Consider the following 60,948-nt stretch of genomic DNA (forward strand, 5'->3'; position numbering starts at 1 on the left):
AATTTCTATATAAATGAATTTAAAATATATATCTAAATTTTCCTAAGACAATATAAATAAAAAGGAAAATATATAAACTTTTAATATCAATATATATATTCTTTATCTATTTATATTGTTTTAGGAAAATTTAGGAAAATATTTAAAGTTCATTTATATAAAAAATTAATATGTTTATATTTTATAAATATTAAATTTTTTATTTGTGTGTGTTTTCTAAAAGGAAAATTAAATTAAAAAGTAAACTAAAATCTTAATATGAAAAAAAAGAAATACATTATTAATATCAATCATATATAACATTTTTAGTTAAGTCTCGAAAAAAGAGTTCACCTCATTCTCACCCTCCGAGACATGACAATCGAGGTTCCGCCGTCAACAATGTTCCTCGACGCCGGCGATGCCCTTGGCCGTCGGCGTCGAGCTCTCTCCGTCGCTCTATGTTCATACTAGCTCTGCTTTCTCACCGTTACTTTCGTCAGCATCTCCATCGAGCTCTCTCTCCGCATTGTCGTCTCCGTCTCCACCATCAAGTCTCCATCTTCCCTTCCTCTGAGACCGTGTCTTTCTGCGAGTGGAGGCTACGAATCTACTCGTTCGAGGTTCGGGCTCACCGGACCAAGAAGTCTTCTATATCGAAAGTATTTAACCTAATTGGAATTTTTGTCTCCATATATAAAGAAAATTTACACATTCTCTTTCTTCCTCTCAAATTGCTGCAACAAAAATGTAATGTTTTCACTCTAAAACTCTCCAACCTCTCTCTAATCTCTTTGAACATCAAAACACCAAATTTAAATCAATTTCTCATTTTTTTTATGTCTTATCACTAATTTATCTTCTTTTTGCAGGTTTTTCATTACATGGTTCTCATCTTTCACTCATTCAAAGGTAGATCTTTAAATGTTGGATATGTATTATTTTGTGTTTTATATATTATATTCTAAGAAACTATAGATTCAACCTACTTTGACTGTATTGTTTATTATGTAAGCATAAAATTACATTTTTGAAGTGAGCTTATGAACCTTACATAATTTGTAATCAAAATCTTCAGTTTTTTTGATGAATTTTGAGAAAAATTGTAAGATATGTGGTTTGTATGGATAGAAAGTGAGAAAGGATGAGAAAAACCGAAACTTAAGGGTATTAACACTCTCAATTTGGTAGTTCATGGTGGTTTAGGTATTGATGTCAATGGCAAAGTTGTAAATATTTGGTGAAGATGAGGATGGTAAGGTAAAAACATCATTTTCGAAAAAAAAAGAAAAAAAAAATAATGACATTTTCGTGAATAACTAGAACTTCTAGGGTGAATAGGACAAAACAAAGTTTCAAAAAAAACATAGGTTATTTTTGTGTTTGACTTGAAATTTTGAGTCACTTTTGAAAGAAGCTCTTTATTTTTACTGTATTAATGCATAAAAATAGCAAAAAAATAATTTAAAAGGGAAAAAAATGAAAAACTACTGCAAGTTTGACAAAAACCACAAAAACTTTGATTTTGGTTTCTCTTTAGAAAATGACAGTTATTTGAAAACTCAGTTTCCTTATATTATAGAGAATCTATTTCTCTAAAAACATTATTTTATTAGTTTTTAGTTTTAGTTTTTGGTTTTTAGATTTTACTTTTAATATTTAATATTTTAGTTTTTGACTTTGAGGTTTTTGATTTTTGATTTTTCCGCTTTTGGGTTTTGGTTTTTGGTTTTTTTAATTTTGACTTTTGCTTTTTGGTTTTGCTGTATTTTTTTAGTTTTCCAAAAGGATATTAATGCATTACTTTAAAATAATACAACAAAAACAGCAAGAAAATATTTAGAAGTTCCCATTGAAATTTATCAAAATACTGTGTTTATTATTTAAAAATAAATATTTAGAATATTATATTTTTTATAAAAACTTACATTATACGACAATATTAATCATAAAATATTAAAATTACAAAAGAAATAAATATACTATAACATTTGGAACTATTTTAATTTTTCAAATTTGAATGAAATATTTTGTTTTTCAAAATTAATATATATTGTATTAAGAAATAGTTCATGTTTTTATATTTTTGTTATTGTCTAATGTGTCTAATCAGTATTAAAACAATTCAATAACTTTACTTACAGATATTAATAGCTAATTTTTAACAGTAAATTAATATTATATACAGATATATTATGAACAAAAACTTGTATGGAATTTTATCTTTAGCAAAATAGTATTTAATTAATTATTATTTAATTAAAATATAATATTCTAAAAAAAACAAAAATTTGTTTTTTATTAAACCCATAAATTTGGTTTTTGGTTTTTCTTTATAAATTGATTTTTGGTACTACTAAAACATATTATGTTTTTATATTTTTTTGTTATTGGTTAACGTGTCTAATAATTATTACAATTATTCAATAATTACAAAGTGCGTTTTTCAGATTCTGCATGTAATCAAAAACGTGTTGCGTATTTACTTTTTGTATTTTTTACTGTAGTGTGTTTTTCATTGTAATTGATGAACGGTGATCAGTTTGCGGTTTTGTCAATTCCGCTTTGAAATACGCGAATTACATTTTGCCATTCATAACATCTAGATGAAGGCAATTGAAGAATCTTGTTTGGTACTCATAAATTAAATTTATATCCTACAATAGTAATTTTGCAGTGTAAAACTAGAAACCGAGCTGAACGAGAACGAGGTTCCACCGTAGATGTTTTTTTTAGCAAAGAAAAAACATCCACATTGGAACCCTGGTGAGTTAGCTGCACCACCTGCAGGCCACAAGATCAGAAGAATGTTCACTGCAGGCTAAAATCTCGTTACACAAATCTCTAATGCTACAAACACTAACAACAAATGATGATCCTTTCTTTTCATGTCACATGGGGGTTTTAATCAAACGGTGTCTTGCCTTCACTCCTCGTAATCATCCACTGTGGAATAGATTAACCTTAAAAAGAAGAAGTTCAAACATATGTTTTAACTGTTTCTAATCTGATTTTCAGGAAGAAGGAAAGAGATTATTTTTACCAGAAAATGGTGAGGAAGAGAGTGAGGATCATGTAAGCGAGCTTGAAGAGCCGTTTCTTCGTTTCCCAGTCAAGCAAGTTGAAGATCTCCGTCACGTCAATCAAATAATGGTTTTTCAAGCAACTAACATACAAAAGAAATATAGAGTTATCAGCTTCCACATTCCATGATTAAACCTGCTTCAACAAGTCTGAGAGTCGTTTTAAAAGAAAAAATAAAGAGAGCTCACATTTGGAAATTGTAGTAGAGATAAGGGAGACCATGTAGTGCCATGAACCAATGACCAGTTACGAGGAAGAAAAGACATAGGAATCCTTGAAGCACGAATTCTGGTAATACCACAGAGTTTATTCTTGAAGAAGAGTCGTAAGGGTTTATGTAATCAAATTCCAGATCAGCTAAGCAGATAAGCTGCAAGTAAATTAAAAAAAAAGGTTCATTCATAACATCAATAAGCATGTTCGCTCTTTTTACTACAGTTTATGGCTATGTACTATGATCAAAATTAATATATAAAAATTGTCCTGTACTGTTTCATCGAGATGGAAACGTATACGAAATCCAGTTTCCTCCAAACATAATCCACATGCAAAACCCTTTCTTCTTCTTTCATTCGATAAATAATCCCTAGGAAGAGTTTATCATAATAAAATATAGGGTCGACAATCTGTTTCTCTACGAGAACTAACTTATAACAGCAGATGTTTCCTAAACTATGACTTCGTTCTATTTATCCACTAATATAAAGTTTAAGTTTTATTTTCCCACATTATTAAAGTTTACGATTTGTATCTCCCCATATATAAAATCGGAAACTTTAATAATGTGGGAGAAGAAGAGATTCGATGGACAGAGAAATTTTTTTTATGGTTCTGGATTTGTTGTGACTCGTGAGGAAGGAGAGAGATGAAGTGATTTGGTATGTTTTGGTTTAGATATGGTTTAGTTTGTTTTATGTTTGGTACAATTTGGGTTTGTTCGGTTATAATTGAGATTTAAAATTTTGTGAATTTGGTTTGACAAAACCAACATTTGTGGAGAAATAAAACTGAAACTTTAAAATTGGGGACAAATAAAACGAGGACATAGTTTGGAAGACATATGGTGATATACAATAATTCTCGTGGGGAAATAGCTTCTCCACCCTAAAATATATAGATAAGAGGATTTGATGGAACCAATGTTTTAAAATATCTTTTGGAATGAGATGGAACCTAGTAAATGATTAATCCGACAAGAGTGATAAGGATTAAGAATGATACTATATTCTGACCGGTCCTTAAAGAGCGGGTATATATTTTTGTTTTGATTTTTTTTTAGAAATTTAATTTTTATATTTATATTTTTTTGTAATTATATTTGTGTTTTTGTAATAATTTATTTTTTAATTATTACTAAGGAGTTTTGATAATTGTAATGAATGTGTGATGTTGCATAACTATACACTTGTGTCATAGCTATTTCACACATTAATTTTAAATTTTATTCCTAAACAGTTAATTTAATAAGTTAACTAGATTTTGACCCGTCTTTAAAGGATGAGTATATTTTTTGTTAATTTTTTTTTTAGAAATTTGACTTTTCATATTTCTTTTTTTTGTAATTATATTTGTGTTTTTTTGTAATCATATTTGTGTATAATTGTTTTTTAAATTTTTAGTAAGGGGTTTTGATAATTGTAATGAATGTGTGATGTTGCATAACTACACACTTGTGCGATAGTTATTTCACTCGTTAATTTTAAATTTTATTCCCAAACAGTTAATTTAATAAGTTAATATATTCATATTTTAGATTTGTAAAGAGTATTTTTAATACAAATAAAAAACAATTTGTAACCGATTTTTTATCCAATACCATTAGCATTTGGTATAAGCAAAATGAAGAACCAATTATTAATATCTGAAACCGTTGAAATCATGTTCAAAATTACGTTAGGTGTTACAAAATTACGTTAGGTGTTAGTTGAGTGGTTAGTTTGGGCCTAGTGAATTAACATGAAGTGAAAACTAATCCGAGATTAATCAAGAATTAGTTTTTAAACGTTTCTTAATTTCTGGATAATACATCTATTTTTATGTATAACTAAGTGACCGGTCCGCACCCTGTGTTCTCTCTCGGTCCGTACCTCATGAGAGGGAACACAGTAACGTCAGTATGAAGAGGCAGATATTGTGTGTATGTATAATTGCGACGTCACAAAATATTTTGTGTGTTTACGAAGATACTTGCATTCAAAAAATAGAATAAATAGTATATAGTTTTAGAAGTAACATATTTTATATTATCATTAATTAGAATTGTATTGTATATGTTTCGTAATTCTTTATTTTAGGTGAATAATATTATTTTTCCATAAATAATAAACAAACATTTATGTAGACATATTAAAAGAAAATATAATAAAAATCAAAATATTATCCATAAATAATATAAATTATGAAGTATATTTCTCGATAAAGAAAGCAAATTCAATTAGAAACTTGCAAAAAATTAAATAAATTTTGTAAGCAATTTGATGGGTTAACATTATTTGATAGATTTATAAATTTCTAAATTTTATTGAATATGAAATAATATTAAATTGACATACCGTCATCGGTCTCCTAACTCATCACAACCCATCTAGCAAATACAAAAAATAAATAATTGCAACAGTTTATTTATTTTAAAATTTGTATTTGAAAACAAAAAGTAGATTAAAATTACGTACCGTGACTACGAAATATTCTGAAAAACTTGTTTGTAGACAATATTCAATATTTTTATCTCCGGCTTCCCTTTTTTACCAGTAATTAGGATTTTTAATCCAGATCTCGACTTAACTCTTGAAAGTGCAACTTTGCCTTGCATTTTGTAAGCATTTTATAAATTATTTTAAAATTATGATAAATTTATTCTTTAAACAACGATAAATAATTTAAAAATAATATTAATAAACATTTTTGGATTTTGTAATATTTAAAATAGTTATTATATAATTATATTCGAACACAATTCATCAAGTAGAGTATAAAACTATTATAATTATATTATATAAAATTTCGTTCATTGTATTTTATAGTTTATAAATATTAAAAGTAATAAATAAAACATTATTAATCTTTCTATAATTTCGAAAATTAGTTTCAATAAATTGTTATTTGTAATATTCGTTAGATTATATGGCAAGTGATGTTAAATGATTTTAGACTCATCTTAAATTTTTAGATCTAAATTAAATAAATAAAAATTAAAAATAATCGACCAATCAAATTATAACAATTTCTTGAAACTTCACCTATGAATCCCATCTGCGATAGATCAGTCCACGAGATTCACAAAAAAAATCTAAATCCCTTACATGTTGTGTTACTTAAACGTAGATTTATCAATTTGACATATATGCACCATGTTGGTAAGTTGACCACGATTATTGGTGGAACTAATATCCGGTCTAATAAAAAAAGGTAGTTGGTTCGATTATTAATTTTCTAGGTTTTTTAACTGCTTTGAAAATGACCTCATGAATTAAATAAAAAATGCATAATGCTAGCTTACTTATAAGATAGTATATTCAACAAAAAAAAAATGATATAAGATAGTATTACTAAATGATACTATGCAATATTTTCCCCAGACTATATTCAAAAAAAAAAAAAGTACTAAAGAACCTCTTCAATAACTGCTTTAACTTGGCGAAGCTTCTCAGCATGTTCAAGGTCTTCTGGATCACTATCACTCTCACGACGTGGTCTACATATAAAAAAAGGAAGACCATATTGTCGTTACCAGTATTCAACACATGGAAAAGATAGATCAGACATGCTTTTTGGAGACAAGATACAAAGAGTTGAGTTCATGGTTCTACCTTGTACGGGGAACTAACATTCTTGTTGCATCTAATAGCTCTTGCAACTAGACTGCACTTTTTAGTTTTGTCTACAAAAAGAAAAAAGTATATAAAATGAATCAAGGCTCTGATAAAAAATGGATGACAGAAAAGCTGGAGCCTCTCGCACCTCAGCTCTTGGCTTTCCACCATTGTACTTCAGCATCAGGTTTAACAGTTTCTCCTCTGTAACATTTAGTTTCACTTTCTGTTTTGGAGTTCGATCGCCACTGTCATGTAATAACAAAATTTTAACAGATAAAAGTATAGAGGAGATAAAGGTCATTTATATGCTAAGAAAACATACTGTCGAATAACAGCAATGACACAACGTAGCTCTTATGAGTTCCCATTACCTTGGTGGGTTATTCTTTTATTAGGCTGTACATGTTTATTGAACTTCCAAGGCAAAGTGGGTGGCAGAGTCGATGAAAGATGAGGAGCCTTTGCGTCTAAACACATTTTTCTTAGCACACAAGCAGCATCGTCGTAATACCTTAATAGTATGAGAGGAGAGATTTGTGAATAATACTTTAAAGAATGAAAATAGAATGTTTGTATTTTAAGACCTTGAGTGTCTCCTATATATATACAGTCGATTTATTTTTCATATTAATGATGCACAATATTTTGCACAATAAATAATAAAATCGTTTAAAGAAAGATATTAAATGTGTATTGTCAAAAAATGATTTGCATATGATATGATTTTAACTTGCGCAAGTAATCCATATTAGAAAGGTAAGTTATTAAAAACAAACAACCTAATTAGAAACATTAAAATATTTTGTAAGCAATGTAATAAATATGATATCAACATGCGCAAGTTTACCGTTTGAATAATAAGGAAAGTTTTTAATATTTGTCTTAATTCTAAATCTTGCCCAAGGGTAAACTAAATCGATAATATTTAATGATTTCAACTTGTGCAAGTAATCCATATTGTGAATAAGTGATTTGCATATTTAATGATTTTGCGCAAGTAATCCATATTAGAAATGTAAGTTATTAAAAACAAATTTTGTCAATAAGTTATTTGCATATTTAATGATTTCAACTTGCGCAAGTAATCCATATTAGAAAGGTAAGTTATTAAAAACAAACAACCTAATTAGTAGGGGTGGGCACTTTACCCAATATCCGAAGTGGCACCCGAACCCCGATCCGAAAATGCATGTCAAGTTTTTTATTTAAAAAATTAACAAAAAGTTACATCCAAATTTTGTTTAAAAATAACTAAATTAATGCCTTTTTAGTTTTAAATTTTTATGTCCAAATCTATTAACCATTAAATCTATTAAAAATAAAAAATTAGTTAACTGAAAGTTATATTTTTAAATATAAGAAACTTGAGAAATGAATTTTTTTTTTTTCAAAATCTAAATATCCGAACCCGATTTGAAACAACCGAATCCGAACTAAAAATACCCGAACCCGATCCGAAGTACAGAAATACCCGAACGGGTTCTACACCTCTATACCGAAATACTTGAAAATCCAAAATACCCGACCCGAACCCGAACGGATACCCGAACGCCCACCCCTACTAATTAGAAACATTAAAATATTTTATAAACAAATGTAATTAATATGATATCAACATGCGCAAGTTTACTGTTGAATAATAAAGAAAGTTTTTAATATTTGTCTTAGTTCTAAATCTTGCCCAAGGCTAAACTAAATCGATAATTATTGTTCCCTAGCTATATATGGGCTTAACGAAATCGACAACATTTTGGGCTTGTCTACATAAGCGATTGATTAAAATAAATGAAAAATAAAATTCAAAAAAATCGACCAATAGAATTATAACAATTTTTCTGAAAAGCTCTATATTAATGCCATGTCAGCAGAAATCACTAAAGTGACTTCTCTTTTAATGTATAGGAGGATATCGACACATAAGCCAAATAATCATTGTTGCCTAGTTGTAATAGTGGCTGCTTGTACCAAAAATGACATGGGTTTGAATCTAGCTCTAATCTTTTCGCTTTTTATTTTTTTTTTCATTAATGACAAACATGTAAATACTTTGCCTTTTTCTTTAAGGGCTTTTATCTTTCTGCAAAAAAAAATTTTCAGCACCGCATATCATTTAACGTAATAAATATACTATTTTGCTGTTTCCTTTTCATTTATACATCAAAATAAAAGATTTATTATTTAACATCTAGTTTTAAACATCTTAACACACAAAATTGAATGATTTTGATAATCTCGATTTGTTGGCCAGGTTTGATTGAATCGCCAACGGACAGTCACTGCCTAAGCGCTCCACCGTCCTAGAATCGGTTGTTTTCTTCATGTTTTTGAACATGGCTGCAGACAATATATATAAGTAGGTATTAATAATCCAACCATTGCAGTTGACTGCTGATATAAAACTTAGACTCATTAGTTTACAAATTGTCGCAATAATAATTTCTGAGAAATATAACTGGTTTTCTGGGTTCCTGCCACTGAGTTAAATCATGAAGAAACATAATTGTTTCTAAGAAATCGTCGCATGAATAATTTCTGAGAAATTGAATGTTCATCAAAACTCAATAATAATAATCAAATTGATTTCTGCGAGAAGAAACATAGGAGGTGGTTAGTAGTAATATTAAAGCAGGTACAATTATAAGATAAGCAGTTCTTTAAGGTAGGTTGGCATAAAGAAGTAATATTCCAGGACAGAGCAGGGGTAAATAATATCAATGATCCTGAAATAATAATATTGATTATCCATGTGACCATTTCCATACTTCTCCCATCCTTCCTCTCTTCCTCCTCCCCACGCACAACAATTACCACGGATTGATACCGCTCTTTTCTTCTTCTATTTCAAGCTTTATCTTTACGATCATATGACAACAGGATTTCAGATATAAGCTTCTGGTCGGAAATAATTAACACTCATGTCCAATGTCGGTCTGGAGTACCACGGCGCCTAAAGCACACCGAAAAAGTTATGCCCTTATCAACAATAGTTTTACTTTTATATTTTATAGCAAACAAATTCTTAAATTGTATTATTATGCTGAAATTTCATTAAGAAACTCTAGTATTTGATCTACCATGTTGAAAAATAGTGTTTCTAAAATGTTTACTAGTTTGCAACTACAGTGAAACCTCTATAAATTAATAATGTTGGGACTACTCCAAAACTATAATTTTTTTTTATCAATTTATAGAAATATTAATTTATCGATATACTAATTGAACCAAAACTTAATTTGGAACTATAAAATTATATTATTTTATAGAGATTTTTAGTGTATATTAATTTATAGAGTATTAATTTAAAGATGTTATACTGTATGTGGTAATGGCGTAATGCTAGTGAAAGAAGAGGAAATAAAATAGTATGTGATACATGACATCGATATTGAAACAAAAATTAGTTGATATGTTTTATTTATATGACTATGTCATTTAATTGGTGTTAAAATTACCATTTAATAAAAATATAAAAACAGAAACAAATATTGTCAATAAAGGAAACAAAATCCTTCAAATACTTTTGTTCTTATCTAAAAGAAAATTAAGGAAAATCTACGAATCGAACCACACATGTGAGATAAAAAGAGACGAAGTCAAAGCCACTAGACTAGTGAGAATAGTTAAGATTTTGTATCCCTAACAAATATATATTTTGGCGTCTAAAGTCCTAACTTTATGGGCTTTAGCCCATGACCGGCGCTGGTTATGTCTCTATGATTCTCTGAGTTGGTGTGGAAGGACCGAATCAATTCTTGTTTTGATACCCTTTTATGGACCGAAACAATTCCCGAGTCTTATTACCAATACTTTAATGACCGTACCGATACCAGTTAAATCGGTACACGAATTTAAAGCCCTTGATATGTTTGAATTTAACTGACTCAACAACACAGGCCAGGTCCACCACAGTTGATCCAAGCAGGCTATTCGATCCACAACTTGTAGCTTCAAATCTTGAAAAGTGCATGCTTTGTATTTAAAGATTGAATAAACAAATCACTTATACTATTACCTATACGTACAATTTTAGATTGCTGTTATAGTTTCTATTAGCACTTAAAAACCAATGGTTTGGATTTTGAAAGCAGTAAAATGTCATTTTGATCATGTATATTTGGTATCAGATTATTCAATATTACTACGTTTTTCTATGCAAGAAGACATATACCGTATGAGATGATTTTTCTTAGACCCTATTTGATATACAAATCATTTCAATACTCATAGTTGGATTAGACAATAATTTAAAGCACACTAGTATCAATTTCAAAGAAGAGTATCAGTCAACCACTAAAAAAACCGATTTACTCTGGGTTCGAACTTATAAACCGGACCAAAAAACAAAAGTCAGGTAAGTAGACTTCAATCTTGAGTTGGTGCGTTCTGATTGAGCTCACCAAACCGCATACTGACACGCATTGTGTGCTTGAGGAACTTCTCAGCACACCTCATAACACAAGACTCCTCTTGTTTCTGCAGAGTTTTGCGTGTAAATGTATCCACACAGTCCACGAAACATCTTTCCACCAGCGAATTGTACATCCTCAAGCTGCAAGTTTAGTAACAACGTTACGGTCTAGACTCTTGGAACAGAGATCTCAACAGAGACAAAAACATCTTTAGATAAAACAAGAAAACAGGATCAAGACAGATCATAGATTGTTGTTCCATTAACGTCCAGAAACAGCATTTAATTGGCTGCTCTAGTTTTAAGGAGATCTTTTTCTCTCAGCTTCAAATCTCAGACAACAAGCCACAAGTTCAAGCTGGTTACGAAATAAAGAATCACATGAAGCTTTCTAAGTTTTTCTAAGAGCAGACAACACAGATCAATAATTAGCTGCAGAACAGATATAGAAGACGTACCTATCACGAAGCTGAAGCTGATCGATCATGGAAGCCATTTTGGCTTGGTCTTCTTCAGCAAGACCATTAAGTCCGGCCATCATGTTCGGGTCCATTTCTCCTAACTCTTTTTTTTTTCTTTCTTCGTCTAGATTAGATCTGCAGTTCTTCTATCTTTGCCTCCATTCTTCTTTCTTATTATTCATAAGCCCTAGTGATCTTCTTATGTTGGGCCTGATGGGCTTTGGTCCTTGCATTTTAATTACAATTGGAAGCTTTGATCTTTCATGGACCTCCTCTTAATACAAGAAACCATTGTGGATTCAACATCTCTTGATACATGTATATGAGTGTGTATATAACTTGAGTATATATTGAGTATATTTATATTAAGGTGATGATTGATTCAATAGTTTCTAGTTTTAGTTTTTGGTTTTTAGATTTTAGATTTTAATTTTTGGTTTTTAGATTTTGGATTTTGGTTTACAGCTTTTGGCTTTTGGTTTTTGGTTTCTAGATTTTGATTTTGGTTTTTGGTTTTGCTGTATTTTTTTTATTTTTCAAAACTTAATTAATACATTACTTAAAAATAATACAATAAATAGCAATAAATATTTAGGTTTACAATTAAAATATATCAAAATATTGTGGTTATTATTTAAAATAAAATACAAAAACATATTTTAATTATTATACTGAAAATTATATGATAGAAAATATAAATTTAAAATATATAAATTACACAAAAATAAAATTATTTAAAAGTTTGAAACTACTTAGAATTTTTTCTTATATAAATTATTTTAATTTTTTTTAAACTTGAATGGCAAAAGTTTTCTTATATAAATACTATTTATTATACAAAAATAAAAATACTCAAAATTTTGAAAACAAAAAATTTGATTGGAGGAAAAATGTTTTTTTTTAACAAAAAAAATAAAAACTAGTCTAAAAACTACAAAAAATCAACCTCTAAATTGTTGTTGATAAAAATTGCTATATGGATCTAGTTCACTGTTCTTATTGCGATTTCATTCATAAACTTGTTCGGTGGTAAAGACTAAAGAAACATATCTTTTTGAGTTCATTGTTGGGGGTATTTTGTATGCATGAGTACTGCTGCCATTTTTTAATCTATTAAAACTGAAGTACATATATAACTTTGCCTTTAATCTTTAATATTTACCTTTCTATACCACTGGATTTTTTTTTTTACTTATTGGCTGGCCTAATCGATAAGATATTCCCAAAGCCCAATACCTATTATTTGGCCCGAAAAATCATACGATTTAATAAATGATACGGGCTGTTACTGATATCATATGCGATATATTTTTCAGATTAACCCAAGATCTAACCTATACTAAAAAGTGAATATGAAGCCTTGTGAGACTATCCACGTCAGAAAAAATATTTAACCAATTAGAACATTTCTTTTTACCACGTCACAGACAGAAATGAAAATGTTGGACCTGATTTTTTTTATCTGTTCCAAAATTATCGTGTAGCCCGTTAGGCCCAAACTTGAGATGCTGATTTGTTGATATGTTTCGTCCCTTCTACTTCTCCATCTCCGTTGTCGATTCTTTCACTTTTGTTTCTTTTTTTGGGTAAAACCTCAGTTTCTTTTATGGTAAAACCTCCGTTTTTTTATGAAACCAACCTCAAATTAATTTTTATCAGTAAAAGCAGATGGATTGTTGGTTGTGCGGCTGTGTGATTGACATCAAAATTCACAAAGGTATGTCTTTCCATCAGTATGCATCTCGATTGTTTGCACGAAAATATTGATTTTCTTTCCTGCGTTTGCTGATTCCTGGCACAATTCATTTTCATCCTTAGGATGAGTCCCCTGTTCGTTTTATCAACGCTGCGACAAGCCGCGGCAGCTCAAAATCATCTCTTCAGTTACGGCAAACACGTGACTCGCCGATTTGTAGGCCGTTCGTTCTAGATCCACCATTGAAGTGTGTCTCTTCAGATTCGGGAATCTTGGAATGTGAAGAAATCCGGTGAATTTATGGGGGTTCGTATGCTTCTCCTTGATGGAAAATTAATTCCGGTAAGCAAACACATGACCACCTTCCAATTTCATGAAGATTTTATACTTTACAATTCATAGAAAAGTAGTCTACTTTTGTTTCTTTCACTTTTCATTTTATCTGTTTGAAACCTAGAATACATGCCTAGACAGGCCATGTCTGAACTCTTTCATTCTTCTCTCTTCCATGGATCTGTTTCTTAAAATTATAGCACTTCATTACTGAGCTTGGAAGCTGTCTGTTCTTCTGTAGACGCCACACCGTCAATGGTTTACGGTTTCTGAGAAAAGGGACCCTTTTCAATAAAGCATAAATCTTTGCTATTATTGTCAAATCAATTGATGAATGGTTATAAAGGTATAGTTTTTCTTTTTGTTGTTATTGCAGTTACTTTGTCGAAGACAAAAAGAAAGGAAGGGAGGGAGCACAAGGAGAGTGTTGTTAATTGAAACAGAGAGGCTGTCAAGAAATATAATTCTGAATATACTTTCTCTTTTGAAAACATGAGAAATATCAAATTCAAGGAGTTCAGACAACAATATAGACACAATGGAAGGTTGGTTTCTTTGTTGTCGTTTTTTTTAACTATGAATAAATGGGTGTTGCTTGAATGTAATTGAGATTAATATATGTACATTAAGTCTTTGATTTGTAGTTTGGTTCTTATTGGTTCAGGCTCAAACAAAGTGATGCAGGTTGTCTTGGTCATTTTGCTTCTGATGAAATCCGTCATGCCATCTCTAGAGCCTCAAGGTTGTGTACTATGTTTCTTAAAGTTGTATTATACTTGGTCTAAACTGTTGTCTGATGCGTTTTTGCATATGTTTTGGAATGTTTTTTAAGCTGCTTTATGGTGATGTTGGACTTCTTATTGCAGATATGCCAAATGAAGAGGTTGAAAAGGTATCATCTCTCTCCCGCAGTCCTCTTTTTTACAAAGCAACAGTGAAGGACTTATGCTGTATCCATCTCTCTCTTGGCTTTCCCGTATCTTCAAAATTCTTCTTTTGGTTATTATTGCAGCTTATTTAACGTGATGACGTGTTTAACTCTTCTGAAAGTTCAGAATTTTCAAGGACTAGAAGCACTGCAGTAGAAACGGCTTGTGAGTAAAACTATTGCAAACTTGACTGTGTTTATCTTCATTACTGATTAACTCTGTTTTGGTACAAATGATTGATCAGGTTGAGTATTGCAGGTTGGCTTTTCCTGATACTAATTCTGGAACACACTTCTATTTTGACAATGAATGTCTCACCGGCCAGAGTTTTCTAGCAGCGTAAGAGATTCCATACTAACTCTTGTTTATGAAATCTGATACACGCTGTTCTCCAAAGACGGTTTAATTTTTTTTAGTAGTTTATCTCTGGATCTGATGATGGTTACAGCTTCACATCTTCCAAGAATGGAGATGTGCAAAAAATTGAAACAGTTACTCTTTCTGAACTGAACAATTACGTACTGAACTCTCCACTGCAGGTTCGTCCACTTAGTTTGTTTTATAGCTATATGTTTTGATTCTCTGAAATCATCAAGACAGTCCGGTGGACCTAACAGCACAAGCTCCTCAAACTTCTGCTCCCAAGAAAGTTCTGATGCCCAAGAAAACCCATTGCATTTAAGAGATCCAACGCAGGAGTTTATGAGTTATAAACAGAGGTTGCGGTCCCATTAGCTATCTAGAATTTTAAGTATGAGTCCAATAATAAAGTAGTACTTTCCGTTCTCACCGAACCCAGCGTAATCTGGTTATTTTCTTATTACGGTTTAGTTTTGGTTTCAAATTTTTTGTTTCAATGGTATCAATATTTTTACAGCCGGAGGTATAAATCTTAAGACTTTAAAATGAAGATAAGTGTACCTCATGTTGTAAGATGAATTATTAAACAGCACAATTAACAGACAGATTAGAACGACCCAATTTAGTTTTACCAGTGTGACTTGATTCATAAATTGAATTTAAACATCCTGTGGAGTTGCACAGAAAACTATCATCCACGCATTGGCATCTTACATCAAGCAAAGCCTGGGCAATTGTACATCGTCAATCATAAACATTGAAACCATGTCTAGATTTAATTTTCAAAACCTCAATACACTTGGGAATGCAGAGCTGAACTGACAAAGCAGGTTTCTTGAGATCAACGTATCTATCTCCCAACATAAGTTAAGAGTTTTGTGGAAAAATGTTTTATTACTTTCCACTTGACTTCCGATCATTACAAGGTTTATTAAGAACTTTTTGTTTTGAGGCTATAAGCATTTAATGTTGTCTACATATGATTTAAAATAACCAATTAAAAAACAAGTTAAATTTCTTAAAATAATACCATTTTACAAAAAGGTTTTCAATCAAAAATATCCTAACATTTGAGTTTAGAGTTTAGTATTCAAGGGGTGGGGTTGGATTTATAATCTTTTATAAATAATTCTTAAATATTTAGTTTCTTATTGTCTAACAAAAACTATTTAAAGTCCATTAAATTTCATAAAATATTATTGTGATATTAAATTAAAATTAAAGTATTATATTTATTAATATTACAATTATTAAAATTAAACTCATAATTGATTCTTTTGATTTTACAATGATGAACTTAAAAGCCATGTATGTACAAAAGTGAACAATCTTTATATATAAAGTTGGCTTATCTGCCCTCTCAGGCGTCCACATCACTCTGGAGAGGAGGGGCTTTGTTGCCACGTGGCTACCAGTTTTTTATATTTTTTTGTTCGTTTGTTTTTTTATAGTTTTTGGGCTTCCATCATTTATTCAAGTGGACTTAATGAAATCATGATAGGATCCCAAAAGTCACGGCCTCCATCTTCAAGAATTACGACATCCATTTCTAGAGTTCATGCTCTTCAACCTCTGATTTGTTAGAGCGGAGGGTTATGTGAGAGGAATATTGATGACTGATTTCTGATGAAGCTGCTGTTCGTGTCAAAGCATCTGCATCTCCGTCCACTGCTTGATTGGAGTTTCAAGCCTTCTTTGCCTCAGTGTGCGACTAGCAATCGCCATCTCAGCTTTCCGTTGCGCGCGGTTACCACTTCTTCACCAGTATCAGGTCTATTATTCTTCAGTGAATCTGTTTTCTGCAATTGCTCTCTGCTTTTACAGCTTCCAGTTACGAGAGGAAGTTCTAAGAAGATGATCAGAGGAAGAAAGTCGAAGTCTTTAGTCAACTCGGCGCAAACCCAATATCAATATGACTGAGTTGCTATTTTCACTTTTTATCTCAGGTTATGAAATGATTGAGTTTTTTTTCCGTAGAATGCATCGAGATATTATGTGATCTACTGTTCGAAATTGAGTTCATTGTTTAAACAGATGTGCACCTTTAGGGATCGTATTTGGGAATGTGATTAGTCAGTAGCTTTTTCAAATAAAATGATCGTATGTAGAAAATTTGTTTTCTTTCTTATTTTTCTTTGCTGTGTTGCAGTTCTGTTTTTTTAAATGCAGATTTAGTTGTAGTGAGGTCGGGAGATTATAAGAAGATATACACATATGGCAAAATAATGAGAATTTTTTGAAAACAGCTTCGACTGCTGAGAAGGACAATGGTGAATGATGATACTGCCGTGGATAATTCGATGACACTTTCTCCACTTCAGTGTTTCTGATTCCAGCTTCTTTATTAAGCTTCACTTTTTTCTCTTCTGGTGCAGTCCACAAGAGTGTCTGGTGGAGTACCAACTGAAATGCAGCTTGGTCTACTGTCTCCTCTATATTTGAGGAAGCTCTTTGAACTCATGGGAACTACATACATTAAGCTGGGCCAGGTAACTCGTGTTGATTAAATAAATGTATAGCTAGAAACATGTGAAATGCATGTCTAACGTAAGCGTAGTTATTATATTGCTATCAGGCGTCCACATCACTCTGGAGAGGAGGGGCTTTGTTGCCACGTGGCTACCAGTTTTTTATATTTTTTTGTTCGTTTGTTTTTTTTATAGTTTTTGGGCTTCCATCATTTATTCAAGTGGACTTAATGAAATCATGATAGGATCCCAAAAGTCACGGCCTCCATCTTCAAGAATTACGACATCCATTTCTAGAGTTCATGCTCTTCAACCTCTGATTTGTTAGAGCGGAGGGTTATGTGAGAGGAATATTGATGACTGATTTCTGATGAAGCTGCTGTTCGTGTCAAAGCATCTGCATCTCCGTCCACTGCTTGATTGGAGTTTCAAGCCTTCTTTGCCTCAGTGTGCGACTAGCAATCGCCATCTCAGCTTTCCGTTGCGTGCGGTTACCACTTCTTCACCAGTATCAGGTCTATTATTCTTCAGTGAATCTGTTTTCTGCAATTGCTCTCTGCTTTTACAGCTTCCAGTTACGAGAGGAAGTTCTAAGAAGATGATCAGAGGAGGAAAGTCGAAGGCTTTAGTCAACTCGGCGTAAACCCAATATCAATATGACTGAGTTGCTATTTTCACTTTTTATCTCAGGTTATGAAATGATTGAGTTTTTTTTTCGTAGAATGCATCGAGATATTATGTGATCTACTGTTCGAAATTGAGTTCATTGTTTAAACAGATGTGCACCTTTAGGGATCGTATTTGGGAATGTGATTAGTCAGTAGCTTTTTCAAATAAAATGATCGTATGTAGAAGATTTGTTTTCTTTCTTATTTTTCTTTGCTGTGTTGCAGTTCTGTTTTTTTAAATGCAGATTTAGTTGTAGTGAGGTCGGGAGATTATAAGAAGATATACACATATGGCAAAATAATGAGAATTTTTTGAAAACAGCTTCGACTGCTGAGAAGGACAATGGTGAATGATGATACTGCCGTGGATAATTCGATGACACTTTCTCCACTTCAGTGTTTCTGATTCCAGCTTCTTTATTAAGCTTCACTTTTTTCTCTTCTGGTGCAGTCCACAAGAGTGTCTGGTGGAGTACCAACTGAAATGCAGCTTGGTCTACTGTCTCCTCTATATTTGAGGAAGCTCTTTGAACTCATGGGAACTACATACATTAAGCTGGGCCAGGTAACTCGTGTTGATTAAATAAATGTATAGCTAGAAACATGTGAAATGCATGTCTAACGTAAGCGTAGTTATTATATTGCTATTTGTCATTAATTTTTCATTCGGCACCTTCATTTCAATACTTTTTTGAATTCATAGTTTATAGCATCTGCCCCAAATTTTTTCCCCACCAGAATATGTCAGAAGATTTTCAGAACCCTTCAACAAAGCTCCTCCAGTTCCGTTTGAAGAAGTTCATAAAATTTTGCAAGAGGAACTTGGTAGACCCAGAGACAGCGTATACGAATATGTTGACCCTACACAACTTGCATCAGCCTCAATAGCACAGGTATGTTCTTCTGCTTCTTTTTTTTAATCTGGATCCATTGTGTCTATGTACTCTTCTCTACTTAAAAGAATCATCATGACCAGGTCCATGAACCATGGCGCAAGGCTTAGAGGTTAACAAGTGGATGTCGTGATTAAGGTCTTGAAGCCTGGAATAAAATATTTCTTAGTAGCAGATTTGAACTTTATCAACGATGTTGCCCGGATACTGGTATGATCTCTGTTGGATCAATTAAACCAATTGGGTTTAATTAAAATATGTGAATAACAAATGAATGGGCTTGTGTGCCTAAGAGCCCACTTATGTGTGGTTAATGAAATGAAACTCACAAAGTCTCACATCGGGGAGGAAGAGAAGAGTTGAACTGTATATATATGCACTCACACATACCATGTGTTAAACAGCTCAGAGGAAGCAGAGCTCCCCACGCGCGCGCCGCCGCCGCCGTCCGGCTCGGCTCGGCGTGGGCTTGGGCTTGGGCTTGGGCGGAGGGCCCTTGGCCCGATAAGAACTATTCTTTTTGGACCAAGTTAAACTCAACGCTTTGCCATTTAATTTCCGAAAAAACGACATGCATTTTATTTTAAACAACACGTAGTTCGTTTAAAAACAACACGCTGTCTCTCTTCTTGACGATAAGTATAAACGAGAAAAGATCTTGCGGAGGAAGTTTCGTAACGCCTCACCTCCGAGATCCTCGCGAGATTTCCGCCAACGTGCGCACGTGCGGCATCAGTTACGGAAAGTGGCTCGTCTTCTCTTCTTTATAAACTCGTCTCCTCCTTCATTTCTCTTAACGTTTTCACAGCAAAATACCAGCAAAAACTCCTACGCGTAAGTCTAGAGAGTGTTTCGTAGATTATTAGTTCGTAGAGGTTCTTCACGAGTGCCGCGTGATAACCGTACATGGTTTTATCCTGGGACTCATATTCGTACAGATCCGTCGCACTAACGGAGCGAATATTAAGAGTTAAGGAAAGAGATTCGTCTCGACTCCATGGTTTCGTTTCCATTTCGGTTTTTTGAATCGTCTATTTTTCCTTAACATCGTATTTATATTATCGTTAGTATCGAACCGGTTTTACGGCTTCTACAATCTTAACTCTTAATACGCTTTCTATCTAAAGCGTTTTATCGGTTTGAAGAACGATCTATAAAAACGGGTTTTGGAAACGTGTTTGCGATTTGCTTTCTAGCACTTCCGCGAAACGTTTGTAATTTTCTGATAAACGGTTTGCGTTTTGCTCTGTAGCACTACCGCAAAATGTTTATTCATATACGATTCGTTCAAACCTGTTATGGTTTCAGTCAAACGATGTTTGTGATTTGCGATGTGCTTATCCGCGAAACGTTTATATGCTCTTTTGAAAACGAGATTGCGATTTGCTTTATAGCTCTTCCGCGAAACGTTTCCTATTTATCTCATAACGCTTTGCGGATTGCTTTCTAGCAATATCGCGAACGTTTATGATACACTATCTAAACGAATCGTTTCCATAACCGCTTCCTTAAGCGAGTTTGTGAAACATTCTAAGTCTATAAAAACGGTTTCTGCAAACGCTTTTAAGCGAGTTTGCAAAACGTTTTTCAAGACTTATATCGATATGATTTGGTTCAAACACCAAAAATGAACATCGATTTTAAACTATTATTTTTATTTATTTAAAAATAATATGTTAATTCTTGAATGGAGTCCTAATCCGTTTTTATGTTTTTCTCTACAGAAAAAATGACAAACGAGAACGACACCCCCACTCCCATGGACACCTCGGATGTCATTCAGACTCCACTCAACGCTGCAGCAACTGGCGTGACAACCGCTGGAAACATCACAGTGTCAACCACTGCAGCAACAACGAGCACTTTCCTCCCTGCAGGGAATGCTGCTGATGAAACCACTCGCCGTACCCTATTCAGTGCTGGTCTTTATCAGACGGGTTCCATTTCAGCAACTGCAAGTGGTCCGGTGGCAGTTCAAACTCCTCCGACTGTCCCTAGTGTGTTCACTCAAGGACTGATGCCAAACCAGTTTGATGGCAAAGGCTTCAAAACGTGGCAGAAGAAGATGTTGTTCTTCCGGGCAACGATGAAGCTGGAGAAGTTCCTCCAGGAGGACAAGCCCCTTATGCCCTACGGTATTGATGATGTTCACAGCCTCGCAACTGTTGACATATGGGTGCATTCCGACTTCATCTGCAAAGGCTACATTTTGGGTCGCCTCATTGACCCATTGTACCGTGTCTACTGTGAGATCCCCACGGCGAAAGAGCTATGGAGATCACTAGACAAGAAGTACAGAGGTGAGGACGCTGGCTGCCAGAAGTATGTGGTCTCAAAATTCCACGACTTCAAAATGGTGGATTCAAAACCCATCATGGATCAGGTGGAAGCGCTTCAGCTCATTTGCCATGAAATCGCTGCTGAAGGAATGTCCATCTGCGAGACATTCACAACTCTCAGCTTCATTGAAAAGCTTCCTCCAAGCTATGCAGATTTCAAGAACTACTTGAAGCACAAGAAGAAGAAGATGGGGCTCGAGGAGCTCATCACGAGGCTTCAGATGGAATCCAGAAACCGAACTGCTGCAAAGGTCGGTACAAAGGAGCACAGTGTCAACATGGCTGAGCACAAAGGCAAAGGAAAGGCCCACGCCTATTCTCCTGCCAAGCCTTCCAAAACTGCTGCAGCCTTGAAGGCTTCTGGAAAAAACTTCAAAAACAAAGGTATTGAGATCAATGCGAATGTGGAGAAGTTCAAGGGGAAATGTCACTACTGCCACAAAGTGGGGCACAAGACAGTTGAATGTCGCAAAAAGATCAAGGATGAGAAGGCTCAGGCAAATCTCACTGAGGAGGATCTCGTTGCTGTGGTGACTGAAGCCAACATTGTTGAAAGCAACAACCCCAAGGAATGGTGGTATGACACTGGTGCAACCACCCACATTTGCACCGATAGGGCGATGTTCAACACCTATCAGAAAAGCAAGACTGAGGAGAAGCTCAAGATGGGAAATACAGCAGTCTCCAAGATTGAAGGACGCGGCAATGTGATCTTGAAGATGACATCTGGACGTGAGGTCACTCTGACAAATGTGAAGCATGTGCCTGACATGAGGAAGAATCTGGTCTCGGGAACCTTGCTCAGCAAGAATGGATTCGCCACAAGTTTTGAGGCGGATAAACTCGTGATTAGGAAGAATGGGATGTATGTGGGAAGGGGTTATGTTAAGGGTGGACTTGTCAAGTTGAATGTAATGACAGTCACTCCAAAAGTTGTAGCTCCAAAAGTTTCAATGAATAAGAATGAGCCAGTTGCTTATTTGGTTGAGTCTTTTAATATATGGCATGAAAGATTAGGCCATGTAAACTACAAATCTATACAAAGATTAATGAATTTAAATCTAATTCCTAAATGCAAAACAAGTAAACAAAAATGTGAAGTATGCGTACAGGCTAAGCTCACAAAAACGCCATCACCTCGTGCTGAAAGAACTAATAAACCTCTAGATTTAATTCACACCGATTTATGTGATCTAAAATATTTACAAACTATAGGTGGTAAAAAGTACTTTGTGACCTTCATAGATGACTGCACAAAATATTGTTATGTTTATTTATTACATAGCAAAGATGAAACCTTAGAAAAATTTAAAGAATTTAAACTCGAGGTCGAAAATCAGCTTAAAACAACTATTAAAGTAGTTAGAAGCGACAGAGGAGGCGAGTATGATGGTCCGTTCAATGCATTCTGTAAAGAACATGGAATAATCCATCAAACTACAGCTCCTTACTCACCAGAATCTAATGGAGTTGCTGAACGCAAAAATCGAACTCTAAAAGAGATGATGAATGCTATGTTGCAGGAATCTGGGTTACCCCAGAACATGTGGGGGGAAGCGTTGCTTACCACTAATTATATCCTCAACAAGATTCCACACAAAGTAACTGGCAAAACTCCATATGAATTATGGAAAGGTAATTTACCTTCGTATAAATACCTCAAAGTGTGGGGGTGCCTGGCAAAAGTTGCGGTACCACCACCAAAGAAGGTCACTATTGGACCTAAAACAGTGGATTGCATCTTCATCGGATATGCACATAACAGTAATGCTTATCGATTTCTGGTACATAAATCTGAAATATCAGACATTCATGAAAATACAGTCATGGAATCAAGAAATGCATCTTTCTTCGAAAATATTTTTCCATATAAGGAAAAACAAGGTTCAAAACGAACTCGAGAAGAAAGAGACAATGACAAGAACTCAGAAACTGAGACAAACGTCGAGATTTCTATAAATGATATTTCAGAAATTGAAGAAAAAGATGAACCTCGAAGAAGCAAAAGAGCTCGAAAGGAAAAATCTTTTGGAGAAGATTTCCTAATGGCATTTTTAGTAGAAAATGTTCCAAAAACTTTGGCAGAAGCCATGGCTTCACCAGAAGCTCCATTTTGGAACGAAGCTGTCAGGAGTGAATTAGATTCGATTATGCAAAACTATACGTACTACATAACGGATTTACCACCTGGCTGCAAAGCATTAGGGAATAAATGGATAATGACACGCAAACCTGGTGGAAAATACAAGTCTAGGCTTGTAGTTCAAGGATTCCGACAAAAGGAAGGCCTTGACTATTTTGATACATATTCTCCAGTGACGAGAATAACATCAATAAGACTGATGATAGCAATCGCAGCCTTAAGAGACCTAGAAATCCATCAAATGGATGTAAAAACTGCTTTTCTAAATGGTGATTTAGAAGAGGAAATTTACATGAAACAACCTGAAGGTTTTGTCATTCCCGGACAGGAAGACAAAGTATGCCGACTTGTAAAGTCACTTTATGGGCTTAAACAAGCTCCTAAACAATGGCACGAAAAATTTGATAATACAATGATGTCAAATGGTTTCAAAATAAATGAATGTGACAAATGCATATACTACAAAACTACCAAAAATGCGTATGTTTTGCTATGTCTATATGTAGATGATATGCTCATTATTGGAAGCGATAAAGACATTATAAATCAAACAAAGAACATGCTCAAAGGGATATTTGAGATGAAAGACTTGGGATTAGTAGATGTAATTCTCGGGGTTAAAGTCACAAGAAATTCAAACGGAATTATCTTAACCCAATCTCATTATGCTCAAACTATATTAGAGAGATTTAAAAATTACTCTAATAGTACGGCAAAAACTCCGTTAGATCCCCAAATGCACTTGACAAAGAATTCAGGTGAAGCGGTTTCACAAAACGAGTATGCACGTGTGATCGGAAGTCTCATGTACTTGACAAATTGTACTAGACCAGATCTAGCGCATGCAGTAAACGTACTTAGTCGATATACAAGTAATCCAGGTCATACACACTGGAAAGCTATAACGAGGGTACTCAATTACTTGCGCCACACCAAAGATTTTGGGCTCCACTATGGTAAAGAACCAGCAGTTTTAGAAGGATACAGTGATGCTAACTGGATATCAGATTCTAAAAACTCAAAATCCACAAGTGGATATGTCTTTACATTAGGGGGAGCAGCAATATCATGGAAATCTACCAAACAAACAGTGTTAGCCAGATCGACGATGGAATCTGAGTTCATAGCCTTAGACAAAGCAGCAGAAGAAGCTGAATGGCTTAGAAATTTTTTGGAAGATATTCCTATGTGGGAGAAACCTGTGCCAGCTATACGCATACATTGTGATAGTCAATCAGCTATAGCTCGGGCTGAGAATAATCTCTACAATGGTAAATCTCGTCACATCAGAAGACGACATAAAACCATTAGACAACTTATCTCAACTGGTGTAGTCACAATAGATTACATCAAATCGGCTGACAACCTAGCGGATCCATTTACTAAAGGTTTGCCACGAGATGTTGTTGCTAAATCATCAAAAGGAATGGGTTTAAAGCCTATAACAAATGAGGATGCTTGACTGCAACCCTACCTATCATGACTGGAGATCCCAAGACGTAGGTTCAAAGGGAAACAAAATCAAACAGAATCTAACCAAAGCACTTGAGACAAAGTAGTCTCTTCCCAGCTCCTAAGATGATAAAAGTGCTAACGAATGTGTGAAGGATAAGCATAAGCTTTTAATGATTCCATAGCTTCTGAGCGGAGTATTACTCAATACTTTTCATGGTCAATCACCTAATGAGTGTGAAATGGGGCCGTTTCTAGGAGAATGAATGCAAGGCTATATTCTCTAAGTTCACTCATGAAAACCAGGAATAGTTCAGGGCTACAATGAACACAATAGAGAACTAAGTTCTACGAGAAAATGAAGCTGCGTTATGCCTGTTGTCTCGGTCTACATAAAACACCGGTTGGTTCAAGACATCATGTTCACCTTCTGGTAAAGTATACCCGACAGATATTAACTATGAGTGGTTCAAGGCTTAAAAATGCCACCAACTCAAACACAGTGAATTTTTCGCAAACACTCTCGATAAGTCTGTCTAGTCTAGTCCAGATTAGAATAAGTATTTTTTTTTTTTTAGAGTCTATCGAGTCTGCATTTAGTCTGCATATGTTTAGAAGATTCATTTCTATTCATGTGGGGGATTGTTGGATCAATTAAACCAATTGGGTTTAATTAAAATATGTGAATAACAAATGAATGGGCTTGTGTGCCTAAGAGCCCACTTATGTGTGGTTAATGAAATGAAACTCACAAAGTCCCACATCGGGGAGGAAGAGAAGAGTTGAGCTGTATATATATGCACTCACACATACCATGTGTTAAACAGCTCAGAGGAAGCAGAGCTCCCCACGCGCGCGCCGCCGCCGCCGTCCGGCCGGCTCGGCTCGGCTCGGCGTGGGCTTGGGCGTGGGCTTGGGCTTGGGCTTGGGCTTGGGTGGAGGGCCTTTGGCCCGATAAGAACTATTCTTTTTGGACCAAGTTAAACTCAACGCTTTGCCATTTAATTCCCGAAAAAACGACATGCATTTTATTTTAAACAACACGTAGTTCGTTTAAAAACAACACGCTGTCTCTCTTCTTGACGATAAGTATAAACGAGAAAAGATCTTGCGGAGGAAGTTTCGTAACGCCTCACCTCCGAGATCCTCGCGAGATTTCCGCCAACGTGCGCACGTGCGGCATCAGTTACGGAAAGTGGCTCGTCTTCTCTTCTTTATAAACTCGTCTCCTCCATCATTTCTCTTAACGTTTTTCACAGCAAAATACCAGCAAAAACTCCTACGCGTAAGTCTAGAGAGTGTTTCGTAGATTATTAGTTCGTAGAGGTTCTTCACGAGTGCCGCGTGATAACCGTACATGGTTTTATCCTGGGACTCATATTCGTACAGATCCGTCGCACTAACGGAGCGAATATTAAGAGTTAAGGAAAGAGATTCGTCTCGACTCCATGGTTTCGTTTCCATTTCGGTTTTTAGAATCGTCTATTTTTCCTTAACATCGTATTTATATTATCGTTAGTATCGAACCGGTTTTACGGCTTCTACAATCTCAAGTAGCTGTTGAGAATCACGTCTCTTCTGTTTTAGTATAGAGTTAATGCCAAGTTATTCTCTAAACATATATCCTTACTCTTGCTTAGAAATTCCGGAAGTGTTTTCGTTACAACCATATGATCAGAGTTTTGATGTTTTGTTATCTTTTTTTTTTGTTGGTCTCTATCATATCTAACGACAGCTCTTTTTTCTTTTGTTGGTATTTTTTCTGCCTGATTTCAGCTCTATACGCTCATAAATGGCTTGAGTTCAAGCTTCTAGACACTGTTACAGTTTGCACGCCACCAAGTTGTTAAGGTATCTTCTCCTTCTTTGTGTGATTTTCAACTTTTTCTAAAACTAATATGCATCCCTATAATGCACATGAGGTATGTCTTATGAATATATCATTGGTCTTAGTCCAAGTGATTTAGTTTGTTTAGATGTCTAAGCTTATATACGTATCTCCATGACCAAAAATCAGGTATGTTTTTAATTCTATTTTCTCCAGAAAAATGAGACCACTCAAAATTGTCTCTTGAGTTGTCTTGATCTTGATTCTTTTATTTTCCAGGAAACATCATGGTTTTTTATGCCATGACTCAAACCGAGACTGTCAGACGAAAAAGGTTTAAATAAAGACCTTCTGGCTCTGGCTTTTATTGTGTGTAGGAGTAAAAGCACCTCCAAGATTAGGAGATACAAGGATCCTCATTAAACAAACTATTTACTATCACTGGAGCAGCAAGAAGAGAAAGAAGAAGAGCTTTTAAGGATTAAAGATGTTAGAGCTGGTGAAGAGGACGCTGCAACCAGTGACAAGATCAACGAACAGAGAAGCAGATTAACAAACCTGATATAGAGTTCCTGAACAGCAAAATGATCTTTGCAAACTTTCGGTGTATTGTGTGCTTTGGCTTCCGCTTTGAGTAAAATATGTACATGTTTCACAAGATTGAGTATTCAAAGATATTGATATATGTAGAGAGCTCAAAGAAATCTTAGGTCTGGTCAAGAAAGAGGTACAGTGTCCACAATAATATATGATCATCTCGATAAATAGTTTGCTTGATTATCAAATTGTATCTTAGAAAACTGCAACAGTCGGGTTTTTTATATATTGACTTACAACTACACTTATGTTTCACAACCAGCTAAACATAAAGCAAACTTACACTGCATGTTTTTAGAAATTAACATCGATTCTATAAATGGACAGACCCAACACATAAGAAACTCATACAGACAATGTAACAAATGGGCCCACGTGAATTTAGTGAAAGGAAGAAAACTAAAATTACCTCACGAACACAATTAGCCCCCAATACTGCTACCAAGCTAACATGCATATAGGTAGGGCTGGGCAAAAAACCCGGATCCGAAGAACCGAACCGAATCCGGTCCGAAAAAGTAGTAACAAACCCGAACCGAAATTTTGGTATCTAAAGAACCGAAACCGAACCCGGCCCGAACCGAAATATCTCGGGTACCCGAATGTAACCGAAATAGATTTATATACCTAAATATATTACTTATTTTTAGATTTAATATATATCAAAAACATCCAAAATATAAAATATACTTTTAAGTTGTCTAAAATACTTGAAAATATACATAAATAGTCAAAAATAAATATCTAAAATAGCTAAAATATCTTCAAAACACCACAATGCTTAAAATATCTATTGATTTTAAATCCAAATATTCAAATCAAACCAATTTATATGTTAATTTTAGGTATTAAAACCATACAACCAACCCTGAAGATATATAAACACAATACATGTTTTACGTTCACTAATACAAACACAGAGAAACCACATATTATATAACAAACAACATCCCTCGGGTGTAGGAGTTAAATGGATCAAAAAAAGAATTTTGAACTCATTAAAAAATAAAACATACGAACCACCATCGAACGGATCAAAAAAACAATTTTACACTCATTAAATAAAATATACGAACCCGGCGCGTAGCGCCGGAATACCACTAGTAAATATATAAAATCATATATCCATTATGAGTCTTTGCAGAAAAAAATCAAAACTAAACAAAAACAACAATTAGTTCCCCACAAATTAACATAGTTTAAATATATTTAAAACCACAAAAAATTAAATCTGTGAATTAAATAAAAAACTTAATCAATGTAAAAATTTGAAAATAGTGGTAAAAATAGTTAGAATTAAAATTAAGCAACATATGAAAAACTGATTAATAGTTGTATCAATTCCTTAAAAACCAAGTTGAAAATTAATTATTTATACATATTATCTATCAAAAACATACACTCCCAAAAATAACCACAGCCAACACACAAAATAATGAATAGCACACCAATCTATAGATTATTTCAACATCATTCACTCATAAACTCTATAAAATATAACATTATGTAACAAAACACCAAAATTCAAAAAACTAACACAGACAAACATAAAATATAACCATTAAAGTCATGAACTATTTTAATGGAAAAACACAAAATCATGATTACTACATCCAACCATAGTTAAATAATATCACATATCGATTGATAAAAAAAAATATAAACAACATTTTATTTTAATAAACAAAAAATATCCAAAAATAATTAATAGACCTTTGATAAGAAACAACAGTCAATCAACCAATTACTATTTTGTCCTAACAGATATGTCACACTTTTATACGAAAAGATGATACCAGTATAAGAAAAAAAATCAATCATAAGTTAACAATTAAAAATAATAAATAAATATAAAAAATGAACTAAATACTTTATGATGACAAAAATAACTAAATATCATATTAATATAATTTAGAATATATTTTATATATTTATAATTCATTTTACTTTACAAATTCTTAAAATCTGATTTAATAGATTCAATGATACACAATTCAAACATATTAAAATGGTTGTAGATGTTCGAAAATTGATTTCACATTAGCAACTTAATCTATAATATTGTTTTAAGTGCATTATTTGAAAATTGTGTTCTTCATATTCATTCATTTACGATATAGTTATGTCTTTTTCAATTAAGATAATCTAAACTGCCAACAGAATAACAAAAAAAAATGCAAATTAGTTATACAAAAATTTAAATATAATATAGTATAAAATGCAATAGTTCAAATACACATAAAATGATAAATTTTCAATAAATAGCTCTTAAAGAATATTATTTTAATTTTAATTTTTTAATATTTTGTTTTGCTGCATGGAAACAAAATTATTTGACATAATTTAAGGATTCTTTTAATGTACATCACTTTTAGATTTCAATTGTTCTTCATTTCTTCACTGCCTTAACACTTAATATCAAATTCATATAGATTTTCTTATCACCAAATAATAAATAATCAATATTAAAATTTTAAAATATATATTGGTTGATTTTAACGTTAAAAAATGTTCGAATTATATGCTAATTTTGACCATATTTTCATAAAATTCAAATAAACAAGATAAAAGAATAATTGAATTTGAACTATTTTTTTTAATTCAGTTTGGTTACTAACTTATATGTATTTTGATATTGAAAGAAAAACAGATAAATTTTAATAATTTTAAAATTTAGTCAACAAATTCAATACAAATAATTGAACTTTTTTTTAATAATTTATATATCACATTCAGTCAAAGTATAAAAATTTTAGTCAAATCCAAACTCCATAATAAACTAAATAAAATTATAATATAGGAGAAAACCCTGGACGTAGCCCGGGAAAAATCTCTAGTATTAACTAATATCCCAAAAATCTGGTCAAATATGTAAACAATATTTACACTTTCCAAAGTAGAAGACACACAATAAATCGTACGTATTAAAATAGTTACGTAAATATTGTTAACCAATTTAAATTAAAATCTGCATATCCACCATATCTCCTATATATTAATTGAGGAATATTTGAAAAGATGTAATATCAATTTTGTAATAATAAAAAAAAGACTATTTCCTTATGTGTCAATAAATTAGGTAGCTAATTAGTCCTACGTGTCAGTCTCACATTAATATTGAAAAACATGTTGGTCCAATTCGATTTTTATATCTCACTAGAAACATTTAATACCAACTATATGATATTATATGATATTAACTAAAGCAAGTTGACTATTTATTATATATATTTCCTTAAATAAAAATGTACGTAATTACCTAATGTGATTATGATATATATATAGTAATTAATGATTTTAAATAATGAAGATTTGCTAATAATATGTATGCTTTATATTATTTTTGTTTAATTTTTTACTATTAAAATAAATTACACAATTACATTAATCATATATTAAAATTTTATATTTTTTTTGTATATGTTGTATTTTGAATTTTTCAAAACGAGTATAAATTACTAAAACAGTAAAACTGTTAAAAGTCTCACATAAGATGATGTATTTCCCCACCATAACTATCATATAGTAATAAATATACACAATCTTTCACCCTCATCCCAATTGCCCACTTTATAAGTATAACAACCTATTTCCACACAATATGAAAGTTCGAAACTCGTTTCCACACAGACGAAGATTTGAGTTGGTTTTAATGGTTTTCGACTTTAACCGGTAGTAAACCAGTTCGTATCGGTTGAAACTGGTACGGTCCAACTCAAAAATAGATCCGACTTAGGATCGACCCGAAACCTTTTTAAAACCCCCAAAATCGATTTCATTCCCTTAGAACCCTAAAAATAAAAAAAAAACTGAGAAGAGATTAAACGAATAAAAACCCAGAAAGTATGAGCAATGAATCTGGAAATTCGAGTGGAGCCAGTAGCGCGCGAGCAAGAGGTCGCGCTGTTGGTGTGCCGAAGAGATGTTGGTGTGGAGAATTGGTTGTCTCCTTGATGTCAAAGTCGACCGCAAATCCTTACAGAAGATACTTCTGGTGTGCTTTTGCGGCAGAGAAAAGGGTTAGTTTCTTGGTATAAATGTGATTGAGTTTTTGTGTGTTTGAAGTCAAAATCGAATTTTTGTGTGTTTTGTAGCTGAGTAATGATAATCACACTTATAAATGGGTTGATGAGGCGTTGTTGGATGAGGTTGAAGCATTGTCATTTAGGATAGGGAAACTTGAACAAACAAATCTTGCTGAGCGTGGTGAAGAAGAGAAGAAGTTGAAGAGCTTGAATTGAAGATAGAGACTGAGATTTGTGCAAGAATGAAAGATGTTGTGAGTGAAGCTAAATGCGAGGTGAAGAAAGCGCTTGTGCTTGTTGTTTTAGGATGTTTAACCATGGTTGTGTTGTCTAAGATTATATAGCTTGTCGCAGTTGATTCAAAACCGATGTTTGTCTCAGTTTGTTTATGTTTAAGTCTTTAAGTTGATGATGGTTGTATTGTTAAGTGTTTGTTCTGTTTAGGATGATGATTCCAAGTATGTTATTTTAAAAAGTTTCAGTTGTTTTTAAAAGCGAGAATCAAAGTCTAAAGCATACATAGAACACACCAAAATAGAGTCATAAGCCATTAAAATATTTTACATTGAGTCTAAAGCATACATAGAACACACCAAAATAGAGTCACAAGCCATTAAACTAGTCCAAATACCCGAGATTCAAGGTCTTAAAACGTGCAAAAGGAATCAAAGCCGAGAAACAAGGTCCTAGAACCTCAAAAAAGACCATTAAACAATTGAAAAATCGACCACATCTTCACATCCATCTTCTCTTCTTGACATCCATCTTCTCTTCTTCACTTCTAAGGCTGAGTGGCTTGAGTGAAAACACCCTGTGAGGCTTCAGGCTGAGATGATTCACCACTCACAAAAGGCTGAAAAAATATCACAATAAACACAACAATCTTCACTCAATCCAAAACACAACACATCAAAACCGAAAACACAGTAAAGCATACCTTTTTTGGATTCTTCTTATGGAATCTGGAGTTATGATTAGCAACACCACATATCCCACAGTGCATGATCCGCTTCAAGAACTTCTCTTTTTTCTTCGATGGTGATTCATTGACTCCCTTCTTTCTCTTTTTATCTGCTTTAGTCACCTTCTTACGGCCTGGTTGATCTGGGATCTCAGGTTCAATTATAGATGGTTCCGGTCCTACGGGCCAAAACTTTGCTGCACGCAAAGGTACAATCCCTTCAGCATACGTACGCCTCCACGTAGCCGTCCTAAACCAGTGAACCACAAATTCTTGAGCCTCTAAACCTTTCTTCAGCATAACTCCATAGGCGTGCTCACAAGGGATCCCTGTAATCTCCCATCTTCTGCAGCTACATGTTTTATTTTCCAAGCTCACCCTATGCGCACAGCCACTACTAGTAGATTCATATGTCTGGTTGGTGGAAGGTTGAATCGTGCATTTCGAGGCTTTCTCATGCAAACTCTCAAGCATCTCAATGACATACGGTGTGCAAATCCCTTCGTGACTGCTGCAGATTACATCTCTTCTCGCTATACGAACCATCGCCAAGCGAGCTATTGTCTCTAACATAGGTACAAAGGGCTTGTCTCAGGCTTTACCTATGGAATTGTTTAAAGATTCAGTTGAGTTATTCTCCACGTCTTCACAAAAAGGTCCAAGCTTGTAGAATGCCCTACACCACTTCTCTGGCTTTGCCTTCATCACGTCGTCATAAACATCTTGATCATACCGCTCAATGTCTCTGAGATTTGCTTTGTAATCAGCATCATTGTAACTCCAAGCAAGGTTCCAAAGCTTTAGCTTCATTTCAGGTTTCTTCCCATGGCGTTTCTTCAAGTTGCCATAGATGTGTCTAACACACATCCTATGCTCAATTCGCGGTAGTGCTCTCTTCACAGCTGCAATCAATCCCTTTTGACGATCTGAAACCATAACATAACCCTCTCCTTCATCAAGTCCAAGATCAACCTTGATCTTTCTCACAAACCACAACCAATTGTTGGTGTTTTCTACTTGTACCACAGCCCATGCGATAGGGTAAATGGCGTTATCGGCATCATGACCCAGAGCCATTAGAAGCTGTCCTTTCATCCTAGACTTCAAGAAACAACCATCTACTCCAATTAGTGGCCTGCACGTTTCTTTCCAGTTCCTCCTCAGAATGTCAAAACTGACATAAAATCTGTTGTAAACTTCGATCCCATCATCATTTCTCAGGCAGTCAAGCTCAACAGAAGAATTAACATTCGAGCTTCTTATCTCAGCGCAGTAAACCCTCAACCGTCCAAACTGCTCATCATACTCTCTTTCAATCCATCTGAGCGCTTTGTTCCTAGCATGTTGGCATTGCGGCCTACTAACACTGAGCTTCCACTTCTCCATAACCAGCTCCTCAATCTTCATGGGCATGAAATACTCTGGCTCTTCTCTGATCTTGTCAACAAACAAGCAAGCTATTTGTGGAACTTTGAGCATCTCACAAGTACCCGTAGGAACACAGGTATGATCCTTCTTCAATATCTTCACCTGCCATTTGTTGGGATACTTTGCTGAGGATGAGCAGTATATGCGCCAAGAGCAACCTTTGCCTTCACATACAAAGGCAATCTTTTTCTTGTCATATCTATTTTGCTTGATGTTCAGACCCGTTTTCAGAGCATAGTCGAGCACTGCTTCCTTAAATGCAATTCCACTGATGAACACTTGCCCTACATACAACTCCCCACTGCCTCTCCTTATATCATTGTGCCGCCTGTAGATAGTCCTTTGAAGTTCTTCCCCCTCTTCATCTTCATCATCTTCTGTCTCTGGATACAAGTTATGCTTCACTTGAGGTTCATCAACAAAGTTGAAAGCTTCTTTCTCAATGTTGTAGTCGTTGCGCTCTCTGCGATCTTCACCGTCAGAGTCAACATCAGGAGAATCAGAATCAACATCAGGAGAATCAGTAGTCCCTGGGTCGAAATCAGTTACATCATTCCACTTAACATTCACGTTAGTCCATGATTCCATCCTCGATTCCTGCAAAACAGAGAAACACATCGTCAGTATCAGAAAGAGAGATAGACAAAGAGACAATACAATAATGAGAGAGAGATAGAGAGATAGCAAGAGAGAGAGCGAGAGAGTTAGAGATAGAATTCTCGAAATTACCTCAGAGAGAACAATCAGAGGAGCAACGAGGCGGAGGAGAAAGAGCAGCGACGTTCTTCGCCAGAGAGAAACAAAAGATTTACGTTTTCGGGTCTTGGGTGGGTTTATTAGATCCAGCTGGTATTAGGTTGATTTAATCTGGTTTAGATCTCTAATCGGGTCGTAATCGGGTCGTTTTTGGGTTTACCTAAGTTAGCCATTGGTTTAAGTTTAGGTTTAGGGAAAACTAACCAACTTTAAACCGCTATTTGTCGGTATTAGTCCGTCTTTCAAAGTTTGTGTGGAAACGAGTTTCGAACTTTCATATTGTGTGGAAATAGGTTGTTATACTTATGAAGTGGGAAATTGGGATGAGGGTGAAAGCTTGTGTACATTTATTACTATGTGATAGTTACGGTGGAGAAATACGTCGTCTTCCCAAATTTTTGTGATCAATGTTTTTTTTCTATAATAAGATACAATGATAATAAAATCATATAAATAAATAATTTTATTTTAATAGGTGTTTATGTTTTATATATATATATATACTTCATCTCGTTTAAATTTAAGTATATATCATATACGATAGATAAGATTGATTGTTTTGATTTATTTATTCTAAAATGATTGCGAATAAATAAGAGCGGTCATTTGATTTATATGTGCAAGTCAATTTATTACATAATAGCAACTGATTTCTTAGTTATTTAATATATAATTATTATATTATTATTTCATAATATGCAGAAAAATATAAAGTAAGTATTTAAACTGCACAAGACGCAAATCTTAACCTAAATATGTATATCTTTAATAATTTTTAATCTTAAATATTTTCTAAATCGCATGCCAAAATAAAAGAAAGAAATGAGAATAAACTCAAAAGTCAATATTTATATCGAGTAATAACCAAAATGGCACAAAAAAAGAAAAATATCGAAGATAGATAGAATTAGCACGTGAAAGTAAACTTCTCATAACCATAATTAACTTTTAAATTGCTAAATCATGATATAAAACCGAGTTGACATAGTTTTATTGTAACCAAAAAGTATGCATGAGATTTTTCGGCATAAACTTTAGGTTTTTATGCGATAAATAATTTTTTGACTTAAAATATTTTTAAAAATGAGATCACTTCATTAGTAAACAAATTATGTAATTGACAAAAAGAAGTTTTAAAAAATTGTATAAGAGCCAAATATATTAATTCGATCAATAATTTTTTTTCCATACGATATTTTTTAAATAATTTTCATATAAGTTTACCATGGGCAATGCATCCTAGTATGAACTAATTCATAAAGATTTCCTAAATTTGAGGTAACCACTAATTGATATGATATATCCTAGAGCGTGATACACAATCCCTTTTTCCTATCATAAAAACGTGTGGACATAGCTCAACCCAATACAATAGATATTTACACACATGTCCTTAAACGAATATGCTAATTTGTATGCTCTATAATCTCGCCAAAATCTATCCTAATTAATTATGATATTTAATATATTTAACTAGATATCGATCCGCGCAACCGCGCATGTTTTTGTTTTCATTTATTTTTATATAAACATTTTGTTTTCAATTTTAAATTGATGTATACTATAATATATATGTGTCTATCAATTTTGTAAACATAATAAGTTTATGGTTTCAAACTTAAACATGTATTTGTATCTTCTTCTATATATATATTTTCGGATTATTATTTCATTATTAAAATCATAAAACTATATATAAAGATTAGTAAAATATTGTTTTATTGTCATATTCAAAACTATTGTAACATTTCACAAATTTAGAACGTTTTTAAAAAATTAAACTTTTCGCCTCATAGATTTATATTATCAAGTAAATAATTAAACATTTAGTTTTTGTTTAATTTTAAAAATAAAATATATAGTTTAAAATTTGTTTTCATTGGTTGAAGATAGTAAAGATTAATCATTGTTAGATAATATGTTTTTGTTATTCAAATTTTTTTTTATAATTTTAAAAGTTAACACCGACAAATATTTAAATAATTAACATATGGAGGTATAGTATTACAACATTAAATTATATCTATTTAATTTATACTATCTTTTTTTTGTCATCGACTTTTACAGACTCATACTGACTCTGTAAACCAAACTGTGTGATCTGCATCCATGGGACAACGAAAGATGACTGCTTCCTAACACTGCGTGCTAGTTTATCCGCCTTTGTATTTTGCATTCGTGGTACATAGATAATCTCTGATCGGGTGAAACTCTATTTCAGGGTCTTGACATCTTCCAAATAATTTGCAAAAGCTGGCAATTCTTCTGCTTCCGAAACCATCTTCACCAATTGAAACAATCCGTTGCAAACGTAACCTGAGATTGACGCAAATTCCTCATGCATACCATTGCCCAGACTAGCGCTTCCATCTCTGCATGAAGGGGAGAGAGACTAGCCCTAACATTCTTTGCCCCCAACAATCCATAAAATCCTTCTAAAGTGCTATACCAACTTTTTCCTGAAAAGGTATCACCCTCTTTCCATGAGCCATCCGCAGAACACCATATTCTTGGAATTGACGGCAGGATCGTAGCTACTGTTGGTGGTATAGTCCTCTGCTCATTCAATATATGTGTCTCAGCCCACAATGTTGATTTTGTTTCTGCCAATTTAAGCGTATCCAAAGGATCAATATCCAGATTACTGAAAATTTTATTATTCCTAGCTTTCCAGATATATCATAGTTCCATGCAAACTGTGGAACAACTCTCCAGAACAGATGATCTATGTTTGTGAAGAGAGCACTTGTCGGAAAGATAGCTGGATTTGATGGTATCTTCTGAAGAGCCCAAACCTGAATTGCTGGAGAACATTCAAAGAACACATGGTTTATGGATTCCTCCTGGGCTCCACATCTTCCACAACAAATATCCCCTTGTATTCCTCTTGCTTATAAATTCTTCTTCACTGCTATACATCATGTCACTAATTGCCATATGAAATGTTTTAACTTTGTTGGGCAACGTATGTTCCAGCAGTAAGCCTTCATGACATCTACTGTGGGACCAATTAATAATGGTGGTCTTTCCCTATCTGGATAGATCCGTTCTACCTTATATTCTGATTTGACCGTATATTTTTTATTTTTTGTGAAGTGCCATCCATCCCTATCTATCTTCTGAGTCCTGCTCAGTGGTATACTTTCTATAAGTTTTGCATTATGTGGATCTACCAAAGCTCGAATTGCCTGTGAATTCCAAGTGTGTGAGGTAGAGTCAATGAGAGACTCCACTGTAAGGTCCGAATATAAATTGTGTTGGTTTTTATTAGCTGGTCTCGGACGAGTAGTTGGGAGCCATGGGTCATTCCATACAGAAATAGAAGAACCTGATCCCACCCATTTGACTAGTCCTTTGCTTACCAGAGATCTAGCAGAAACAATACTCCGCCAGCCATATGACGAAGAGTATGAACGAATTGGTTCCAAAGGTGAAGCATTTCTGAAATACCGACCTTTGAAGACGCGAGAGAATAAAGTGTTTGGCCTCTCTATCAGACGCCATAATTGTTTACCAAACATCGCTGTGTTGAAATCAGTGATGTCTGTAAACCCCAAACTTCCTTCATCCTTAGTTAGACATACTTTATCCCATGATTTCTAGTGCATGCCTCTTGTACTTCCCCCTAGACTCCACCAGAATTGTGATACTGCGCTCGTCAATTTTTTCACAGTTTCCTTAGGTAAATGATAGCAGGACATTGTATGATTTGGTAATACCGTAATCACTGATTTGATGATCACTTCCTTTCCGCCTTTTGCAGAAAACTTGAAAGTCCACCCATTAACTCTTTTATTTAAACGAGCTTGAACAAAGCTAAAAACTTGGATCTTTGATCCTCCCAATTTTTCTGGTAAACCAAGGTAGGATCCCATTCCTCCATGATTCTAAATGTCCAAAATATCCCTTAATTCCTGTCTGACAGGTTTCTCGAACTTATGCCCAAATTGAATTGAAAACTTATCAAAATTTATTAGCTGCCCTGAAACTGCCTCATATTCCTTTAAAATCCTAAGAATAGTTTGACACTCTTCATTTTGAGCTTTACAAAAGAAGAGACTATCATCCGCAAAAAGCAAATGAGATATCGATGGGCAAGCTTTAGCCACCTTCATTCCTGTTAGTTGTTTCCCTCTTGTCTTTTTATATTTGTAATCAAAGCCTCAGAGCAGAGAATAAATAAATATGGTGATAAAGGGTCTCCTTGACGTAAGCCCCTATTTGGAACAATGAGACCACGTGGTTGACCATTTATAAGAACCCGATACTGAACCGAAGAAATATATTCCATCATCAATTTGATCCAATGTAAATCAAAACCCATTTTCTGTAATAAGGCCTTAATAAAGTCCCATTCCACTCTATCGTACTCTTTGCTCATGTCCGTTTTAATTGCCATATACTTTCCTTGACATCCTTTATTGGTCCGCAGTCCATGAAACATTTCCTGGGCGATGAGAATATTATCCAAGATTAACCTTCCTGCCATGAATGCCGATTGAGTTTCAGATATAAGTAAGGGAAGATAAATTTTTAATCGCTGACACAAAACCTTCGAAATAATTTTATATCCCGCATTAAATAGGCTGACTGGTCTCAATTCTTTCATCCTTGTAGGTCTTTCCGTCTTTGGAATCATACAAATATTCGTAATATTCAATCTTGCATCCATTTCTCCCGAAACCAAAAAATTGTTGACCAACAATTCCCATTAACATCATGTAATCCAACAATTCTATTACGAACCCATCTTTGCTTGGTTAAAGCGTGATAACATTTTGTGTTAAGGTCCCCAGATGAGTACCACATATTCCTGCTTTTCTGGTGCCAGTAATCTTCTTCATCCTTATTTGCATCTTGTAATTTCCTAGACACCTCCATAATATCCTCTTGTGACCTGGTATTATATGTTTGTACTTCTTCTAGCACTTGTTGTAATTCATTTATTTTTTCTTTTCCATAAGGTGGATTAGTTTTCAGCCACTTAGCATTTTCAAGGCGACAATTACTAATTTTTTCCACAATACCCTATGTTCTCCCGTCTACTCTTCCTTCGTTGGATTCTGCCCAACCCGTTGTAATCGAATCCAGTAGACCCGCTTGTCCAATCCATCTCTTATCGAACCGAAATTGTCTGTTCCTCCTGGGAACTTTATCCTCTAGATAAGCCACCACTGGTCGATGATCATAAGCCACCATCCCAGATACTCTGTAAAAGAGCAGGGAAATAGCGTATGCCACTCTTCATTTGCTAAATCACGATCCAAACGACATCGGACCATCACCGCCCCTTTCCCTTTTCCTCTTCTCCCTTGCCATGACATTTTATTTCCCCGAGCTGAAAATTCTAATAAACCACTATTTCGTATCATGTTATTAAAAAGGGATAAATGAATCTGCACTCCTTATAGATCTTCCTTCTTTTTCATGATTTCCAGTAATCTCATTTAGATCGCCAATAATGAACCAGGTTACGGATCGCGCCATACCATATCTAGTTAAACGCTCCCACACTAGTTCCCTCATTTCTTGAACTAGATCCCCATATACAAAAGTAAGATAGACCTTTTTGCGTAGAGCCTCCGCTTCCACATCAATCATCCGGTTGCTAGAATATAATACATTAACTTGATACTCATTATTGTAAAAAAGCGTTAATCCCCCACTTCTTCCCACTAGATCCACTGTGACCAAATTATCATAACCAAAATGCGCTTGAAACTTTTGGACAAACTCTGATCCTTGTTTTGTTTCTGATAAAAATAAAAAGTCCGGTTTATGTTTATGTTTATGTCTTCTCTCGCACAAATAGCTTATAGTCCACTTACTACCCATTCCTCGGCAATTCCAACTTAATATTCTCATTTAAAAAATTTGTTCTCTTATACTATCTATAAATCCAATGAGTCATCTATTGTTTAAATCCAATTATTGATAGCCCAATAAAAATTTCTGGTAGGTCCAAAATTTAAATGATAAGATTAAACATTAAATATAACATGACTTTCTAGGAGTATGTCCATTAGGTCCATTTTTATAAAAATCACACATGAATCAAGGTTGTGACTTCTGTTTTAATATATAAGATAAAAAAATATTTTGAAATATAGTATTATTTTGTTTTGTTTAGTCACATATAGACATTTATAGGATAAAATATTCAAAAATTAATGTAATTAATAATAATTCATACTATATTTTTTTTTAAATTAAAATTTTAAATATCTTGTTGGATTTTGAAATTAATTAACAAAAAGAAATTGGTTAATATATGATTAGTACAATTTCATAAAAAAGCTGCACAAGTTATAAAAGTTTCGATAAAAAAGTAACAATATTGTTTCATTCGTGATAAAAATAAATGATTACTTATTTGTTTACAGAATCAATTAGACATGGAACTCCAAGTATCCATTCGAGTACGATTCGTTTTTTTCGACAGTGTTTAAGGTTCTAAAATTAAATAAATATTGAACATATATATAAATATCTGGAAGGAATTTAAATCAGAAAATTCTCGGTCCGGATAGATTTGTAGGAATCTAAAAATACCTAAATAAATTACGTGTTTAAAAATGTTATTAAATAATTTATATAAAAAGTCCAAAATCCGCGCGGGCGCGCGGGTCAAAATCTAGTTTTCATTAAGTGTAAGAGCAGCATTAGTGGTGGTATGTACTGAGAGATGTCAATCCAAGTCCCACATTGGAATTTTAGACAAGGAGTGTCTAATATATAAATAGATGTCCAACTCTAATAGTACGAGGCCTTTTGGGAAGGAAACCAAAAGTAAACCCATGTGGGCTTGCCTAAGGCCCAAAGTGGACAATATCGTACTAATCAAACAATATAGAGTTGGACATGGATTTAATAAATCCTAACAATTGGTATCAGAGCGGTTGACGAGAAATCTGCAAGAAGACCAAAATACTCTTCGAGTAGGAATGAGACCCTTTAAGGTGGAAAGGGAGGTTCGGCAGAGATTAGTTAGAAGATCATGGAATTGTGGGAAGAACATTCTCAAAGCAACTCAAAGTAACCTTGCGACTAAGAGTGTCGAATGTCGAAGATGCGACAAGGCACCGAGATGATTAGCTAGAGGAAAGGACACAAGGTGTGTGGTCCATGGCTTGAGGGGGAGAATGAGAGATGTCAATCCAAGTCCCACATTGGAAGTTTAACAAGGAGTGTCTAATATATAAAGAGATGTCCAACTCTAATAGTACGAGGCTTTTTGGGAAGGAAACCAAAAGTAAAACCATGCGGTCTTTCCTAAGGCCCAATGTGGACAATATCGTACTAATCAAACAATATAGAGTTGGACATGGATTTAATAAATCCCAAAAATTTCACAAACACAAAGATTATAAGAACTAGCACTTCTTATTAGATTTAGAAACTCTCTCAAAACTAAACCTTTCAATGTGTTTCTCTTGATGGAACATCTCTCCATGAGAACTCTTTATATAGGAAGAAGCTACAGCTTTTCCTAAGGGCGAAGCTACATCTTTTCCTAATAATAATATGGAAACATTCCTAAGCTCGATATGTTTACCTTTTTCCTTAACCCATCAAACTCCACTTTAATGAGTTAACTTGCTCCTCAAGTTAACTGAAATTATCCAACATTCTCCCCCTTAATTCCAACATGAATCTTAGGTATGTTGATCTTCTGAACTCCGATGAACTTGCGCATTGCTTCGAACTTGATCCTTGCCAATGGTTTAGTGAGTATGGTACGTGCTTCACTTCGATAAAGTCGAACTCCACACATTCTCGAATCAAATGGTACTTCAAGAGTATGTATTTGCTTCTACCGTGAAACACCGGGTTCTTGGTGAGGGCTATCCCTGACTTGTTGTCAATCTTTAACACGACCTTCTTGTCTTCCTTATTCATGATCTCGACCATCAACTCTTTTAACCATATTTCTTGTTTTGAAGCTTCCGTAGCTGCCATGAACTCCGCCTCACATGAAGAGAGTGCCACTCTGGGTTGCTTGCACGATGTCCACGTGATCGGCGATGTTCCTAGGTAGAACATAAACCCTGTAGTGCTTATTCCATCATTAACGTCTATGTTATGGCTGTTGTCACTGTAACCTGTAATCTCCGTTGTTCCATCCCGTTTGAAGAAGAGACCATACGCTGTGGTACCCTTTATGTATCGTAGTAGGTTTTTCACTGCTTCTCCATGACTCTCTCTTGGACTCTGCATATATCTGCTTAATACACCAACCAAAAACGCCAAGTCAGGTCGTGTATGAAGAAGATACCTTAAGCATCCTATGATGCTTCGATATGATGTTGCATCAATCTCAGGCTCCTCCTATGCCTTTGATACTTTCAAACTCGTGTGCATCGGAACATGAGTATAGTTACATGACTCCATCTTCGTCTTGACAAGTATACCTTGTGTGTATCTTTTGTGTTTGATGTGAATGCCATCAGCTCCTTGCGTTACTTCTATACCAAGATAGTATGTAAGCTTCCCGAGGTCTGACATCTCAAATCTTCTTGACATATCATCTTTGAATTGCTTGATAACATTGAGTGAAGACCCTGTTACAAACAAGTCATCAACGTATATAGCTATGATCAGAAGCTCCCCCTTCTCTTTCTTTTGATATACTGCAGGTTCCTTGGTGCACTTCGTGAACTCCATCTCCTTGAGAACACGGTCAAGTTTGATGTTCCAAGCTCTCAGAGCTTGACGCAAACCGTATAGTGATTTGCTAAGTTTGTACACATGATCCTCCTTTCCTTTCTCCACAAAGCCTTCTAGTTGAGTCACATATACATCTTCATTTAAGTCTCCTTTCAGGAACGCAGTTTTCACATCTAAGTGATGGATCTCCCATCCATTAGTTGCTGCTAAATCCAAGAGTAGTCATATGGTTTCTATCCGAACAACTGGTGCAAACACTTCTTCAAAGTCTATGCCTTGTTGTTGCACGTAGCCTTTTGCAACTAGCCTTGCTTTTTATTTGATCACCGTTCCATCTGCATTCCTCTTGATCTTATATATCCACTTCAAACCTATCGGTTTCACACCTGCCGGCTTCTTGACGAGCTTCCAGGTCTTGTTTTTGATGATAGATTCGATCTCTGCCTTCATTGCATCGATCCAAGCTTGTATCACTGCAGCTTCGATGTAACTTTCTGGTTCACCATCGATGGTGAGCAAGAGTCTTCCACCTTCAACTTCAGCGAGTAGGATGTAATCATCGAACCGCTTTGGTTTTCTGATGTTACGACCATATCTTGATGTTACATGCTGGTCTTGGTTTGCATCGTTGTTCTCTGCTACTTGCTCTTGTTCAACTATGTCTACAACTTCTTCTTCTTCATTATTGTTTTGCTCTTCGTGGTGTTGGTGATCTTGATGCTCATCACCATCTCCTTCTTCTGTAACATCAATATGAGGAAGCTTGAATGATCCTGGTTCTTCGTCTACGTTTGTTGATAGTGTGAACCAATCCCAACTTTTCTTCTCGTCAAAGATTACATCTCTACTAACAACTATCTTCTTCGCGACCGGATCATAGAGCATGTAAGCTTTTGAGCCGGGCTCTGTGCCTAGGTTGATCACCATCCTTGATCGATCATCCAGCTTCTTGAGATGAGGACTGTTGATTTTTGCAAAAGCTACACATCCAAAGACCCTTAGATGCTCTATGTTCGGTTTCTTAACATACAAGCCTTCATATGGAGTTTTGTTTTCCAAAGCCTTTGTAGCAATGCAGTTTATGAGATACATTGAATGACGTACTGCTTCTCCCCATAGCTGATTAGGTATCTTCATATCTTTCATCAAACTTCTAGTCATCTCCATTAGTGTTCTATTTCTTCTCTCAACCACACCGTTTTGTTGCGGTGTATACGGTGCGGTGAGATGTCTAGTTACACCATTTTCTTCACAAAAATTAATGAACACAGAAGATGTGAACTCTCCTCCTCTATCGGTGCGAAAAGTCTTGAGTTGTAGCTTCGTTTGATTCTCCACGTAGTCCTTGAACTTTTTGAACCGATCGAACACTTCACTCTTCTCTCTTAGCAGCATCGTCCACATATATCTTGAGTAATCATCAATTAAGACAAATACATATCTATTGTTTGCTGGTGTTGATGGTGATATCGGACCGCACAAGTCACCATGTACCAACTCCAATGCTTGTGATGCTCGATACTTTGCTATAGGCGGGAAAGACTTCCAAGTTTTCTTCCCAACTAAGCAGGCGCTGCACACATCTTTCTCGTGTATCACCTGAGGCATCCCTACTACCATCTCCTTGTCTACCATATTCTTCATGACTTCAAAGTTCACATGCCCCAGCCGTGGATGCCACATCCATGGAACATCAGTTTCTTGTATTTGAAGACACTTCGGATATTCAACCTCCATTGGCGTCTTGTACAATCGGTTTAGTTGCCTTGCGACATGTACTAATATCCTTCCACGTGGATCTTTCAGCATCAGTAAGTCTTCTTTCATATTAACCTCACGACCCATCTCGGTTGCTTGTCCAAGACTTATGATATTGTGTTTAAGACTTGGGATGTAGTAGATATCTTTGAGTGCTCATCTCTCTCCTGTTTTTCCGATGAACATGATCGAACCTTTCCCAACAATCTCGACGTTTGATCCATCACCGAATTTGACTTTGCCTTTGATGCTCTCATCTAGGTTTGAGAAGAACTTTCTCTTGCCTTTCTTATGGTTACTCGCACCATTGTCAAGGTACCATATACTCGTATTTCCATCGCATTAATCAAACCTCTTAGGAAACACTCTCTCTTCGTTGAGGAATACTACTTCATGCATATATAATGCATCTTCTTCTTGTGTTTCTGTTAGGTTAGCTTCTTCTCTTGGTCGTGTAGGACAATGTGACACAAAGTGCCCCATCTTGTCGCATCTCCAACATTTAACTTTAGAGTAGTCCTTCTTGGTCTTGTCCGAAGCTTCTCCTTCTTTGTTATGACCATCAGAACCAGAAGACCTTCCTCGTCCCCTTCCTCTTCCACCATAACCTCTATCTCTGCCTCTTCCTCGCGAGTTTTTATGGCTTCCACGAACTTGCGTATCATTCTTTACAAACATTAGCTTCGATTGATCTTCATCTTGGGTTTCTTCTTTTATGCGTTCTTTGAAAGCTTTCAATCTCCCAACAATGTCTTCGAACCCCGTTGAATTTAGATCCAGCACTTGTTCTAACGAAGCTACGATGTGAATGAACTTCGTTCTTGGAAGTCCCTTCAGAAACTTCTTTACCATCTTCGATTCTTCCATTATCTCTCCTAACGCGGCTGCTCTCGATGCTAAGCCTGAAAGTTTTCCTGCGTAGTCATCCACCGTGTCTGTGTCTGTCATCTTCAGTTTGTCGAACTCAGACATCAAAGTCTGTAACCTTACTTCTCTCACGCGATCAGCACCTAGGTTACGGGATTTGATAGCTACCCAAATCTTCTTCGATGTATCATGTTCTCCAATCTGAAGTATTAGCGCCTCCGGGACGGATTGAAAGATTAGAGCAATCGCCATATTGTTCTTCTTTGCATCGTTACTCCCTAGATCAATCGTATCCCAAACTTCGTACAGACGAAGCATCACTTTCATTCGCATCGACCATACAGTGTAGTTCGTTGATGATAGCATCAGACATCGTATGTCCTTCTTCATCTCAAGACCTTTATCACGTCCTTGAGAATTGTTATTGTCTCCCATGTTTTGATCGAGTTACAACTTCTCTTGTAAACAATCTTCGAAACCTGGAGCTCTGATAGCAATTAAAGTTGCACAAACACAAAGATTATAAGAACTAGCACTTCTTATTAGATTTAGAAACTCTCTAAAAACTAAACCTTTCAATGTGTTTCTCTTGATGGAACATCTCTCCATGAGAACTCTTTATATAGGAATAAGCTACATTTTTTCATAAGGGCGAAGCTACATCTTTTCATAAGGGAGAAGCTACATCTTTTCCTAATAATAATATGGAAACATTTCTAAGCTCGATATGTTTTTTTTTCCTTAACCCATCAAACTTCACTTTAATGAGTTAACTTGCTCCTCAAGTTAATTAGAATTATCCAACATGTGCAAGAGTCTCTGAACATTAATTTAATAGATTAATTAGATAATGGAGGAAAGAGAGAGAAAAAAGTAGAAAAGATGGAGAGGGACGATTCTTGACAAAGAAACGTTAGTCTGAATTAGAGAAGCGTCTCTGTAACGTGTCATCACACAATTAACTTAGATTTTTTTCTATTTATGTTTTAATTAAAATGTTAAACTATATTATTATATGTCTGGAGGTACTGCTTCAGAAATTTTAACGCTGCTGATGCTCTAATGTAATACAACCAGGCTTGAGATTTTTATTCATAACCGAATATCCGAACCGGATCTGACCCGAAATAGACCGGTTTGGTTCGGTTTCGGTCCTAGGCAATTTATCCGATGAGTATTAGTGTTAATTATCCATGGGTATCGGTTCGGTTCCGGTTTTTACCCGAAACCAAACGTGATACGCTGTAAATCGGGAAGGATCACTTTAGCTGGGTGTTGGATATGATCCGAGAAGGCAAACAACACTTCTGGAACTGATATGGATTGAAAGGATCGTCAAGAGATGCGGAATGGCTCTTTATATACCCACGATCTAAGGCTAACCACCTAAGAAAGAATGTAGTGTTTTGGCTAACCACCAAACAACACACAAAAGATGAATTGGCTGACCACCAAATCAACAAGCCGGTTCACACCAATGAACTAGCTAAAGAACTCTCTCTCTCACTCAGAGAAAAGAAGAAAACTGTAGTAGACACGGGGGGGGGGGGGGGGGGGGGTAACCCACGAATTGGTTGAAGAAGGAACCAAGGTTTCAACCTGAAAACAAAGAGAACCGATTTTTATGAGTTTTTAGAGTTTTATAATGCAAACAGAAATAATTATGAAAACGAATGAGATGATAATGATAATGATAATAAAAAAAAGATAAATAGAAAAAGAGAAGGGATAGATATGGCGGAATCAAGCTGCTGGATGTGTATCACTCTCAGCTTGATTAGAAGATGAACTGAAGTGGATTTGCGGAGGAAGGTTTGATTAAATCTCTCAATCTGATGGAAAGATGGATCGAAGTGATTGACTCTCTCAATCTGTGTACTGAGCTTGTTTGATTTTCACAAACAAACTAGACTCACGAAATCAATAAGACAACAAAGAATCTCTCTTTGAATCCTAAAGACCGATATTTTATACAAAGAACAACTTTGATAAAACTGAATAAACTTTCTATTAACTTGGTGATTAAGGGTGCTCTTTACAATGGACATCTAGGAGCTTATATAATGCTCAGAGACAAAGGTCCTAACGTTCTAAATCAAATAGAAAAGGAAACATATCAAAACTAAGAAAGAAATCGAAAACTAGCCGTTGGAGCCTTTTGTGGGATTTTGGCTCCAAGTAAAGAATCTGATCTTTCTTGAACCTTGATGGTTTAAGGGGATAAGAGAGCTTCCTTGGGATCTTCTGGATGGCTTGGAAGGTTCTGATGTCGTGCATAAACTCAAAGAAAAAAGCTGTTGGAGTTTTAATGCAAGAGCTTCCAAATAAGGCAAGTTGGAGTTAATGAGGATCCTTTTGATCCTATGTTGGCTGGTGTATGGTATGGACTTGTAGAACTCCTCTTGGCTGTGTATGATGTCTCCTGATTGGTTGAAATGATCTCCTGGTCGCCAATGTCTGGTTTGAAGCTTATTGAACCGGTTAGCTTCCAATTGAGGCGAGTATAGCATTGGTTTGACCGGTTCTGGCAAATTGAACATATCTTCTGATTTCCGTGTCCATTTCTCCTGATCTTGGGATTTATGGAAAGCTGAAAGAATGCTCTTGAATTTGATGACGGGCTTTGCTTCAGGTCTCTCTTTATTCGGGCTTGAATGCTCTTCTAACGTCGGGTACTCGCAGATGGACTGGCTGGGAAACCTCTTTCTTGAAAAATTCATAACCTCTTTATCCGTCGTATTTTGGACTGATTCCAAATGGGCTGGACTCCTTCTTGAGTGTAGAGTCCATTAAAATTTGTCTCGTGACTTAAACCCTCCTGGTTTGTAAGATATGACATTTTTAGTGCACATGTGTTCTGCTTGGCGCCTTGGCTGGTTGAGTAGGGCTTTGGGTTGACCTCCGGTTCAGTTGCTGATCTGATGACCACATAAAAATTAAAAATAAACTTAAACTTAGACTGCTTTTGTTATGAAAAATATTTACATATTTATACTACTTGAGGAATAGAAAAAGACTTAAGAATGTATTAAAGACAAGCTTAGTAAATCGAATCTAGATGAAAAATTTAAAGACAACATATTAAAACTCTTGGATCTCAGATCTGGTCAAAGAGACTCTTCGGCTAACTTCCAGGTTCGTCTGAACCAAGTGGTTCCTTCGCGTTAAGGATCAAGATGTGGGCTGGACGATCCGTACGGCCCAAATTCGCGAGAACTGAAGGTCTCCTGATTTGCAAATTGCATAATTCCCACATTTGAACTCCGTTTGATCTGATTCTTCTTTGAGGAGCTCCGTAATTGAGTTGAGAACATTCTCCAAGTGATTTCATGCGTATAGAACCTGTGTTTTGGAAGATATGAGTCAAACAATGAACATATATCATTACTGCTTTTCATGATCAACCTATGCATGTCTGTTTTGCCCGGTGCGCTACTCAAGGGCGCATCAGAACGGGTACCCGTTTAACCCGAATTATATGCTTAAAAAACATAGATTTGTATCTTCCGAGGGTCGAATTCGGGTTGGAAAGGCAAAGCGACAACTGTAATACCACTAGACTAGTTCAACTTCGTTGTATTTAATACATATTACTAATATATATACGATTTCTATTTACTTTTCCTTAAAAATAAAATAAATAAATAAAAAACTGTTATATAATTATTTTATTAGTCAAATATTTATATAATTCACATAAGAAATGGGTACCCGGAACCGACCCGAAACCGGTAGTACCTGATCCGAAATCCGAACTGAAATCTTCTAAATACCAATTGGGTATAGAATTCATTTATCCGAAAACCCGAACCCGATCGGATCCTATCCGAACCCGAACGGAATATCCGAAGTCCCACGCCTAAATATAACAATCAAATCTTCCAATAACAATTGCTTTCTGTACAAATCACTCTCATAAAAATATCAAACATATCATTACACACTTTGTCTATATTGTTTTATATTTATTTTTTTTACTTTCTAATAACATGTTCTTCTCCTGATCTTTGATCAATATGTTTGATCCATTTTCTCTTGTTGTTGTTATCATTCTTCCCAGAGCTTCTTGCTGCAGCCACATGAGCAATTTCTAGACCACCAGAAACCGGAAGAGTCACCGTTCTCACAACGTTCCGATCACTAAACGCTTTTGTCCAACTGAAACAAGACGTGCTTCTCCTGTAACCGCTTCTGCACACCACAACAGCTCCTCTGCTACCAAACGCAGCGTTTCTCAAAACGTTTGCTGCAAAATCCTTTTGATCCCAATCAATCACCAAGAAATCGATTCCTTGCAGCATCTGCATCGTGTTCTCGGAGTTTCCTTCTTCTTCCTCGTTCATAATGATTGTTTCAGGCAAGGTGGAGCAATATTGTTGTGTCATGGCTTCAAGATAAGCGGCTTCTGATATTGCGTTTGGTACAATACACATGTGTCTTGCGTTTGTGTGTTGGCTCGCTACATTTAAGCCGACACTTATGGCTATGGTTTCTCCTTCGGACCATGTTTCCACGATTAGAGTCGCGTTCCACCCCGCCGCCATAGCCGCTACTAGCTCCGCCGGTCCTGGCGTTCCAAGCTTCTCGCACTACACAAAAAAAAATTAACCGAAGATCAACTTTATAAATTGTAAACAAATGGCTAAAACGTGCAAAAATCAATCATCTTCGCCTTGAAATCTCTAATGGTTTTTTTTTTTAAAGTGCAAAAATCAAATATTTCGGAAACTCAGAAACATGATGAACGGAAGATATGAGTTTTACCGATTTAACGGTGTCGATGTAAGCCTTTGATGCTGTTTCCGGTGACCAAATAAGTTTCATCTTCTTATTATTCTTTTTTCTTGTGTGTTTCTTTTAACTTTTTCGTTGGGTCACACAGAGTCTAGCGTAAAAACTACAAACAATGTCTGCTTTTATAATAATAGCACAAGCAACAAGTGTTCCGCGTAACGGTCAGAGAATGCCCCTCATACTTCTGGTTTTATTTTGTTTATAGCCTACATTTTCTTGAAATAGAAACTATCACCCTAAGCTTTCTTTTGTCTCCAGCAATCCTAAATAAGAAATCTAAACTAGTCTCCACTGAAACGTATTATATTACTTGATCAGATTTCCATTTTAAAAACAAACTAGAGCTTGATCCGCGCACCCGCGCGGATATTCATTTTTGGTTTGAAAAAAAAAATTATCTTATATAAATGATAATATATGTTTTTAAAATTTATATATGTATATATACATATATTAAATAATTATTTAATATATTTCTAAACACAATCATTTTAGAATTTATAATGAATAATTTTATTTTATTTTTTGATCCGTCAACTGTTACAACCCTATTTTTAAAATATTACTCGTGTGTTCATGCAAATGTATTTTTTATGGATCAAAATTTTAATGTAATATAAAAAGGTTATCTATTTTTATATTTGATTTATACGATTAAATAATTTAATATATTATTTAAAATTTTGTGGTTTATATTATGTATTTTTATAACACTTTTATGTTTTTTAGACGTAGTTAATATACCAAAATAAAAAATAACCACCCCCGTAAAAATAAAATCTTGTTACATTTTTGATATTGATTAAGTATAATTTATTCTTTACCCAGATTATAGAAAATATTTTGTAAATAAATAAACATAATTTGTTATACCTTATTTTAAGAAAATGCATTAATTAAACTATAAAAGACAAGAATACTAAAAGGTAGGTAAATTTATTACTTCAGTGGCATTCAAATGTAAATAACTTTGAAAACTAAGGGGCAATTTATATCGGTACTTATCTTTTAATAATAGAGATGTAATTCTGATATTTTTATTAATAATTACATTCGACCAAATTTAATATTTTCAAGTCTTACAAAAATTATTTTACTATATATAATATGAAAATGTAAAACATGTTAAATACAATGGCAAAGTATGATTAGTACTAAATCATTTTATGTTAGTCTCTTATTTAGTTTTTGAAAACTCTATTCATTATTCGATTATTTGACTATTCAGTTATATCTTCAAAATATTTAAAAATATTTTTTTATTAATAAGAATCCAAAGTCAAAGTTCTATAATCTCTAATCTCTTCAGTCAAAAAAAAGTTCTCTAATCTTTAAATTTACAGTTGCAAGACAAATTACAAATGTCAACCAAAATCGGCATCGCTCCTTAACTAACAAAAAACGGCATTCTGCAGTTGTGACTTTTGAGTATCGACTAGTAACATCCAAAAATTTTGATATGAAATGGCAGATAACATATGGGTTGAATAGTTCTCAAGAAAAGAAAAAAAACATAGGGGTTGAATCCTTAAGAGACACTAGATTTTGACCCGCGCATCCGCGCGGGTGTATTTTTCAAAAATATTTTGCTACTTGTTTTTTATGTTAATATTAGTGCTTGAAAAAAAACAAAATCTGAAGAACGAAACCGATCTTGATCTGAAAGTGTAATACCAAACCCAAACCAAAATTGATAGCAAAATATTTTGAAAAATATGTTAATATTTGATCTGCGCGCCTGCGCGGATGTATATTTTGAAAAATATGTTGATATTGTTTTTCATGTAATTATTAGGGTTTGGCAAAATGAATCCGAGGAACAAAACGGATACCGATCCGAAAATATAGTACCAAACCCAAACATAAATTGATTAAATATTCAAATTATTCAAAGTTTTGTTATTTAGAGATCCAAATCTGATCCGAACCGAAGTATTCGGAGACCCGAATTTATCTAAAAATATATTTATATACTTATATATATTAATTATTTTTAGATTTAACGTATATAAAACATCAAGAATGATACTTTTAAATTGGTTTAAATACTTGAAAATATATATAGATAGTCAAAAGTAAGTATCTGAAATAGTTAAGGTATACTCAAATCATCAAAAATACTTACAATAATTATTGATTTTGTATCCAAAATTTTTAAATCAAGCCAATTGATATGTTAAGCTTAGGTATTCTCACATATGTTATTTAAATTTATAGGAAATATATTATTTTATTTATAGATTTTGAGAAATTTAAAATATATAATGATTTAAAACTTTAAAAATAATTTAAATGGATCCAAACTCGAACCAAACCCGCAAAGGTCTGAATCACACTCAAACCAAAATTTAAAAACATCCTAATAGAACTGAAATCTTTGACCCCGAAAATCCGAAACGCAAATCGATCAGAACCAAACTCGTATGGGTAACCGAAAGTCCATCCCTAGTCATTATTATGTATCGTATATTGTCATCATATAATTAATTGTATTTTATATGTACCATCATATAAATAATTACATATATTATATTTTTAAAACTTAATATGAAATATAAAAACCATAATTTGAGTTGGTATTTCAAATTGGGCTTTGTATTGTATTTTTCTTATATATATGTTGACAACATTTTTAATAATGGTTATTGAAAAATAGTTTAGTAAAAATCTATTTTTGAATATATGTATATTTTCAATCAATTTATGATATAAATCAATTTTAATTATTATTTTGATTTGAAATATGTATATAAAGTTTAAATTTTGTTTTATGGTAAGTTTAGAAAAAAAAAGTTTTAGGCAATTAGATTGACTCATTTTAAAACTGGCTCAAATAGATAGTTTCTTATAATATGATGGACTTTCAATTTTTTTAATAACATAAGCCCATTACTTTTTTGCTTAATAATAATATCCTTGTTTTCAAACAAAAGTAATGGTTATTGAAAAATAGTTTAGTAAAAATTTATTTTTGAATATATGTATATTTTTCAATTAATTTATGATATAAATCAATTTTGAATTATTATTTTGATTTGAAATATGTATATAAAGTTTAAATTTTGTTTTATGGTTAGTTTAGAAAAAAAAGTTTAAATGATTTGACTCATTTTAAAACTGATACAAATAGATAGTTTTTTATAATATGATGGACTTTCAATTTTTATTAATAACATAAGTCCATTACTTTTTTGGTTAATACTACTATTTTTATTTCTAAACAAAAGTAATATTTTTTTAAAAGACTACAATCCATGTTACCAAACACTCTTATTTTTTAAATTCATATACATGTTTCCAAACAATCTCATTTTGTACTTCAGTTTTAATAAGATAGATAAAACGTGGGGTCTATGATTAATTTGTACTTGAGATGATTTATTCTCTCTTTCTTTTTCTTGAAGATATGTTGTGTTATTAGATCGTTGACATTAAACATTTTGTCCAGGAGAATCCAACGTATGAGAGTTTTGGATTTGGATTGTAACGAAATTAGACTAATAATCTCTGGTTAGTAGTCGGAACCGACTTAAAATTATTATATTTAATAAAACAATCTTAGAAATTTTCATTGCTTTGGTATAACAATAGCTATTAAGTATTAACTATCCCTAATTGAATTGACTCGGTACTATGTATATTAGTATTTCTAAGATGTATTCCATGTACTATGCAGGTTGGTGGTGTGTATCCTTTTAATAACAATATTTGTTTTATATGATAAGGTTTTAGTTAATTAGGTTAAGTTAATGATAAATTTCCACCACCCACGTCCTTTGTTAAACCAGAATCAGACAGATTCTTCCGTCGCTGGTTTTGGATTTAGTCGGCAACTCGTTTTGGACATTTATTTTGCCAAAGAATCAACAAATTTGATCACATTCATACACAAACTTACAAACCGGTTAGGTCAGCTTCCAGTATATATTTTTAAGTTCTTGCCGCCACAAAATAGATATAAGTTCATTAAAAGAAAAAAATCGCTCGGATCAGAATTAAAAATACAATAGCTTCCTTGCATGCATTATCAACAATCCAATTAACGAATTTAACAAAAAATAACGTTAACAACCAGTCTAAAATTTACATAAAAAGCTACGAATATGAAATTCTGATCAAAGTAGAGAAGATATCTTGGAAAATAAGAAATAAACAAGTTAGCCTTCAAAAAAGAAATATATATAAGCAACGTGATGTTATATTATAGTATTATGGGATATACGTGCTCATATTACAAACACACAGGTAACTAAAAGCAGCTGTTTTACTTGGTCATACAGTGTTGATGTAAGATGTTGCTTTCTCACTAGAGGCGGTGTAAATGTTTTTTGTTTGTTGAATTTTTTTTCATTTTGATATTTTCTGACGTAGCTTAATTGATCAATATCTCTAAAATATTATTTGCAAAGTTATTTTTTACGTGTGACACTCATATTAATTTTCACAATGGTCGATTATGTTGCTAGACTTAATGAATTAAACTTATTATGTCATTGCCATAATCAAAATTTATAATTTAGTTTCTATAAATATTTTTTTCTTCAAAAAATAACAAAAAAAATGAAGATATGTATATATTTCCTTCTAAAAGCTACTTGGAATGTTTTTTATGAACCATTCTTACATTATTATTTTTCAAAAAGTCATTAATATATGTATACTGGATTAATAGAGATTAGCTTAATAAATAATTACTTTTACGAGTATTGTTGATTTTTTAACATATATATATATATATGTATATAATCAATTATGCATACAAAATATATTTTTTATTTATATTTTTACAAAATAAGGTATTTTTATTTAAAAAATATTTACGGATCAATAATATTTATTATTTCATTTTCAAAATAAAGTTACTAATTATTTAATTTTAAATTGAGAGAATCAATACTTTTAATTTCTTAATTTTTCTTCTAATGTTTGTTTTAGACAACATATCTCAAATTACATATAATGTTTATCAAATATTAACAAATGTAATATAAATAATGTTGTGAAAAGAGGTAAAGAGGAAATAGGTTAATCTTATTATTAGTCTGTAGACAACGATACGTTATATAGGAATACAAATTTAAGGTTTAGAATCTTCTAGAACATGGGTTTATGGGCCTATGATGGACATCCACATTAATATTCATAACACTCTCTCTTGGATGTCCATTATACAAAATAAGTCCTAAAGCGTGTATGATGTTGCCTCGTTAAAAACCTTACCAGGAAAACCCAGTGGGAAAAACTATGGTTAAGGGAAAAAGAATGCAGCGCGCATCTACTCCCCCTGATGAGAACATAACTTGAGATATCTGATAGGAGACAATCCAGTGCGATGAATTAACTCTTTTTTGTCTTGGGCTTGGACCAGTTCACTTCTCTTGATAGATCGACACTCCTCACTGAAACTTTATCTTGATGACCGTAGGACGAAATGACTTCAAACCACTTGGAAATCGAAGCTAGAATCCATGTCTAACGTTAGAGACCGGTCTAGCTCTGGTAAGATGGTAGTATCGAGCAATATTTGGGATATCAGTCGAAATAAGTTATTCTGAGACAGCTTGTACATGTTTCACAAAAAAACAGCCATATCTCGAGTTCTATCATCGGGAATGACTTGATTCAAATTGGAGATTAAAGTAGACTCAAAGATCTTTCTCTGGACACCAATTTTATATTTTAATTCCATCAAGAAGGTCTCCTTTTATTGGTAAACTTTCGACCTTAGATTCTTTCTCGCAATGGAATGTGTTCATGTATTGATTCTTTTTCAAGCATGATTGATCTTGATCATTCTGTTCTACTTCTATAAATCTCGAAAATTAATTTGAAAGATTGATAACATTCCTCTTTAGGTGTCTATCATTTGCGTGTTCTCTGTTGCCTCGTTAAAACCTTAACATAGAAAACCCAATGGGACAAAATCAATGATAAGGAAAAAGAGTACAACCACGCACATCATCATATTCTCTCCTTGGAAGCATCATCTTCGGGATATGTATTCTCATCATATATATCGTCCTTTTGGAATTGCTATAAACATATCTTTAGTGAATAAACTCGTTATCTTGTAAGATAATCTCTTAGACCATAAGACTTTTTGTCTATAACATACTTTCACACAAAATGTCATATTTTGGTCTATTTGGATTCCATGTCCAAATTTCTTTTTTATAGACAATCTTTTAAACTTTGATATTGTACATACTTGTACATACTTATACATACGAGTTATTCTCTTTCTTCTTATAAAATTTAACAGTGTGAGCACTCTTCTTGTCATTTGAAATCGCATCTTTCAACCATGTTGGAAATCATTAAATTTTGAACCATGGTACTTTATGACCAAGAATTATTTCCTTTATATGTTTAATACACTCGCGCGGTAATTTTCTCGAGAACTAGCACTTACTGCTTCTAGCAATCTAAATCCTTATGGGATTTACTACTTCTTTCAATTTATGTACTTTTGAATCATTGACATAATTGTCATTTTCCAGTGGCTTTCAATTCTTGCCAGACTAAAGAAACTTGAAAATTGATGCTTCCATGATGATGTGTTTCTTTATAATCAATTATAGGTCTTTGTCACAATCCTTCATACAACATCACATCTTATGATTTCATCATCGCATCTATTTCACATAAAGACCTATTTATGTGCCACTGGTTTTACACTTCAGGTGTATGGACTACTTATCCAAATACTCTTCTCTTTCGAAGATATTTAATCCTGCATCTATTGTTTATTTCCATATTGGCCAATCATTTCTTTGTGTGTGTACACTTTTCAATAGATGGTTCATGATCCTCATTTTTATCAACTGCTATATTGCATGCATATGTATTCACGACGTCGATTTGATATCGGTTCCATATCGTTCCAGACATGACATAACTATTTGAGATTCTTTATTCTCAGGTACCTGAATTCTTTCTTGTCATGTTTTCTATCTCTCCTTGATTCTGCCATTCTCATTCATGGTCCTTTTCGTTTATGAGGATTATTATATTCAGAACCGATAAGTCTTTCACGTTTCAGGCGCTCTTTAGACTCATTAGTAGTTTGATACTGTCCTTCTGGGACATTTATTTTAACTGGAGCATTTACAGCTGATACTTGTGATTTATTCACTTTCTTAGGGTCAGTAAATGAGTCTGGCAACTCATATGCTAATCTCGGTAATAGAATTATCTTCATACATTCATTTGGACTTATATTCATGCTTTTTAGTCAGAGGATCAATGATAATTCATTTCTACTCATTCATTCTCCAGCTGTTTATTTTCTCCCCCTAATGTCGGATATACTAACTTTGAGTCTTTAAATTAATCTTATAAAATCTTCTAGATTCTATCATCAATGGAGATTATATCCAACATATTCATAACCTCCTTTTAGGTCCCATCTTTTATCCATGTGGTGGAGCAACTACAACTTATCCAAATTTTCTAGATGGGGATCTTTGGTTGCTGACCCAAAACCAATTTGATGGGGAGAGTTCTTAATTACTCTTGGCATTATGCGAATCAATGCTACTGCATCTTACGTATAAACATTAGCTACAATATGTTCATCATGTATCCTCACATGCATAAAATAATCATCAAAGACTAGTTATTTCACCAGTATTACCATTTAGTCTCGCAAACATCAGGTTGCGGATCTATGACAAGGATACATATGACCTTGTCGATGGATATGGTGGATGATCAGTCCACCAGTGGGTGATCAAGCCCACAAACAGCTCTTTGTATAAAGAGAATCCAAATCTTTTGCCTAATGAAAACTGTATTCTTATATTGCCTTGTAAGCAAGCAACATTTCCGATGTGATCATGGGCTGTGAAAGACATGAAAGACATTCAGAAATTGATCCATGATGTTAGGTAGCATGTCCAGCCCATTTTTATCAAGTTACAAGCCCAAAAAGATTCATAAACAAGTGGTTTGTTTGATGTCCAAGAGGAGTGACGAAAATTATGTGATTAATTGCATGAAAGCTTTCTCTAACTTGCATGCAAGAAATGCTTGTTTCAAGAACACTCTCTCTCCTCCATGTACTAGTTTTATCATTTCCCAAATAATAAATATCTAGCTTTGTGAGCAAGTTTAGTATCCTATAAATAACTTGTAATCTTCATGAAATAAAATAAGAGTTGAGTTTATATTTTTGGAACCTTCAGAGTGATTCTCAAACTTGTTTTCGATCATGGTGTGTCATATCCATTGGTCAAAACTTTTATGATTGTTGGTGTGTAATATCCTTCAGTCTAACTTGGTCTAATCTAGTGTATCATATCTAGAGGCGGTCATTATAGGGTAGTATCAAGAGACTTTCCGCCCCTCTTGTGTCACCTTTCGATCCACATCCCTTGATCGTTTGTTGCTTTCGGGCTCATTCGGTGCAAGGCTTATCCCTTACCAATTTCAGAGTGTATTCCTTGGGAGGTTTTTTATCATTTGGTATCAGAGCCACTCTGAAAGCGGTATTCACTTCTCTTATCCACCATTCTCATCTATCCATCTTCTAAAAACAAAAAGAGAAGAAAAAAAGTTTTGTTATTTGTGTTCTACAAATCTGCTGAATCTTTTGGGAAATGTGTATTCAAGTTTTTCTTTCTTCGGAGAGCAAGATTTGAGGATAAATCTTTTTGAAGAAGAGGAGTATGATGTGATCATGGGCTGTGAAAGACATGAAAGACATTCAGAAATTGATCCATGATGTTAGGTAGCATGTCCAGCCCATTTTTATCAAGTTACAAGCCCAAAAAGATTCATAAACAAGTGGTTTGTTTGATGTCCAAGAGGAGTGACGAAAATTAGGTGATTAATTGCATGAAAACTTTCTCTCTCTTGCATGCAAAGAATGCTTGTTTCAAGAACACTCTCTCTCCTCCATGCACTAGTTTTATCATTTCCAAAATAATAAATATCTAGCTTTGTGAGCAAGTTTAGTATCCTATAAATAACTTGTAATCTTCATGAAATAAAATAAGAGTTGAGTTTATATTTTTGGAACCTTCAGAGTGATTCTCAAACCTGCTTTCGATCATGGTGTGTCATATCCATTGGTCAAAATTTTTATGATTGTTGGTGTGTAATATCCTTCAGTCTAACTTGGTCTAATCTAGTGTGTCATATCTAGAGGCGGTCATTATAGGGTAGTATCAAGAGACTTTCCGCCCCTCTTGTGTCACCTTTCGATCCACATCCCTTGATCGTTTGTTGCTTTCGGGCTCATTCGGTGCAAGACTTATCCCTTACCAATTTCAGAGTGTATTCCTTGGGAGGTTTTTTTATCAATTTCGCAAATCATTCATAAGAATCTTTTCATTCTGCAACGAATGTCCATATGATTATCTTTCGCATTATTACTGAACTAGGATGGCATAACCGGTTTGCCAAACCTTACACTTTCGGTAAACTTCTGGTTTACTATTTCATTTATCTCCATTTTCTAATCATTGTGTAGTACAATACATTAAGAAGATGTAAGCACTTTCTTCATTATACTTTTTAAGAAATATTTCTGATTTAAAATGAATTTAACATTTCTTTCGCTTAGTGTCTCAGATTTATATGGATTTAGTTTATGAAGGATTCATCAATCTCAGCTTAGTAAAACATAGTTTTCTAGATGTTTCACTTAATATAAAATGTGAGATTTTTTAACTCTCCCCCTCGAGATGATACTACTACAGGTTTATCAATCTCGAATGAATCTCATTTTTGAATCAACAACATACCCTATTCGGGTTATGTATTCTTTCATAGATTCTTCTTACTTTGAGACATATGAGCGTGTAATACATTAAAGATTTCAAATATTTTTTTATGTGTAGTGATATTTATGCACTCTTCTGGAGCATTCATATATATCCTCTTCTTGAACATTTTATAAGTTCTATATTACTTTGTATTGTACTCACATTAGTTTTCTTTCATCTTTAGATGATTGAATCATATCTTTTCTTAATTACCATCTTTATTTTCTCAACTTCAAGTGAGAGTATGTGCTCTAAAAAGAAACACTTTGAATCTTGACCTTATTTATATCCACATTTACGTCCACAACGACTTTTATGTTCATTTTCTTGAACAATACTATTTGTGTGGATTTTCTTTCTTAGTCTAAATGTTATATTTTCTTCAAGAGAAGGGATCATAAAGAACTAGACGTGATTTATCATCTTACATCAATTGCTCATTATTTTTCTGAGTCTCAAGGAGACAAAA

At 34.0% G+C, this 60,948-nt stretch overlaps 6 protein-coding genes across 6 annotated transcripts; 1 reads left to right on the plus strand and 5 right to left on the minus strand.

Annotated features, from left to right (window-relative positions):
* Positions 1-1,057: 1,057 nt before the first annotated feature.
* On the minus strand, positions 1,058-5,355 carry LOC103849318 (protein cornichon homolog 3). The gene is made up of 3 exons (XM_033287693.1): positions 3,252-5,355; positions 3,023-3,145; positions 1,058-2,942 (listed from the first exon to the last, which is right to left on the minus strand). The coding sequence occupies exons 1-3, from the start codon at positions 3,479-3,481 to the stop codon at positions 2,906-2,908; spliced, it is 390 nt and encodes a 129-aa protein (XP_033143584.1). The 5' UTR covers positions 3,482-5,355; the 3' UTR covers positions 1,058-2,905.
* Positions 5,356-8,323: 2,968 nt separating this feature from the next.
* On the minus strand, positions 8,324-36,276 carry LOC103849470. The gene is made up of 2 exons (XM_033287668.1): positions 27,990-36,276; positions 8,324-8,360 (listed from the first exon to the last, which is right to left on the minus strand). Exon 1 carries the CDS (start codon positions 34,483-34,485, stop codon positions 33,031-33,033), a length of 1,455 nt encoding a protein of 484 aa, XP_033143559.1. The 5' UTR covers positions 34,486-36,276; the 3' UTR covers positions 8,324-8,360; positions 27,990-33,030.
* On the minus strand, positions 11,075-11,948 carry LOC103849302 (mitochondrial import inner membrane translocase subunit TIM9). The gene is made up of 2 exons (XM_009126094.3): positions 11,745-11,948; positions 11,075-11,427 (listed from the first exon to the last, which is right to left on the minus strand). The coding sequence occupies exons 1-2, from the start codon at positions 11,837-11,839 to the stop codon at positions 11,241-11,243; spliced, it is 282 nt and encodes a 93-aa protein (XP_009124342.1). The 5' UTR covers positions 11,840-11,948; the 3' UTR covers positions 11,075-11,240.
* Positions 31,299-31,694, plus strand: LOC117132702 (uncharacterized protein At4g04775-like). The gene is made up of 2 exons (XM_033287518.1): positions 31,299-31,472; positions 31,548-31,694. The coding sequence occupies exons 1-2, from the start codon at positions 31,299-31,301 to the stop codon at positions 31,692-31,694; spliced, it is 321 nt and encodes a 106-aa protein (XP_033143409.1).
* A 3,300-nt stretch (positions 36,277-39,576) lies between the features above and the next one.
* On the minus strand, positions 39,577-46,397 carry LOC117132752. Its single transcript, XM_033287686.1, has one exon. It carries the CDS (start codon positions 46,348-46,350, stop codon positions 45,391-45,393), a length of 960 nt encoding a protein of 319 aa, XP_033143577.1. The 5' UTR covers positions 46,351-46,397; the 3' UTR covers positions 39,577-45,390.
* A 3,316-nt stretch (positions 46,398-49,713) lies between these two features.
* LOC103848206 lies at positions 49,714-51,216 on the minus strand. The gene is made up of 2 exons (XM_009125162.2): positions 50,680-51,216; positions 49,714-50,504 (listed from the first exon to the last, which is right to left on the minus strand). The coding sequence occupies exons 1-2, from the start codon at positions 50,737-50,739 to the stop codon at positions 49,890-49,892; spliced, it is 675 nt and encodes a 224-aa protein (XP_009123410.1). The 5' UTR covers positions 50,740-51,216; the 3' UTR covers positions 49,714-49,889.
* Positions 51,217-60,948: the final 9,732 nt, after the last annotated feature.

Source organism: Brassica rapa, chromosome A03 (assembly GCF_000309985.2).
Source record: "Brassica rapa cultivar Chiifu-401-42 chromosome A03, CAAS_Brap_v3.01, whole genome shotgun sequence".
Lineage (NCBI taxonomy): Eukaryota > Viridiplantae > Streptophyta > Magnoliopsida > Brassicales > Brassicaceae > Brassica > Brassica rapa.

Bases quoted from the DNA above. Each gene is read 5' to 3' on its own strand.
- LOC103848206 (XM_009125162.2), bottom strand. From the start codon at position 50,739: ATGAAACTTATTTGGTCACCGGAAACAGCATCAAAGGCTTACATCGAC. The intron at 50,505-50,679 runs GTAAAACTCATA...TTTTTTGTGTAG, and splicing joins ACATCGACACCGTTAAATCG to TGCGAGAAGCTTGGAACGCC.
- LOC103849318 (XM_033287693.1), bottom strand. From the start codon at position 3,481: ATGCTTATTGATGTTATGAATGAACCTTTTTTTTTAATTTACTTGCAG. The intron at 3,146-3,251 runs GTGAGCTCTCTT...TTTGTATGTTAG, and splicing joins CTCTACTACAATTTCCAAAT to TTGCTTGAAAAACCATTATT. The intron at 2,943-3,022 runs GTAAAAATAATC...CTTCTTTTTAAG, and splicing joins CTCTTCCTCACCATTTTCTG to GTTAATCTATTCCACAGTGG.
- LOC103849302 (XM_009126094.3), bottom strand. From the start codon at position 11,839: ATGGACCCGAACATGATGGCCGGACTTAATGGTCTTGCTGAAGAAGAC. The intron at 11,428-11,744 runs GTACGTCTTCTA...CTAAACTTGCAG, and splicing joins CAGCTTCAGCTTCGTGATAG to CTTGAGGATGTACAATTCGC.
- LOC103849470 (XM_033287668.1), bottom strand. From the start codon at position 34,485: ATGTGTTTCTCTGTTTTGCAGGAATCGAGGATGGAATCATGGACTAAC.
- LOC117132702 (XM_033287518.1), top strand. From the start codon at position 31,299: ATGAGCAATGAATCTGGAAATTCGAGTGGAGCCAGTAGCGCGCGAGCA. The intron at 31,473-31,547 runs GTTAGTTTCTTG...TGTGTTTTGTAG, and splicing joins CTTTTGCGGCAGAGAAAAGG to CTGAGTAATGATAATCACAC.
- LOC117132752 (XM_033287686.1), bottom strand. From the start codon at position 46,350: ATGGGAGACAATAACAATTCTCAAGGACGTGATAAAGGTCTTGAGATG.